At 44.7% G+C, this 72,089-nt stretch overlaps 1 long non-coding RNA gene across 1 annotated transcript; it reads left to right on the top strand.

Annotated features, from left to right (window-relative positions):
* Window positions 1–18,721: 18,721 nt before the first annotated feature.
* LOC137532595 (uncharacterized) lies at window positions 18,722–69,450 on the top strand. Its single transcript, XR_011023958.1, has 3 exons — window positions 18,722–19,100; window positions 25,402–25,476; window positions 69,231–69,450. It is a non-coding gene; the product is annotated as an uncharacterized lncRNA (long non-coding RNA).
* The last annotated feature ends 2,639 nt before the right edge of the window (window positions 69,451–72,089 follow it).

The following is a 72,089-nucleotide window of genomic DNA, read 5'->3' as shown; positions in this document are numbered from 1 at the left end:
TATCCCCTAGAACTAGTCTCCCGAGTCCCTCCCCCTTTTACCAAGGTTACTAAGGGGAGAGAGTCAGGATCTCCAGCCCATCAACCTAGACTTCCAAACCATTCATACAAACACACAAACAAACAAAAAAGGAAAAAAAAAAAACACCAAAAAGGGGGAACACCTCATGCCACTGTCTCGAGACATCCCAGGCCTGGGCCACCATTCAATTTTCATAAAAATTGACCTGAAAAATCCAACTCTTCTGATCTTCTTTACAGGCCTCTTTTCCATGGACTGTTGATAAGCAGTGAAATGCCTCTCAAACTCTCACAACTGCTTGCTGCTGCCTGATAACTGCTCACTGCTGCGTGCCTGGTAATTGCTCACTGCTGCCTGGTAACTGTTTGCTGAGCACACAGTTCAACAGTCTGTTTAAAAGGGGCCTTATTGAAAGAAACTAAACGGGAAATTCAGGACAACCGATCATTTTTCTTGAATAGCCTTAAAATTGGATCATTTTATTGTATGGTGTGTGACCATAGGTCTAGAACCCACCAGAGGCATTTTCTGAGCGTTTAGGGAGCGATTCAAACCGCTAGCGATTTCCCTAAACGCTCAGCTAATGTTAATGGATGGACCAAATTCCACTGGAGCGCTTGCAATTACTAAATCGCAAAACTCAGGACATGCAGCATTTTTGAGCGTTAGCGATTAGCGTTTCTGCAATGTAAAGTATATAAATTCTGGCATAATCGCTCGTCAAAACCTACACAGAGCGATTTTCCAAGCGTTTTTACATTACTGCACACTGTAACAAAATGAAAATTAATTGAAAGGACCAATCAGAATTAAAAAAACGCTAATCGCTACACAACCGCTGGCAAATTAATTACACTTTTTAAAATCACTCCTGAAATCGCTCATACAAAACGCTAGTGATTGCGATTAGCGATAGCGTTTTGTAGTGGGTTCCAGGCCTAAGGGCCATTGTCCTTGAGCAGTTGATAGACAGTGAAAGGACTGTCAAGCTCTCACAACTGCTTGATGCTGCCTGGTAACTGCTCACTGAGAATATGTACGCGATTCATCCAACACCAATCCACTCCAAAGGCTCATACACACATCAGACTATAGTTTTTGGAAAATGAAAGATCACAGACCAATCTTACCACCCTTCATGTAGTATGAGAGCCATACCTTCACAGTCTTTTCTATGGAGCTGAACTCCCCATCAGAAAAAATATTTGCAAGATGCTGCACAGACACAAAAGATCAGTATCTGCAAAAGATCTGTTCCTGCCAAAGATCCGTTCCTGCAAATTGCATTCATAGTTTATGAGATCTGCAGATCATCATACACACCTTGTCTAACTGACATTCATCTGCAGATCAGACAATCATCTGCAGATCTGAAAATCCATCCTGGTGGATCTGATCTGCAGATGAATGTCTGTTAAACAAGGTGTGTATGATGATCTGCAGATATCATAGACTATGAATGCATTTTGCAGGAACGGATCTTTTGCAGGAACAGATCTTTTGCAGATACTGATCTTTTGAATGTCTAAATCATCTTTGTGTGCCGCATCTTGCAAAGATTTCTTTCTGATGTGGAGTTAAGCTCCATAGAATAGACTGTGTAGGTATGGCTCTCATACTACATGGAAGGGGGTAAAATTGGTCTGTGATCTTGACAGGTGCAGCCTGTACCCTCTTCCGTCAGTAGCTAACCATACCTTTTTTTACTTTATTAACTCCTATTTATACAACATAACCACTTGTTCCACTCCCGTTGTTACCTCTACCCTTTCCGTCCCAACTTATGCTATATATAAAACACAACTCCTCATTAACGTTGGTAATGATATTGGCCACAGCTTACATTCAAAACCAAAAATCGTAATTTTAACATGAAAATAGATTCCTTTGCTCCCCTCAGAGTGATGCAATCCAGCAGTAACCTACAGGGTATCTTCGCATCTAGCCAATCAAACAGCCCAAGTCGCATCACTAACTCTGGGCTTTCTGGGCTAAACATGCCGTTCGCATCAACTCAGGCTTGACCTCGAAGATATCCTGACCTGTCACCTCCAAGGAGCAAAGTAATCCCGCCACCAGCCGGGAGGAGTTGACGCCTTAACTCTGACCGGTCCGCCCCATCTCGAACGCCACTTCAACTTTCAAACGCAGGTGAAAGTTGAACATGTCTAGGCCAACGTCCGTTAGATGAACACCAACCGCTCGGAAAAAACATCGAACTCCCTCCAAGTCTATATGGCGGACAGTAAAACCCCCTTGCTCAGTCACTAGGCGCGATACGGCCCTGTTCACTTTTATCCGAGTTTAATTGATGGCTCTGATATCACGCTCGCCACGCCAATAGAATCTGGGAATTATTTCCGACCAGATTATAATCATGCCGGGGGCGACAGCTTTAAAATGAGTCAGGTCACGTTTGATGGACCTTATCAAAGATCTCATTGGGACCCTAGCCAGGTCGTTGCCCCCGGCATGTAAAATCAAAGCATCTGGAAAACCTTTTGCAGTTGCCCTATCGAAAAATTGGTCAGGCAATGCCTCCCAGCATAGGCCCCTCACCCCCCACCATTTCACCTGGGCCTGATCTGGAGGCAAACCTAAGCGCGAGCCATTATGCCGAATATTTGCTCGCTGCGCCGCCCAGTACATGAAGGAATGGCCCATACACCAAACGACAAAGGAGTTCCGTTCTAAAAGAAAGAAAAATCAACGTGCCAGTATGCTACTAAATATGACAACTAATATCTGTAAATACTATATAATGAAACCTTAACTATGAAATCTACCCCCTATCTTCTGACTACTTCTACATAGCCTTAAAAAAGCGGTGCCTCTGCCTGGGTGTGGCCTACATCCCAACTGTTTTTACGCTCTGGGCCCCTTGGGGTATGACCAGGGCCGGCCTTAGGTTTCACAGCGCCCTGAGCGAAATCTGATTTTGGTGCCCCCCCCCCCCCCCCCCCCCCCCGTTTCAGCCTCTTTGCACGTGCGGTTGCGCGTACACACGCACTTTGATCTGCCCCCCATCCCCTCCACTAGGCAATCCACCACAAACAATGCTGGGAATACACGGTTTGTTTTTGAGCCATTTAGATGACTTAATAGATAATTTCCGACATGTCCGATCTCCCGCCCGATCGTTTCGCTGCTCGATTTGTGACAGCAGTGAATGGAAAAGATAATAAAAACAAGCAGAAGATAAGAGAATCGACTGCAGAATCAAGCGGCGAAACGATCGAGTGGCAAAAACAAGCCGTGTATGCCCAGCATAATGCAGGCACCCCCAGCCACAAAACAGAAAACAGGCAGACAGCAGATCCATGCACGTATGCGCGCACACACACACTACACACTCACACTATACACACGGCCACACGCACACAATCTATATACACGGCCACACGCACACAATCTATATACACGGCCACATGCTACACACAGTCTATATACACAGCTACACACACAGTCTATATACACAGCTACACACACAGTCTATATACACAGCTACACACACAGTCTATATACACAGCTACACACACTACACATACACAGCTACACACACACACACAGTCTATATACACAGTCTATATACACAGCTACACACACAGTCTATATACACAGCTACACACACAGTCTATATACACAGCTACACACACTACACATACACAGCTACACACACACACACACAGTCTATATACACAGCTACACACACAGTCTATATACACAGCTACACACACAGTCTATATACACAGCTAAACACACACCACATACACAGCTACACACACACACACAGTCTATATACACAGTCTATATACACAGCTACACACACAGTCTATATACACAGCTACACACACAGTCTAGCTACACACACACAGTCTATATACACAGCTACACACACACAGTCTATATACACAGCTACACACACACAGTCTATATACACAGCTACACACACAGTCTATATACACAGCTACACACACACAGTCTATATACACAGCTACACACAGTCTATATACACAGCTACACACAGTCTATATGCACAGCTACACACACACAGTCTATATACACAGCTACACACACAGTCTAGCTACACACACACACACACAGTCTATATACACAGCTACACACACAGTCTATATACACAGCTACACACACAGTCTATATACACAGCTACACACACTACACATACACAGCTACACACACACACAGTCTATATACACAGCTACACACACAGTCTATATACACAGCTACACACACACAGTCTATATACACAGCTACACACACTACACATACACAGCTACACACACACACACAGTCTATATACACAGTCTATATACACAGCTACACACACAGTCTATATACACAGCTACACACACACAGTCTATATACACAGACACACACACAGTCTATACACACACACACACACACACACACACACACACACACACACACACACACACACACACACACACACACACACACAGTCTATATACACACAGCTACACACACAGTCTATATACACAGCTGAGCTACACACACTACATCCTATCAGCGGCAGACAGGACAAGAAAGACCCTGTTTCTTCCAGAAAGAAAGCGAAACAAAGTCTAACAGCCCACAAGGGGATTAGCTCGCCACCTCGGACTGCTCCTCTATCCATCCCAGAGTGCTTGAGGGGGCGGGGAGGGGGGCCGATAAGGAAGTCCGAGCAGGAGGTCGGAGACGTATGTCTTCTTCAGGTCCTAGTGCCCGCTGCTGCCCCAGACAACAGCCAGGCTGCTCTGCTCGCAATTCGCAAACAGTTTGTGCCCTACTCCCCTGCTTGTTATTGTCAGAGGCAGGAGCGCCCCCCTGGAAGCCGGCGCCCTGAGCGATCGCTCCGGTCGCTCAGGTCAAAGGCCGGCCCTGGGTATGACATATAAAGCGAACCTATTGGAGCGCCACTGACCTAACTTTTTTAACTTATCAATTGGCATCCCCAGTCTATCTGCCTCTGTCGCAGCACCTCTCCGAGACGAGTGGGACGTGTATTCCGACCCATCCAACCCAATCTTCACCAGACACTGCCGCAGAAACGCTGCAAATTGAAATTGAGACAATGCGGACCCATTCTCGTGAACCAGGAGTGACCCGTAACATTCCGGCCTATTATTCAAGAACCCTTTGAGGTTATTAACTGGGCAGGTTACGTAATGTAATCTCAATTGAATCACTTGAATCACTTCGCAATATGACATCCTCCCTCAACAACCCCCCGTGTAATTCAACCGTACGGCTGACTAATTCGGAGATCCTGAAGGCCCCGAAAAAGGCCAGTGAAAAAGTAAGTGAAAAAAGAGAGGCCTCAAATGGTGACAAACAAACGGACGGTAATGTGGTTAACAGTGCCTTTAGGATCTCCCAGGTAATAGGTCACCTCTTATCGCTCTTGTGATTGTCCCTCTTCCACCCCTTTAATGCTTGCTGGATGCAAAATTGCCGAGTAAAATTATCCCAGCCTCTTAACTTGCACAAAAATGTTAGCGCTGCCGCCCTTTTTTGAATTGCTGATGAAGATTCCCCCTTTTCTAAGGCTAAACCCACTACACATAAGTATCTATCCCGTCTATCTGCATCCGTGTGTGCTGGACCAAATGTACTCTCCCACTGATCCCACTGCGACCAAACCCGCTCATAGGATGACCAAGTTGCCGGTGCAAGTGACCTTTTTATCAAAGCCCACATACCTTCCCCACAACCTTCCATAGGTGCGGCGGGCAAGGTTCGCCTTGATCTGCTGCTTCTGGAGCCAGGAGCGATCCCGCTGAAAGCGAGAAAGGGCATCGGCAATGACATTACATTTACCTGGCAAGTGAACAGCTTTTACAGTTATGTTGAGCTCCAGGCTCCGCAAAACAAAGTGCCTCAACAATGCCATAACTGGAGGGGAAGAAGTCGTAACTGTATTAATGATGGACACCACCGCCGTGTTGTCGCACCAAAAACGGACTACTTTGTTCTTTAACACCTCCCCCCATAGCTCTAACGCAACCATAATTGGAAAAAATTCCAAAAGGGCCATGTTTTTTACCAAGCCTGCTCTAACCCATGTTACCGGCCACTCCCCCGCACATCAACGACCCGCAAAATATGCCCTGTATCCTTGGCTGCCCGCCGCATCCGTGAACATTTCTAAACTGTCATTATCCCTAGAAGGAGTTTGCCAATACACTAGGCCCGTAAAATGAGAAAGGAAGTGCTTCCAGACCTGTAGATCCTCCTTGTGTCCCTTATTCAAATGCACAAAATGATGTGGCTGCGTAATGCCGCACGTGGCCATGGCAAGGCCGCGAGAAAAAATTTGCCCAAATGGTAACACTTTACACGCAAAATTCAATTTGCCCAATAAGGACTGCAATTGTTGTAGGCGCAATTTTTTCGACCGTGATGCCATGTCCACACTCGCCAGTAAATCCCGAAGTTTGTCTTCGGGTAATCGACACACACACCCATTACTGAGTCAATCTCGATCCTGAGAAATTTTAGGACCGTTGTGGGACCCTCCGTTTTTTCATGCGCGATAGGAACCCCGAAATCGCTGAAAACGTGAATAATTGCCTCCAACAGAATTTCACATATTCTAGACCCGGCCGGGCCCGTGCAGAAGAAATCGTCTAGATAATGTGTTACTGAGGAAAGGCCCGTCCGCTCCTTTACCACCCATTCCAAGAATGTCGCAAATGCTTCAAAATAAGCGCAAGAAATGGAGCAGCCCATGGGTAGGCATCTGTCAATGAAATATTTATTTTCAAAGTGGCAGCCTAGGAGATGCTGACTCCCGGGGTGAACCGGCAATAATTGAAACGCCGATTCCATGTCTGTTTTTGCCATACAGGCACCCGGGCCCGCTTTTTTTACTAGATCTAAAGCAACGTCGAACGACGTATAGGATACCGAGGACAGATCTGCCGCAATGCCATCATTAACCGAACCCCCTTTTGGGAACTTGTTGATCTCTTTTTTGGGAACAACCCCAAGGGGGGATACTACTAGATTCGGTAACGGTAAGCGCTTGAATGGACCCGACATGCGACCTAGCTCCACTTACTTTCTCAATTTATCTCGTATTACTTCAGGGTGTAAGCGAGCAGACTTTAAGTTCCTTGTAGTTCGTGTTTTAGGGAGGTTGCTACAGGGGATTACAAAACCCTCCCAAAAACCCTTTCCCAATAGTACGGCAGCGTCCTGTCAAGGATATCTATCTAGCCACTGCGCCATTGCCTCTTCTTTGACTGGAGTCCTCCCCTTTACTAGGCCTATCAGTGCTTCTTCTGGGTACCCCCTTTCCTTTACGGAAACATTTCCCGACCGAGTGACCTCCTCCACAACCTGAGCACTCATGGCGGAAACGGCATCTGTTTCCTCATTTACACTGTGAGTCATTGAATGCCCAGCAGACTCCGCGTTTGTTAGTAGCTGTTGCTCCCCCAAAGCCGACTGAGGGGGCGCCGCTCTGAAAGGGGGCCGAACTACTCCCTGCTTGACTCCCCGTCCCCTTTCCTGCCATGACCCTCATCCAAATCCCGATGTCTCGATGATCCCAATCCAATTCAGGGAGCACGGACATCCTTTGTCTAAATTGTTCGTCATAGCGGAGCCACGTAGTGCCTCCGTATGACCTATGCACTTCCCATATTGCATCGAGGTAACAAAATAGGGCTGAGCACTTCTCCGGGTGCTTTTCCCCGATTATGCTACCTAATATGGTAAACGCCTGCAACCAATTGCCGAACGTACGCGGGATAAGTCTGCACTGCCGCCGGTCCTCGTCCTCCTCCTTTCTGTGTTCTTTACCCTTTTCCCACTTCTCCACATTAAACCTTTCTAGGGGGAGTAAAGTAAAAATATCAAAATACTCCCTCCTCCATATTTTTTCTCTCATTTCCATTTTCACGTGTGCACCCAATGGCCCTTCGAAGCATATGTATGAATGCCCCTTTGCATTATCAGATATCGGGGTCTTCTTTTTGCTCGATTCCTCCGCCATTACTGTCGCTTGCGACCCAGACTCTGTCGCCACCTCTGGCTCTGTAACCATGGTTGCAGCTCTCACGACTGACCCCTGACCACCCTTGTCCCACACCTGTAATGGGTTCCCCATACCCGCATGTGCAGAGGGCGCCTCAAAAATACAGATTAACTGTTTTAATTTCTCCATCAAGGAGGCTTCACTCCCCTCTGATGAACCTATCCTTGCCTCCCTGTTGGCAGGAGAAGAAACGGAAAGCAGAGACTCACCAGCTGGATGCGCGGGGGTATCAAGGCCGCCATCCATGGGCCCGGCCGGCTGAGGAGAAGCCGCCACATATGCAGTCCCCTGGACGTGGGGGCATCTGAGGCACAGGTGATGTCTCGCGTGGTCCGCCAGCGGCAGCTGCAGGTGGCTGTAATGATAACAAAAAGGAGCCTAGGGGGGTGTTGTCAACAGGCCCCCCCATACAGCCGACAAACCTGAACCTGTCAGGTGCCCAACCGCCTGTCCCGGTGCAAAACCCGCTGCAATAGCAGGTTGAGGAGACCCAGAGGTCTGTGGATGCAGCGAGGGGACCCAGATTGGGGCTCCTGCAGCGTCAAGGCTCAACTGCAGCAGTATCTGGGGCACCAGCATACTGGAAGCAGCCGCCGCACTCGTTTGTGAAATAACCGGACTATGGGAGACCCCCGGGAGAGCCGGGATAAGGAAGAGGGGTGTGGTTATTCCCAGGGAGTTCTGGCTGGGGGCCACCGAACAGGGGCCACCCAAATAAGGGGGCTGTAAGGGCCCTGCGGCTGAAATGGTGCCTGGGACAGTCGCTGCCTGTGCCCCCTGGGGGGGGGATGGGGGGTAACTGGGGAGGTGTTGGGTTGATGGCTGGTGTGGTGAAAAAGGGGGGAGGGGTGGTGAGAGGAGCGCCCGGACTGATGTGGGCATGTTGGGCTGGTGGAGGAGGGGGAGTGCCTTTTCTCCCTTTGGCAGCCTGTTTCTTTCCCTTCTGCTTCCTGGCATTGGCAGCCTGCAACTCCCTAGGAGGGTTCGTTGCATGAGAAGTGCTGCCACCATGTGCGGAGAAAGGCCCTGCCCCCCCCTCCCCCATCTGCCGGCGGGGGATCAGCCATGCGGATCGGGATGCCGTGTGGGCTTACTCGCCCTGAAGAGGCGGCAGGTATGGCAGCGACCTGCGGGGAGGAAGATAGCTTCGTCGTGGCACGGCGGGTCCTCTGCGGGCGGTCCGGCAATGGGGCGGCTGGTGGCGCCGGAGCAGGATAGGGTGGAATTTGATCCACCAGGCTCTGTAGCCATGTTTCACCCCGGGTCGCCGCCGCTTCCTGGAGTCGCCGCCATAGATTAGCCATCTCACTACGTGGGACACAGGACAGCACTTTCTTCTCGGGCGGTAGCCTACGAAGTGACGCTGCGTCACTTCCTCTCTTCCTCCTCTATGACCCGTGGCTCCTCCTTCCTCCTGGTTCCCACCCCTTTCCTTCGTCTATCTTAAAGGCGAACTCCCGCCCTCTACAATCTTCCTCCCGAGGGGCAAGCACCCTGACATGCTGCCCCGGGAATGAACCCCTGGGCATTACTTTCATTTTCCAAAGACTATGGTCTGATGTGTGTATGAACCTTTAGTTATATATATTACACATATAGTAATATGACTCAGAGTGACTTGGGTTAAAAAGAGCAAGAAAAGAAAGCAGAACCCATCTGCTCCCAAATCTTAACTCAATGAGTCATAACCACAAACAAAATATATGAATAAAATATACTGTTTTATTAATATACTTTAAAAGTCATATGTTAATCATACAATTTGAAGGGTCTGAGTATCTGGGCAGCTAAGGGAAAAAGATGTTATTTCACAGCAGCCATTATAGTACATCATACATAATATCAACATAGCATGGTTTGGTAAAAATCAAACAGGTAATATGAAACATCAAGGATTCAAAGAGGCAACCCATGAGGCTGTAAGGATCCGAGTCCTTGATATAGGGATGCAGGGAGGCAGAGTTGTGTAATGTCAGCGAAAGGCTGATTCAAAGTTCCTGTCCACAAGCAGACAACTGGTGGTACTCAAAGTTCCAAGATTGTTCACAAAGAGATATGCAACAGTAGATAAACAATGGTGACAGACACACAGTCTTGGCAGAATAGAAAAGTGTCAGCAAAAGGCTGACCCAGAGTTCCTGTCCAGAAGCAGGCAACTGTTGTGAACGTGATGTTCCAAAAAATACAGCAGGATGTTCAAACAATGCAGCTGATGCACAGCAGTAGATAAGCAGTAATACGGCACAATATCTTGGCAGAGTAGCACATTGTTAGCGAAAGGCTGATCCAGAGTTCCTGTCCAAAAAGCAGGCAACTGTTGTAAACGTAATGTTCAAATAATGCAGCAAGATGAGTACTTAACAGTATCCACAGTCAATGCAAGACAGCACATGTCATAAGTCATATTCCATGCATCACTTCAAGATTATAGCATCCTTAGGATCAATATGGCTCAATATGAGTTGATGTGAGGCAAAAATATAGGCCTCAACACATATGATGAAAAAAATGGGTATAATTGCAGGCTTACGTTTCCTTGTATATATGGCGAATATCAGCCTCCATGAGTTCCTCCATGGAAAGTTGTTAGTAATGCTGCGGTGATTGAAGTAATTCCTAGGAGAGGAAGAGCGTCCCAGAGCTGCCCAGACCTTGTCTACAGGTTTCGCCGAACGATTCGGCTGATCAGGACACAGACCGCCAGGTATGTATGTCAGAGACGGTCTCCATGCGCCTTAAATGGCGCTTACGTCGAGGAGGCCCAAGCCGCGTGACTTCCATGGGCGCGGCTTCTGCACTCCAGTGTGATCCGTCCGTCCGAACGGAACTGACATATACGCGCATGCCCAATGCGTTCACGCAGTTCCGGTCGGTAGCCTGGCAACAAAAGGGGCAAGGCCAAGGGTTGGCCGGCCCCGCCTGTCCCCTTGTCAGGCTAAGCGCTGGGAATAGGGGCGAGGGAGAAGCAGACTCTAAGGAGGATTAAAGGGGACCACAAACAGGGAAGGGACAATCTTGGAACTTTTTTTTTTTTTAAATTCTTTTTATTTGAATTTTTAGACAAGGTAAACATACAGACACAGGCGCCTCTACCAACACGCACAAGTGGGAGGGCGCCTGTAACACAAAAAAGACATTACACATTACGGGACCAACCAGTCCCAACAGCAGCTGACCAACACCACCCCCACTCCCCCCACCCCAAGCCACCACCCCCCACCCACCTATGTCACATAGTTGGCCAGGGTATATAGTCTATAGGGCTTGTTCCAGATGTGAATGTTTAATTAGATTCCACTTTGTCTGTCCAAGGCTTCCAGACTTTTATAAATTTTTGTGGGCAGCCTCTGGCCGTATATGCAGCCTTGTATAGAGGTAGAGAGTTATTTATTAAGGATTTCCATTGTTGAAAGGACGGAGGTTCAATTGCCTTCCAGTTGAGAGCAATAGCTTTCCTGTAGTAGAAAAGAGTGAGACCTAGTAGAGTTCTTTGGGCTCTCGTGGGAGCCAACGAAGATGTTAGGCCCAGGAGGCACCAGGTAGGATCCGGTTTAACTGTGATATGTGCAAACTGTGTGAGGAATTCACAGATACTGGCCCAGATGGGAGCGATTTTATAGCAGTTCCAGAAGATATGATCAAAGTCCGCCTGGGGGGCACCACAGCGCCAGCAGACATCGCTGTATGATGGATTGAACTTTGCCAGCTTAGCTGGTGTTAGGTATGCTCTGTGAAGTATTTTAAATTGGATGAGTCTATCTCTGGTGGCAATTAAATGCTGAAAGGGTATAATCCAGGTGTCTTCCCATTCCTCATCATCGATAAGTGGTGCAATGCCCGTCCAGGGGGGCCTGTATACTGAGACGTGGGGTTCAGTGATAAGTATAATATTCTTGTAAATTGAGGATAAGGCCTTGGTTAGGTCTTTGGTTAGGAGAGTGTCCTCAACTTCAGACGAGCGGATGCAAGGGGGAGAAGATTCAAACTGGGCCTGGTAGGCATGGCGCAGCTGCAAAAATCTGAAGAAGTGGGAATTAGGAAGATTATGGATATCTTTCAGTTGATCAAAATTTGCAAGAGAGCCAGACGATACAATATGGGATATGTGACTGACACCTTTGGAAATCCAAATTATAGGGTCGGGTATAGTGAAAAAGTTCTTGAGAGTAGGATTATTCCAGAGTGGAGTTTTGGGTGAAAAAACTTTTTTTGAGGGAGAGTCCCAAGTATGTACCAGATTCCATGCTCTAATAACCGTTTTCATTGACCCAGTCAACGGATATGGAGCTTTGAGGCCCCGGTATAGAAGTTGTGACAGTGCCTCATAGGAGCCCAATTGGGCTGCCTCAAGGACCGTAGCTGCGTTAGATTCATCAGGGCATAGCCACCAGTGTGCCGTTACCAGTACACTGGCAAGGTAGTATTTCTGCAGGTGAGGAAAGGCAAGACCCCCCTCTGTCCACGGCCTCTGGAGCTTTTTAAGGCTTATTTTAGAGGATTTTTGATTCCAAATAAAACTTAGGAATATAGAATTAAGTTGGGCAAAGAACTTTTTAGGGATCCAGGTAGGACAGTTGCGGAACACATATAACATGCGGGGCAGTATCTTCATTTTAATTAGGTTAATTTTGCCTACTAGGGATAATGGGAGAATTTGCCAGTTATGTAAACATTGCTTAGTATGGGCGATTAGGGGCAAGAGGTTATCTGTATAAAAGTCATCTATATTATTCGTAATTTGTATGCCTAAGTATTTGGTTCTAGGGACCACTTCCAGGGTGAATGTATCATTACTTAGTGGCGTAAGTGGAAGAAGTTTTGATTTTTTCCAATTGACCCCGAGTCCAGTAAAAGGCAGAAAGTTTTCAAATATGGTTAGGACACCTTTTAAGGAGTTGACCGGATCATCAAGGTATATTACAAGGTCATCAGCGTAAAGGGATACCCTCTCCTCCAGCCCCCCCACCCGAAAGCCGGAAATGTCAGGAGACTGTCTTAGGGATGCAGCCAGAGGTTCCATCGCCAAAGCGAAGAGGGCCGGAGAGAGAGGGCACCCCTGGCGGGTGCCACGGCGAAGCTCAATTGGAGCTGAGATAATGCTCCCCATTTTAATATTAGTTAAGGGCGTTTTATATATAGCCTGTACCCAGGAGACAAATTTTGGACTAAATCCCATTTTATGTAAAGTGGCCCACAGGTATTCCCATTCGACAGAGTCGAAGGCTTTCTGGATATCGATAAAAGCCAGAGCTCTGGGGGTAGGGGAGTTTAAATTGAGTTGTATGTGGGAGAAAAGGCGTCTAAGGTTTATATCTGTTGTTTTGTTGGGGATGAATCCAGTCTGATCTGAGCTGATGAGCTCAGTGATAAACTTGTTAATCCTGGTTGTGATAAGCTTGGTTAGTATCTTAAGGTCATTATTAAGAAGGGATATTGGCCTATATGACTGGCATTCCAGAGGGTCCTTGTCAGGTTTGGGGATTAGAATTAGGTGAGCTTGGTAGAAAGAAGGGGGAAGGTTACCCCCAAGAAGGGCTGAGTTATATAGGGTTTTTAGTTTGGGGGCAAGGAGGCGGGAGTATGTTTTATACAGTTCTATAGGGATCCCGTCAGGGCCAGGGGATTTATTGCAAGGAAATGAGCTTATGGCATTTATGATTTCATCCTCTTGGATCTCGGACTCAAGGAATTCAGCTTGTTCGGGTGTCAACACAGGAAGGTCTATGGGCTCTAGATGAGCTACCATATTTTCATGGGAGCTTGCAAATTGGGATTGATAAAGATCTGTGTAATATTTGTGAAAGCAATCCACTATGAGGCCTGGGACAGAGGTAGTGTCTCCGGAGGGCAGTTTAATTTCAGGAATCACAGCTTGTGCAGCCTGACTCCTGGAAATGTCTGCCAGGATCTTGGAACTTTGAGTACCACCAGTTGTCTGCTTGTGGACAGGAACTTTGAATCAGCCTTTCGCTGACATTACACAACTCTGCATCCCTGCATCCCTATATCAAGGACTCGGATCCTTACAGCCTCATGGGTTGCCTCTTTGAATCCTTGGTGTTTCATATTACCTGTTTGATTTTTACCAAACCATGCTATGTTAATATTATTTATGATGTACTATAATGGCTGCTGTGAAATAACATATTTTTCCCTTAGCTGCCCAGATACTCAGATCCCCCAAATTGTATGATTAAAGGGGCACTATGGCTGAATTCTTCATTTTAAGTCCCTTTAACATGAAGATTTGTATGTGTAGCAATGTTAATGATAAGTATTATGGCTGATGAAAAGTATTTTGTACACTGATAGTACATATATATAGCTAAGGAGTCACATCGGGAAGATTTACCTATCTGACGCCGATTCAGCATAAACCATTGTGTGATAGGAGGCACTGTAACTGCTCTCCATGTTGCTGTTATATCTCTCCCCCCTCTGGTCCGCTCAGATGGGTTTATCCCAACTTGTAACTGCCGAATTCCGACTCGAGTTCTTTGCAGGCTGCAGCCGCCGTGCGCTACAGCACAGGACAGCGCTGTACGGCTCCATAGGTCCACTCTGCTCACTAAGGACCCCTGATTTGAAGCTGGCACAGCTACGGACACCTATTCTTGTCTTCCCGACGTAACTCCTTAGCTATATATATGTACTATCAGTGTACAAAATACTTTTCATCAGCCATAATACTTATCATTAACATTGCTACACATACAAATCTTCATGTTAAAGGGACTTAAAATGAAGAATTTAGCCATAGTGCCCCTTTAACATATGACTTTTAAAGTATATTAATAAAACAGCATCTTTTATTCATATATTTGTTTGTGGTTATGACTCATTATGGCCTCGATTCATAAAAGTTTTGTCGAAAGTAAATCCATGCGGGAAAACTCTGCTTGCGGTATTTCAGTCTTCTGGCTGCTCATTCATAAAAATGTCGCCAGTTGCGATAGCAGTGCGGATATTTCCCGCTCTAGGCTGGCGGTAGGCTGTCGGTAGCCTTGCGGAAACACAGAAGCTGGCTGAGTCCCTCCGTGCGCTGCTTTCTCTGCTGCTGCTTGGGAGGTTTGTCCCATTCACTGAAATGTATTCCGCATGCTTCTCGCTACATCCGAGGTAGCGGTAATCCCCGTCCGCATACCGCTAGCTCTAATTTTTATGAATGGACATTTTGTTACATTTCTTACGAGAATCACCGCACAAGGCGGTGATTTATCGCTCTGTCAGCTTTTCATGCGGAAAACAGCCTTTATGAATACACAATTGGCTAAGTGGTCGGTAAAGTCCGCTGTTTTAAGCATTTCCGCATGCGGGAATGCTTTGTGAATCGAGGCCATTGAGTTAAGATTTGGTGCAGATGGGTTCAACTGCTCACTGAGCACACAGTGCAACTGCCCATGGAAAAGAGGCCTTAATGGGAACTCAAGAAAATTGCTTACCAAAATCTGTTATGTGATTTTCTTGCCATTTTACCATTTCAGTTTTTTGTATCAAGAAATTGTCAGGAAAACGTAAATAGAGATGGTACATGAAATGAAAATAATTGTAAATTGGTGCAGGAGTATGCTAATTTTGTATGCACATGTATGCAGCTTGAAAATGGCCCAATCAAATTTTACCTCAGTATATTTGATTGGTTCATTTTCAAGCTGCATACATTTGCATAGTACTGCATTAACTCATGTAAATCACACCAAAGCACACAAAAAACTGCATGGTGCGTGTGTGTATATATATATATATATATATATATATATATATATATATATATATATATATATATATATATATATATTAGGCGGGCGGGCGGGTGCGTGACTGGCGCACGCGCAGTGACATGCGGTGACAGACCTAGAGTCTGTTTTTAAACTAGCTAGGTCAGCTAGTATATATATATATTTATTTATTGGGAGAAAAAGAGTAGCTCCAATCAAAACTACAGTAAGGCTACTTTCCCACCAAGACGTTGCGTTTTAGGGGACGTTATGGTCGGATAACGTGCCCCTAACGCAACGTATGGTGGTGTTGAAGTTGGACGTCAGATTGAGCTGCGTTATGCAGCTCTCAAAGCAGCTGCTCCAGGTTAGTGATAGGAAGCCCGGATCTTTTTAAGGATTCGGATCATTTGAAACGGATAATTGAAAAGATCTGGATCTTGAACCGAATCATTTGAATCATTTTATTCATTTTAATCATTTTACTAGGGAAGCAGACTGGGGGTGAAATGACTAGCAGGACAGGAATTTCCCTGCACTGTACATTCTGTATGTTCCTGTTTCTTCCAGACAGACATCCACTGTGAACCGAAACTTTCATTGTGATGATCCGGATGATTAGACTCACAAAAAAGATCCGGATCAAATGAACGATTCGTTCATAATCTGGACAACACTACAGTCCCACAACCAGTCACCACAGTGCAGTGAATATTAATTAGCCATGTGGCTGGCCAAGGAGGAGGAGGGGAGACCTCCTGCTCCAACATTACTGAGCATGTGCAAACAGTCTAACGTGGCTTAACCCAGTATAACGCACAGCATGCAGCACTTTGTTTAAACGTGCTGCGTTACTATGTAACACAACGGGTGCACTGTGAACAGCACAATTTATTTTACAGTGCTGTGAGTTAGGCTGCGTTACTGGCTGCTGTAACATGGGACTTTAACGTCCCACTGTGAAACCAGCCTTAGGGCTCAAGCCCACTGGCAGCCTTTTCAAAGCGCTAGTGATTTGAAAATGTCGTGCTAATACAATGTTATGAAAGATTTTTATAAAATCACAATGCTCAAGTGGGATCACACCTATAGCATTACATTAGCAAGAGCTTTTCAAATCACAAGTGCTTAGAAATGGCGGTACTATTCCGTTAGCCGGGCGCAAACACCAGGTGGCGTTAATTACTATTCCCCCTCCAGGTCGCCATGGATATTAGGGAAAGATGAAACACTGGGGGAGTTTTATCGCCACCTAGTGGATGCGCCCAGCTAATGGAAAATAACCGAAATGGCTTAGTAAGTAATGTACTGCTAGTGGGTTCCAGGCCTTACGGTAGTTTGATAGGAGTAAAGCCTGGTACACACTTTCAATTATGATTAGCCAATCACTTACCAGTTTTACCACCTTCATGTAGTATTATGCTGCATACACACTTGAGATAACAGTCTTTGGAAAATGAAAGATCACAGACCAATTTTACCCCCTTCCATGTAGTATGAGAGCCATACTCTACACAGTCTATTCTATGGAGCTGCACTCCCCATCAGATAAAATCTTTGCAAGATGCTGCACACAAAGATGCCCGTACACACTCAAAAGATCATTATCTGCAAAAGATCTGTTCCTGCAAAAGATCCATTCCATGCAAAATGCATTATAGTCTATGAGATCTGCAGATCATCATACACACTTGGTTTAACAGACTTCATCTGCATATCTGGCAATCATCTGCAGATCTGAAAATCCACCCTGTTGAATCTGATCTGCAGATGATCTGCAGATGATTGTCTGTTAAACCAAGTGTGTATGATGATCTGCCAATCTCATAGACTATAATGCATTTTGCATGGAATGGATCTTTTGCAGGAACAGATCTTTTGCAGATAATGATCTTTTGAGTGTGTACGGGCATCTGTGTGTGCAGCATCCTGCAAAGTTTTTATTTGTTGGGGAGTGCAGCTCCATAGAATAGACTGTGTAGGTATGGCTCTCATACTACATGGAAGGGGGTAAAATTGGTCTGTGATCTTTCATTTTCCAAAGACTTTTATCTCAAGTGTGTATGAAGCATTAGGGTCAACAGATATTGAATACTATGAGCCAATTGTGTATGTAAATCCTACTACATGGAGGTGGTAAAATTGGTCAGTGAATAACCAATCATAATTGAAAATGTGTACCTGCAGTTAGTCTCTTCCCTCTTGTCCAGGCATTAACACATGTTTGCCTATGCAAACAGTGAACCATAGTTTGTTATGTACATATGGACTTAGAGACAACAACATATTTATAGAGAAACAAAAGTTTGCTTTCCTAAAACAGAAAGAATTTGCAATAATTCAGGTTGGAGTGAGCTCGAGATGTCTCCCAGGCACCACTGCTGAATATATGCAAATTAACCATTGTACCCTTAGAAGCTAAACACACCTCCAGAACCGCTGGAATGCAATGATGTGTCAGCTTGTTAATATGTACAGAGCCATAATAATCCAACATGCATACAGACTGTTTCGGATTGTTTGATCCTCATCAGTGCATGGCATGGATTAATTTGGCTCTATGGAGTAGGGCTTGTAAATCCGAGAGGCACAGACTAACCAGCAAGCTCATGGTGACCCAGAACTCATTGGGGTGTGTAAGGGACTACAATGGTCCTAAAAGCCCCCTTACTAAGACGTTAAGAAAAACAAAAGTTTGCTTTCCTAAAACAGAAAGAATTTGCGATAATTCAGGTTGGAGTGAGCTCGAGATGTCTCCCAGGCACCACTGCTGAATATATGCAAATTAACCATATTTATAGAGAGTGAACATAATGACACGCCTATTTCTAGGGGCGGGCCTCGTGAGTGGTTGGTTGCAGTGATGGAGGGGAGGAGCAGTGGGCTCAGAGGGAGGAGAATGCAGAGAGAGCACAGCCGAGCGAGTAACTCAGCATCTGGGACCAGGAAGGACAAAAGCAATCTGGCTTCCTCTTCTGCTTCCTGGTTTCCATAGCTGCAGGATATCAATGATCATGTGACCATATACAGAAATATACAACATATACATATAAAATCTCTTGGGAGGCAGCTCCCCTCTCCAGTGTCTTGCTCCTCATTTCCAGCCTCCTCTTCCATATGCAGCAGCTTCCCCTTCATACCCAGCCAACCCCTTGACCTTGGACTATGCGGCCTTTCAAGAAATCCTGCCCTGGCCTACCGTAACCCTAACTTCCCTTTTGACATCAAACCAGAGGCACTTCTATGGTGTGGCATAGCAAAGCATGAGCTACAGGTATCGCCAGTAGAGGGAGCAGGTGAGCTGCTGCATCTGAATCACAGCTGAGAGCTGACAGGAACTTGTGTGTGTGCCTGTGTGTGGTCCCCTCTCTCTTCCTTCCTTCTCACATGGTGGCACTGAGAGCAGAGGCTGCAGCTTGATATGGAGCCATGGTGGGGAGGAATACATCCAGAACCAAACAGAGATAGGAGGGGAGAAGCTCTAATAAATCTCCCTGACAGCAGTGATCTGCCATCACACCTGAATTGCCCTGCAGGGTCCTATTGTCTCTGCTGCTACTTGTAAGTAGGCAGCAAATCAGTGTGCATTTCTTTTTCACTTCCTATCCTGTCCAGTTTTTGTATTCTGTTTGGCCCGGTGCACACCAAAACCCGCTAACCGATTTTGAAACGCTTTTTCTTATTTTTCTGAAGCGTTTCAGCTAGCATTTTGCAGTTTTGGGTAGCGTTTTTTGTGTAGCAGAATTCATATATTGTTACAGTAAAGCTGTTGCTGAACAGCTTCTGTAACAAAAACGACTGCAAAACCGCTCTGAACTGGCGTGTTTCAGAGCGGTTTGCGTATTTCCTATACTTTACATTAGAGGCAGAAACGCCTCCGCAATCCAAAAAATGCCTCAGCCCGGGAGTATGCGTTTAAGCAAAACGCCTCCCGCACAGGTGTGACCCACCCCATTGAAATACATTACCATAGCGTGCGGCTGCAAAAACGCCTGAAAACCCGCTTGGTGTACCCCAGCCCTTAAAGAGGAACTGTAAAGAAAGTAAATGTGCTTATTTTTCATGATATTGCTTTAGAAATCACTAGGCCTAAGGGTGCTAGGCTGTGTCCGCGACCCTGCACTGCCTCTCTCCCTCTATTTCATTAGTGTGCACATCACGTGCACACATGCCCACACACGCCTGCCCCCCCCCCTTCTGGGCCCGTCCTTCACTATTCTCGAACAAGAGCCGTGCGTCATTCCCCCAGCTCTCCCTGCACATACGCACACCTAAAAAACACACGCAGGGACATGGGCCCTTATAAAAACGGGATCTAGGTCTGTGTTGGAACCCCCCCTCCCTTCCCCTGTGATCGCCGCACAGTCAGCGCACACGGCCAGCCCCCTGGCCCATCCTGTTCCCTGTCCCAAGGCTGTCCGTGCGGCACATGCGCAGTAGCGCAAACGCACGGACACACAGGGACACAGCGCAAGGACACTTTTTTGAAGCAAAATGTGGTCCTTCCAGTGTGCTGTGATGTGTTGCATTACTTGTGGAATTACAAAAAATATTTCTGTAGGTGGCCAATAGAATTGTGTAGATAAAAAAAAAAAAAAAAAAGCTTTGCAAAAGTAATACCTGTTAATGGCTACTGTAACTGTTAAAGTTAAGTTTAAGGGAACCTGAGGTGAGAGGGATATGGAGACTGCCATATTTATTACCTTTTAAACAATAAGGCTTTGTTCACATTGCGTTCCGATCACGTTAGCATTCTTTGTAGTGATTTTTATTTTTGCGATTCCCGGCGCTTGGGTGGGTGCTGCGTTTTTGTTAAAATCGCTTTTCTAAGCGCTTTTCCAGAGTTTTTTCTTAATTCACTACCCGGCCCGAAAAAACGCGAATGCACTCGCTGCACAAAGCAATTTTGTGAGCAGTTTGCGCTTTTCCTCCCATTATTGCAAAATTGCCCTGAAAATGGTCCATGCAGCGCTTTTCTGACCGGACAGCAAATGGAACGCCCCAATCTGAACTAGCGCATAGGAAAGCATGGTGTAAGCGCTTTCAGAGCGATTTTGAAAAATCGCCAGCGCTTAAAAAAAATAAATGAAAAAGCGTCTCTAGTGTGAACGAGCCCTACCAGTTGCCTGGCAGGCCTCCTGATCCTGTGCCTCTAATACTTTTAGCCGTAGACCCTGAAAAGACATATGCAGATCATCTACATATGCTTGCTCCAGGGTTTTGGCTCTACATATGCCAGAAGATCAACAGGGACTGCCAGGCAACTGGCATTACTTACAAGGAAATAAATATGGTAGCCTCCATATCACTCTAAAGGCTCATACACACATCAGACCATGGTCTTTGGAAAATGAAAGATCACAGACCAGTTTTACCCCCTTCCATGTAGTATGAGAGCCATACTCTACACAGTCTATTCTATGGAGCTGAACTCCCCATCAGAAAAAAAAACTTTGCAAGATGCTGCACACACAGATGCTGTACACACACAAAAGATCAGTAGCTGCAAAAGATCTGTTCCTGCCAAAAATCCAACCCTGCAAATTGCAATGATAGTCTATGAGATCTGCAGATCATCATACACACATGATTTAACTGACAGATCTGCAGATCTGAAAATCCAACCTGGTGGATCTGATCTGCAGATGATCTGCAGATGAATGTCAGTTAAATCATGTGTGTACGATGATCTGCAGTTCTCATAGACTATCGTTGCAATTTGCAGGGTTGGATTTTTGGCAGGAACAGATCTTTTGCAGCTACTGATCTTTTGTGTGTGTACAGCATCTGTGTGTGCAGCATCTTGCAAAGTTTTTTTTCTGATGGGGAGTTCAGCTCCATAGAAAAGACTGTGAAGGTATGGCTCTCATACTACATGGAAGGGGGTAAAACAGATCTGTGATCTTTCATTTTCAAAAGACTATGGTCTGATGTGTGTATGAGGGGTAAGGCCACATACAGACATCAGACCATAGTCTTTGGAAAATGAAAGATCACAGACCAATCTTACCACCCTTCCTGTAGTATAAGAGCCATACTCTACACAGTCTTTTCTATGGAGCTGAACTCCACATCAGGAAAAAATCTTGGCAAGATGCTGCACACACAGATGCTGTACAGACACAAAAGATCAGTATCTGCAAAAGATCTGTTCCTGCCAAAAATCCATTCCTGCAAATTGCAATGATAGTCTATGAGATCTGCAGATCATCATACACACATGATTTAACTGACATTCATCTGCAGATCAAGCAATCATCCGCAGATCTGAAAATCCATCCTGGTGGATCTGATCTGCAGATGAATGTCAGTTAAATCATGTGTGTATGATGATCTGCAGATCTCATAGACTATCATTGCAATTTGCAGGAATGGATTTTTGGCAGGAACAGATCTTTTGCAGATACTGATCTTTTGTGTCTGTACAGCATCTGTGTGTGCAGCATCTTGCCAAGATTTTTTCCTGATGTGGAGTTCAGCTCCATAGAAAAGACTGTGTAGAGTATGGCTCTTATACTACAGGAAGGGTGGTAAGATTGGTCTGTGATCTTTCATTTTCCAAAGACTATGGTCTGATGTCTGTATGTGGCCTAACCTTGGGTAGGGAACTAATCAAGCTCCAAGTTACTAGTCCCCTCCCCTTTGTTCATATATCCAGTTGTTAGCTGAACCAAAATAAAAACCCACTAGAGCGATTTTGTAAGTGTTTAGGGAGCGATTCAAAACGCTAGTGATTTCCCTAAACGCTCAGCAAATGTTAATGGATGGGCCAAATTCCACTGGAGCGATTGCGATTACCAAAATCGCAAAACGCAGGACATGCAGCATTTTTAGCGATTAGTGTTTCTGCAATGTAAAGTATATAAATGCTGGCATAATCGCTAGTCAAAACCTACACAGAGCGATTTGGCTAGCATTTTTACATTACTGCACACTGTAAAAAAATAAAAATTAATTGAAATTGAAAATTGACCAATCAGAATTAAAAACACTAATCGCTACACAATCACTGGCAAGAAGTTGACACTTTTTAAAAACGCTACCAAAATCGCCAGCAATCGCTAATGAAATCACTTACAAACCGCTCATTAAAAACGTTAGCTATTGTGATTAGCGTTTTGTACTGGGTTCCAGGCCTTAGATGTCGTTGCTATTTATTGCAGTTGACTGGGACTTTTCAAACAATTGAATCAGCAAGTGCAGAGGAAAAACGATTGTGCAAGGAAGTCTAAAATGATTGCACTTTCCTGTGTGTGTTTGCAGTGAAAAACGGACCTTATGCTCAGTACACATAATGCAATTTCTCGTCCAATCGACGGGAATCAGACGATTATTTCTGACATCTCCGATCTGCTACCGATCAATAACAGGAACGATTCTGTGAAATTATCATGGGGAAATCGATTCCGTTATCAATCAGGAGCAGTTTGGACATGTACACATGACGCAACTTCCTGACAGATGCGTCGGACTGTAAATTGAATTGTGTGTACCCAGCAGTAGGATGCCTTCAAACTTATTCCAGTGATTTTTGGCTGCATTTTTCGCATTTGGATTTCTGTAATTTTGTTGCATCTGATTTTTTTTTTTGGGGGGGGAGCATTTTAGAATTTGTGGATTCCCATTTCTTCATGCATAATGATGAAGTTAATTTAGATTTTAGTATGTAATAAACTTTACATTTACATGCAAATTTTTTCAAATTTGAATGCGAAAATGTGCATTTCCATTGATCTGCATTGAATGCATGTCCAGTGCAAAAATAATAATAATAATAATAAAAAAAAAATACAGCCTGCATCTAGGTTGTTTTTGTTTTCTGCAGAAAATTAGGATGGGAACATTTGCACAACAATGCATGTCAGATGCATTGCCATTGACTTGCATTAAATGTGTGGTGAACACAAATTAGCAAAAACTGAAATCGCACACGAATTGTACCATGTATGCAAGGGGCCTAACTGTCCTCCAGAGGAGTTCACAAACTAATCTCTACAGTCATGGTTTAAGGTCTTCCCATATTACTTCTGCAGCACTTGCAGAGTACAGTATACACAGACCTTGGTACATACAAAGCACGTGGGCAAGCGATGTGACAGCGCAAAACGGCTGTAGTGCCCGTACTATTTTCCCCTGGGTACTCCACCTCTCTCCACCCGAGCACATGTAACAACACCAGGTTTGATTTGCATATCATGCTAAGCTGTTCCAGTTTTGATGGCTGTATCCTATGGAAATAAATGCAAGTAAAGAGACAGTGCCCGGTCTACATCTTGTTGTACAGACACTATACAGAGAGTCTTATGCTTCATACACACTTGAGATAAAAGTCTTTGGAAAAGGCAAGATCACAGACCAATTTTACCCCCTTCCATGTAGTATGAGAGCCATACTCTACACAGTCTATTCTATGGAGCTGCACTCCCCATCAAATAAAATCTTTGCAAGATGCTGCACACAAAGATGCCCGTACACACTCAAAAGATCATTATCTGCAAACGATCTGTTCCTGCAAAAGATCCATTCCTGCAAAATGCATTCATAGTCTATGAGATCTGCAGATACACACCTTGTTTAACAGACAATCAGCTGCAGATCATCTGCAGATCAGATCCACCAGGATGGATTTTCAGATCTGCAGATGATTGCCAGATATGCAGATGAAGTCTGTTAAAGGATACCACAACTGACATGTGGCATAATGAGATAGACATGGGTATGTACACTGCCTAGCACACAAATAACTATGCTGTGTTCCTTTTTTTCTTTCTCTGCCTGAAAGAGGTAAATATCAGGTATGTAAGTGGCTGACTCAGTCCTGACTCAGACAGGAAGTGACTACAGTGTGACCTTCACTGATAAGAAATTCCAACTATAAAACACTTTCCTAGAAGAAAATGGCTTCTGAGAGCAAGAAAGAGATAAAAAAGGGGAAATTCCTATCAGTGAGGGTCACACTGTAGTCACTTCCTGTCTGAGTCAGGACTGAGTCAGCCACTTACATACCTGATATTTACCTCTTTCAGACAGAAAAAGAAAAAAAGGAACACAGCATAGTTATTTGTGTGCTAGGCACTTTACATACCCATGTCTATCTCATTATGCCACATGTCAGTTGTGGTATCCTTTAAACAAGGTGTGTATGAGGATCTGCAGATATCATAGACTATGAATGCATTTTGCAGGAACAGATCTTTTGCAGATAATGATCTTTTGAGTGTGTACGGGCATCTTTGTGTGCAGCATCTTGCAAAGATTTTATCTGATGGGGAGTGCAGCTCCATAGAATAGACTGTGTAGAGTATGGCTCTCATACTACATGGAAGGGGGTAAAATTGGTCTGAGATCTTGCCTTTTCCAAAGACTTTTATCTCAAGTGTGTATGAAGCATTAGGCTGAATTCACACTTGTGTGTCAGTTTTCTGTGTGTGTTTTTCTGGATGAGTTTTCTGACATTCAGGTATCCTTTAAGGGGGTTCCATGTCATTTCTGTTACTTCTATGGGCCCAAATAGTCAGAGTTCTCATCTTTGCTAGACAAAACCGATGGTGTGATATCAACCACAGTGCTTTAACCAATTTTTTTTTTACTTTATAGTCCCAGTTTGGCGGGCCTCAGAGTGGGAAGTGTGAGGTAGTGAGGAGAAGCGGAAGGATATCTTCAAAGATGCTGGCAAGTATCAAGTATTTTTTTTACCAACTGTCACTGAACAATACTGATTGGAGGAGGACACGTAGCATTATATAATGGCCAAAAGCAGCATTTTATGAGGGACAAATGTAGCATTATCTGGGGCTAAAGACTGCATTATATTGGGGACCAAGATTGCCACATGCTATGTCTGGAGGAGGGGGTAGTTTGTGGCTGCCACATGCTATATAGGAGAATAGTGGCCACATTTCATATAACGGGGGCATGATGACTGTTTTTATTATGTGGGGGATTATTATGAAATCTGAAAACCTTTGACAACTATCAAAAACATTTGCTTTGATGGATAAGTAAAGTGAGTAGCACATACGGTTTTTGCAAGGGTTCCCTGAGAACCAAAACTTTTTGACGGGCTCATCAAGGCAAAAACTGGTCTAATCCCTAGTCCTAGTGTAATGTCTCGACTATAGTATTGCTATGTATTGATATAGCAATGATGCATACATGCAAGACACCTAGAAAAAAGGGCGCGGGCGATTGTCACTAATAAAATACCGTAAAAATTACCAATATTCTACTACATAATTCCAATAGCAAAACATCTGTAATCTTTACCAATATTTTACTGTGTCTTAACCTAACCCTACTCTCACACAGAACGCTGCCTAACCCGAAGATCTCCCTCTACCAAATATGCCGGATAACCAATACTCTACTGCAGGGGTGTCCATTAGGTAGAATTGTATATTGTATATAAAATTTACCGTTTATCTGATAAGGAATGATTCTTTGGTTGATTGCTAAATAGGATAAAATTGACCTGAAAGTTGGATTTTATGATCAAATTTGAAGAAAGAATCATTCAGTAAATGGGAATCATTCAGTAAATGGGAACAATCAATCGATCAAAAGATTCCAATCAGTTATGATCGCTCAAATCGATTTGAAAGATCGTATCTGATGAAAAATGGTACCGTTAATGGGCACCTTTAGTGGTACAAAACGACAAAACGTTGAGCGAATTGTATCATTAGTGAACACCATTAGACCAATTTTTAGAGGTAGACAGCAAATCATTGTGTTCTTGGGATGTGGGAGAAAAATAGATTTCTTATATTGTATATGTAGGAAGGGGGGGGGGGTGCAGGGTGGCATGGCAGCACCTGTTCTATAGGGGGGCATGGTGGCAGCACTTATATCTGGAGGGGAAGGTATTTTCTGGAGAGACATGGTGGCAGTACCTTCATCTGGAAGGTAATTATGGCAGGCATAGAAACCACCTATCACTAGCTGCCTGTCATTGATATTCATTAATTTGCTGTAACGTTTGGTGTCAGCAAGGACAGATTTTCTGATTATTGGTGATCTGCAGTATCACCAATAATACAGATGCTATACCTGATCATGTGGTGATCTGCAGAATCACCAATAATGCGAGTATAGCAAGACACAGGACAACCAGGTGTAAGATAAGTGTTTGGTGCAACAGTAAATATAGATAGAGATACCAACTTTCCCAGAGGAGCTGGTAGAGGGAGGTATCTCTATAGAACACTGGAATCAGTACTCCAGCAGGCTGGAGACGCAGATGAAGTAATGATCGGTTCACCCGAGGAGCGGGTGATGCACAGTAAGACAGAAGGTACTTATCACCCGAGGAGCGGGTGATTCAGACTGTACTGTAGCTATCAACCTGAAGAGCAGGTAATTAAGACTGTACTGCAACTATCTACCTGAGGAGCAGGTGTTTAAGACTGTACTGCAGCTATCAACCTGAGGAGCAGGTGATTAAGGCTGTACTGCAGGTATCAACCTGAGGAGCAGGTGATTACTATATTGAGAATCCCTCACCAGAACTAAGCTCACTGGTGAGGGCAGGAGAGTCAGACAAGCAGATTCGGCAACACATGAACAGATATGGTACAAAGACAGAAGACTGAATCAGAGTAAGGTTCAAGCTGAGTCGGCGACAAGATCAGATAGGCAGAAGCACAGAATCAGTAGGCAGAAGAGTAGTCAAGGCTAGCAGAGGGTCATAACAAATAATACAATTCAATTAGTACTTTAAGCTATCAACAGAATCTGGCTAAGTGTGGATCTCCAGCTCCTGCTGGTTCTAGCACACTTTGGGATCTGACTAAGGTCTGAGGGCTAACACGTAGCATTTGCAACAGCAGACAAAGAGCAACTGACAGGCAGGTCCTATATATACCCAGAGTGCTCCACAGCGCCGCCCCAATCACTCAGCCAATCCGGAGCACTGCCGGAGTCAGCTGACCGGCTGACCAGCTGACTCCCCTTCTCCTCGCATAAAGGTCCTGTCGCCTGGCGCACGCGCGTAGCCCTCAGTCTATGTGCAACTGAAGGACCAGGCAAAACTCCACCATGTAATAGCGCGGCGAAGGCCACCGGCTGAGACGCGGAGACAGCCGCCATGCCACTCACCGCTGCGGCGGCATCTCCGCTATCTATTACATTTGCCAGTGATTTATATTATCTGCCTGTCATTAGTATTAACTGTTTAGCGTAGGTATTATTTGCATGTCATGGATATCTGTCCACTTTTGGTGCTATATGCTTCTCATTGGTAATATCTACAGGACATTCATATCTACCCATCATTGGTATTATCTGCTTGTTATTGGTAAAATAATAACCACTTTAACCACTTCAGCACCAGCAGTCTCTGACCCCTTGAGGAACAGAGGCTGCTGGTACAAGAAATGGGCCTCAACAGCGTCTTGCCACGGACCCGCCTCTGCCGCCAATTGTGCCACTCTCCTGTCGCTGAAGCCCACTCACTCTGCCATCCCTATGACAGCAGAGCTCTGTGAGCCTGTCAGGAGACGATTCCATTGGCTCCTGACCCAATGATATTGGCTTACAGTGATCACGGGGTCAGGAGCCAATCAGCTTTCTGCATCAGCATCACATGACTGACTTTTTCAAAGAGGATATCTATGGAACACCTGTGTCAAACTTGATTATTGTGTGGATAATGGAATAGTCAGCTATTCACCTTTACAAACAATGAAAAACCTGAAACAGAGAACTGAGGATTTAACTCTTTTCTAATGCCTATCTCCAACCTCCCCTGTATCCTCTTTTACATTAACCCATATCTGACACCTTATCTTAAGGTTCTACTTTAAGAACTATACTTAACCTTTCCCATATCCTGGTCCCTTTACCCCATTATTCCTAAGCTATGCTTTATCCTAAGTGATAACTCAAACTTCAGCGCCGGACATTTTAAATGTGTATTAGCTGAACACCAAATGTCAGAATGAATACCCCAGAACTAAAAGGTTTCCTAGTAGTATTGGCTAAATAATAGTCGAATGCCTGCCAGTGAAAACAGTGACCAGCTATGTAGTCCGAGTGCAAGCTCTGTTGCAGATGTACCATCATTCAAATCTGGTGTAAAAACTGTCTATTCCCCCTGAGGTCCTAATCTAGCATACGTATTATTCGGCCGCGGGTGATCTGAATGATGGCTCACCCTGCTGCCGCTCAAATCCCCAGCAGCGCTAAGTACTATTCCCCCTCTGAGTTTTAGCAACTTGGAGGGAGATATAATCTGGGACAGGGACGTAACAATCACCCCTGCGATCCCTGCCATTGCAGGGGGGCCCAGTGGCTTTGGGAGCCCCTTCATCTCTGTCTCTCCTAACTACAAGTGCAGCCAATTAGCAAATAAAACTCTACATTTGCTCACAAAAACCATCCCCACCACCTCCTCCTGCCAGGCAGAGTAGCGGGTAGTGGAAGCATCTGTAATTTATTCCTGCTTCCAGATGCTGCTTCACAGCAGAACACTCTCTGCTGCCATTCGCCGGCTCCCAGTCACGTGACCCGCATGGGGTTTGGGGACCTAGGGGCTCCATGCTATAATTTTTGCAGGGAGGCCCTATTAAGTCTAGTTACACCACTGATTTAGGGTCTGGCGAACACCAGATCCCCAAATTTCCCTTGTGTGGGGTGCGTGGCAGTAGTGCTATGGCTGTGCCCAGCTTCGGCGCCAACATGACCTGATTTGCTAATCTTTGTTATTAATACTAAAAACAAAAGATATGCTACCAGCTAGAGGAAAACAGCATCGATATTCTTTATTTTCTACATTTCTGGCTCACATAGAAGAAAACAGACCTGGAGAGTGGAGAGTTTTCAGGAGCAACTATTTATTCATCAATTTCCAGCAGCAGCGGTATAAGCCTATACCATGTCCACATGATTTCACAGTTTCTTTGTTTAGCGGTGGCTTCACGTGGAAATTTCCCAGCAGTGGGCCTGGAGTTTTGAGGATTTTTCAGCGGTCTCCATGTCTTCTCTCTGAATGGTAGACTAAGGTTCACACGGCTCACACACTTCTGCATATTAATGGGATTGGCACTGTGGTATTCCTTGTTACATTCTTTACCTCTGCTGAGACGTTGTGCAGACTTTAACTTGTAATACCTTTTGCTTGATGTTGACTGGCTTACAGGACTAGTTACAAAAATTGTTAAAGTGAAACTCCAAACAAAAGGCAATTTTTAATAGTATGAGGAAATGATAACCTTCCCACAGAGCGCCAGTTCTGGCAACTTCTTTCTCAGGTGAAGTGGAAGTTTGCAACCATTGTTATTGATTTTGTATGATGAACCATAAGAGGCACTTACCTTTGCTGCGTTCCCGGCTCCATCTTCTCCTCGCTGCGGTTCCCCCAGAGGCTGTGCAGATGTATGTCACCAGATCCTGAGCTACACGGGAGCTCGTGGCCATAAGCCTGACTTATTCACTCCGGCCGAGCAATTAGCCGCCGGAGTGCAGTGTTCAATTAAAGGGGCAGAGTGACCAATTACAGGTGCAGGGCCTGCTGGGAATTGTAGTTGAGGTTCTAATTTAGCCTCACGGTATATAAGCCTGCCTCTCCCAGAGCCCCTCGCATGTGATAGTGATAGCTATCTTGGGCTACTCCGCTGGGTGAGATTGTTTAGGATTGGATTTCCGTGTACGACCTTGCCTTGTCTCTTGACCTTGGATTGCAGCCCGGACCGACCTTTGGAACTGTTCATAATCAGTCTGTGTCTCATCCCTTGGTATCGTTATATTCTGATGTGTATGACCCCTGGACTGTTATTGGATAATGTTTTGTCATCCTGTACTGTGTTTGCCTTGATCACCTGTTGCTGACCTGGACTGTCTTACTTCCTGGCCTTAGTCTATCTATCTATCTATCTATCTATCTATCTATCTATCTATCTATCTATCTATCTATCTATCTATCTATCTATCTATATATATATAGGGGCAGCTGTAGTCAGGTAGGCGTAATTCCGTCTCCTGTTCATGCAGGGACTTGTCTATAGGTGAAGGAGGGGGGGGGGTCAGATTGGGGCATAGGGACTGAAGGAAGACTGGAGATCTGCCAGTCCTCAAAGTAACAAATCACATTGCTTAGTAAAGTGTATTAGTTTTTTTTTTTTTTCTTTCTTTTTTACTTTGATCCCAAGAAGATGCATATTCTGATAAGGGTGAGAAATCAATGAAACTTCCTTGCCGCATCATTGGCTGATCTGCATCACATGATGTAGACAACCCTTCAGGAGTGGGCGTAATGCGATCAGCTCTTTTACTGCTTTTCACAATATGCAGGTCAGGCTTTAAGCCTCCCTGAATAGACTCAAGGGAAATGCTGCAGAGTGCAATGAAGATATTAAAAGTAATTCTCATGGTTCTTCATGAATAAACCCCTAAAACTGAGCTGAAATCTCTCCTAATGTGCAATTTTCTGTGGACCAAGGGAGAGAAGGGAATTTAGCCAGTCAAAGCCACTAGCTTTCCCAACTGAGAGCTAATTGATTGTCAAATACAGGCCTTGATAGTGTATTTCTTTCCCTTTCTGGGTCAGATTTTTGTATTCTGGGAATTATTTGATCAACATCACTACCTATCCTTTCTAACTATAGTCAAATGGTGACACACGGGAATGAAAACAGATGTTCGAGCCATACTCTTAATTCTAGTGCCATTAAATGTGGTTGCTTGGGTAGGCCAATAGTAAGTACTGGTAGATTGTCTTTACGTATCAAGGCAGGCAAAAAGGAACTGGACATTTGGGCACCACTGGGCTCCGCCATAGGCTGTAATGTGAATTACATGAATAGCAGCACTTAGAGCAGGGGTCCCCAAACTTTTTCGGTCAAAGGTCGGGTCAACATACTTCAGTCTGCTGGGGGGCCCGGAACATACATAAAATGATGTTGAAAAACATGACATTGAATCTAGGTATTGATTCCCCCCCCCCCCCCCATCGGAGGAGAATTCCCAGCAGCAGCCATTCCGTCATGCGGTGCCCGATGAACGTCTTTGTGCACCAGACAGTGAAGCTTACCCAGGTGGCAACCTGCCGTCCAGTTTGACAGCAGTGTCATCTCATGCAGAATTGGATTGGAAGTAAGTGAATGACTGCTTGCTGGCTTCTACAGTATGTGGATGGGTGGTGCCAGCACTGCTATTCTATATGCGGGCCGCTGATATTGAAGGGTGCAGTGGGCCACATGTATAAGTTATACATTTTGTGTTTGGGGGCCAGTTAAGAAGCCTTGGGGGGGTTGCCTTCGGCTCCTGCTGGCCTTAGTTTGAGGACCACTGGCTTAGAGGGTAATTTGGGCTCTGGCAAAAGACTGAGCCCAAATTAAGAAAAACACAGTGCAGTTGGCCGCCATTTGTAGCTGACAGCCAAATTGCATCTTTACTCTTAGTCCACTGTAGCCTGGAGGGGGAGTAGTAATTAATGCAGTCGGGAATTTTGAAGGAGCAGGGTGAGCTGTTTTTTGGCTTCCCTCTGCACCCCAAATTTATTGGTGCTGTTTTTTATTGTATGCTTACCAATGCCTTACTTTATTGCCTTTACTTCAGTACTTCCTTTTTTTGTTTTCATCCCTTCTTCTCTGCCAGTTCACTGTCCATACTTAATCCTCTTCTCATTCCTGAACCCAAACAGTGACCCCGCCCCCCCCCCCCCACCACCCCCCATCCATACAAACCTGCTCCTGTTTTCCTAGGTGGTGAAGAGCCCCTCCTCTATAGCACTGGACATGGGTACTTTTGACAGGGGGGAAATTTGTTCTGGACCATGTGGCCTGGTATTGCCCAGAGTTGGAGCCCTACATTTATGGGCTCTGAGCTTCCCTGCATATACAAGCTTCCATGAGAGGCTAAGGGCTGATTATTTGTACACACTTTTGTTAGCACCCTTTAAAAAGGAAAAGAAAAAAAAAGAAAAGAAAACATTGCATGAGTGTTTTCTAAACATTTTTCTGAAACAAACGTAAAGAAAAATGATTAGAAAATATTCCTCCTTATTTTGAATATGCCCTTGCAGCTCTCACCTGCTCTTTAGGAATGAGATTATTACTACCTGAACAGGCATTGCGAGTCATGTATCCTGCATGTGTTTTTGTGTGTAGTGATCTCCAGTTTTTAGTGCATTGCCATTCCTGTGGTATTGGCTCACTAAGCATCCAGCAGGTACTGTCCATGGTGCTGAACATGTGATTATCCAGCCATGGTGCTAAACATGTGATTATCCAGCCATGGTGCTGAACATATGATTATCCTGCCTCTTATTGACACAGACTCTGAACTAGCTGGGAGAATATCAGTCTGCATAAGAGGTTACTATAGCTTCAGGGAAAAAGGAAGGGGGGGGGGGGGGGGGGTTTGTATGCTTTTTATTTAAAGAGAAAGGAAAATAAGTGCAGTCTCTTACTACTGACGCTGTGTGTGTGAATGTCCAGTGCTGTCAGAAATGTGATTGCCAGGCACTGCACTGACAGGCTAACACACTTTACTTTGATAAATGATGTGATAAATGTATTGCAATAGCTAGATGTGGACGGGAAACACGCATGCATGCAGGGACGTAACTACAAATCATGGAGCCCCCAGCAAAACTTTGGGGCCCCCCACTGTTCACATCGTTTTCCGTGCCTCCCCCTGGTGACCCTCACAGCCTGGGGACCCATCTCATAAAACAAAGGTGGACATTGTAATCCTTCCACCCATAACAACTGTAGCCACAAAAATGGCTGATCTGACAGACGGACCCCTTTTATCAGAGGGAGTGAAGCAGTAGAGGCACTTGCTTGCTAAACTCCAGCCTGCATGCTAGGCTGAATGCATTAGGAGTGCAGGTACACTGGGACAATGTATATGGAAGTAGGTTTGGGAAATATAAACTTCAGTGGTTTAAACAGCAGGGCTGTGGAGTTGGAGTCGGATCAATTTTGGGTACCTGGAGTCAGTCTGTGGTTTCAATAAAGTGAGGAGTCTGAGTCGGATGGTTTTTTAACCAAATCCATAGCTTTCGTAAAAATTAGTCTAAGGAGTCGGAGCAATTTTGGGTACCTGGAGTCGGTGGTTTCATAAACTGAGGAGTCGGAGTCGGAAGGTTTTTGTACCGACTCCACAGCCCTGTTAAAGAGGAGGGAGTACTGCATAGGCAAAGGAAGGAGGGGGGGAGGGGGATTACAGCTGCCCAGAATCCCCCCTCAGACCAGGCTGGTGCAGTGTCTGGGGACAGCCAGAAGTTGAGACACCAGAATATCTGCAGGTATCCTGCAGCTCACAGCATTGCCCCCTTTCTTGCCCTGCTACAGTTGACTATGGATGGAGCAGCAGTGTGTGTACAGAGCATGGAGCAGCAGTGTGTGTACAGAGCGTGGAGCAGCAGTGTGTGTACAGAGCGTGGAGCAGCAGTGTGTGTACAGAGCGTGGAGCAGCAGTGTGTGTACAGAGCGTGGAGCAGCAGTGTGTGTACAGAGCGTGGAGCAGCAGAGTGTGTACAGAGCGTGGAGCAGCAGAGTGTGTACAGAGCGTGGAGCAGCAGCGTGTGCACAGAGCGTGGAGCAGCAGCGTGTGCACAGAGCGTGGAGCAGCAGCGTGTGCACAGAGCGTGGAGCAGCAGCGTGTGCACAGAGCGTGGAGCAGCAGCGTGTGCACAGAGCGTGGAGCAGCAGCGTGTGCACAGAGCGTGGAGCAGCAGCGTGTGCACAGAGCGTGGAGCAGCAGCGTGTGCACAGAGCGTGGAGCAGCAGCGTGTGCACAGAGCGTGGAGCAGCAGCGTGTGTACAGAGCGTGGACAGCAGCAGCGCGTGGACAGAGCATGGAGCAGCAGCGTGTGGACAGATCATGGAGCAATTCTCGGAAACTTAAGAGTCAGGTAAGAGCTGGTCCAAATGCTTGAAAATATGACATACATGGAAAAAAGGGTATAATGGACTTTGGAAGGTGCAAAGTTCTTTAATCATGCTCAAAACACCAGTCCCATATTAAAAAGATGACACACAAAAGTAAAATCACAAATTTCTAACCACATATTTTGCTGCATATAGTAACGAAAGACATGCGCCTGATAGTTACTCAAAGCTACCCATTATACACAAGAGCAATGGTACACTACTTGTCCCTTTTATGTGCACACAGAAAATTCGGTGACCATTAGCAGTCCGCAGTGAAACTATGCACATAATTCTGCAAGTTCCAAAACTTACTGTAATCCCAGACTGCACCGTTTTTCCTGCTTGGAATCTGTACTCCATACATCCCAACTTATTGAGATGAGAAACAGGGACACTTTAACACACGCCCCTGCCACACCTCTAATCACACCCACACCACACCCCTAGCTAAGCATACCACTATAAAATAATAAGCAAAAGATGTACTAGTAATTGTATAACTAAAACCACACTAGTCTTTTCTATCACTAGTTTTTCTTCATATTAACATTTAAAAATGATGGGAATGAAGTTTGAAGCCAATTAAACACATTTTCAAGTACAAAAATACATATAGTGTAATTAAATTAATTTGTACACCATTCCTGAAAGAAGGTCAAATGGGGGAGAAAGAGAGACAGAGGGATTTTGTTTTGAAAAAGAGGGACTGTTAGGTGCCATGTGTACTTTTTGTTTCATAACATATAGCCCAGGTATCTCCTACTCCTGCATGAGTAATAAGGTACATAAAGCAAGAGGTCATTGTAATTATTTTCAATACCTGTTCTAATTGAGTGATTGACAGTAACATAAACAGTCCCCTCCTTACAGTCTGCACTATGAAGATACTGGGTGAATGTTATGCTTGAGAATAAGGTAGAATTTGAAATAATTTGTGGCACTAATCCCAGCAATTTAAAGATCTTAACTGAATAGACTGCATATTTTTCAGCAAAAGGTGGAATTTCACTTAGTGTGCTTAAATGTCTTTAAGTAGCCCTTATAAATAATGCACTGCATAATGCATCCTTGCATTATTTACTTTACCACATTTTTAAGATGCTGCCATGTCAAGCTCAGTATGTGCAGTATAGGCTGTTACGATGTGTCTGTTCTGATAGTAAACATGCTACGCTATGTGCTGAGGTCTGCTTGAACAACGTGGTTTTGAGATTGACTCCAATGCTTCTTCAGTTGCATACAGATAGTCCTATGCTTGAGAATCCCCCATGAGAAGGTGGACTAGTTAAAAACCTGTCTGATTTTTACTACCTGCTATACGTGACAGCAAAACAGGAAAAAGTAATTTCTAGTGCATTTTACTCTGGAAAGAATGTACATCATATAAGTATGTGTTGTTAATTTTTTTAAGTTTTTCATGATAATGGGTATGAGTCTCGCGTTCAGTTTACTGCTCCTGTAGTTTTCTGGACGTGAGATTAAAATCCTGCACATATTACCGCCTCCTTGCTCTCATGCACGTGCACACGCGCTCCCATGCGTATGCGCCACCCTTGGCATGTGCACGTGCTTGTATACGCTCGTACATACTGCACTTTTATGCACACATGTTACAAGTGAATGGATTAATACAGTTGGAAAAAATAATTTACTTAACAAATGTTTATTTTCTGCATTGAAGTTTTTACCCCGACTGAGCCAATTCACCCCTTGTGTTACCTATACTCTGCGTTAAAGAGACACTGAAGCGGAAAAAAAAATTATGATATAATGAATTGTATGTGTAGTACGGATAATTACAAGAACATTAGTAGCAAAGAAAATATTCTCATATTTTTATATTCGGTTATATAGTGTTTTATAACATTGCATTATTCTCTAATATTTGCAGTTTACACACTACCCAGCATTCTAAATGATTTTACAGAGCAGGCCAGTGAACTTTTGAACTGTCTTCTGCAAAAACAAAAACAATAGTGTCAGACACTTGAGATAATAACCTTCAGAAGACAGAGCTCTCTGCGACTTTGAAAGTCGTGGAGCTCAATGGCTCTTTTGCATAGATAACAACTAAAGTTTCTTAACTCTTCCTGTACTGGAAACAATATTAGAATTATGTCTCTGCTCCTAATGTTTTATTTCTTAGCTGTACTAAACAAATCATTATATCATATTTTTTTTTCACTTCAGTGTTTCTTTAAGATCTGTTGACACTTTTAATGGGTACCCAATGCTGTGTAGAAGCATCACTGTGCTGTTGCCTAGTGATGCACTGTACAGCACTGGGGTCCCCAAACTGCACGCTAACAATCACATCCAATAGCCACAGAGGCACAGCCTGGCAATAATGGTCCACTACTACATGCACAACTCGTATTGAAATATGGCATATATGGGGCTCGATTCAGTAAACCGTGCTAAGTGTTAGCACGCCTGTGAAAAGCCCTATATCATGCCTAAAGTTAATTTAAGCATGATAAATTCACATCTAAAGACTTTAGGTGTGATAACTAGGGTGCTAACTGGGTTAGCACCCTTTACTAAATTCACATAGCGCGCACAGTCCCGCACGCAAAACTTTGCGCGCGCACCGCGAAAACAGCGCACCCGATGCGCCTATAAGGTCGCATTGGGTGCGACCTTAATGTCACACCATGTGACGTTAAAGTAGCACGCAATGCGACCTTATAGGCGCATCAACGCACCGTTTTTGTCGCACCGCGATGCGACATTTCGCGCACACCGCAAAGTTTTCAGTGTGGGACTTTGCGCGCAATGTAAATTTAGTAAACGGTGCTGACCCAGTTAGCACCCTAGTTATCACGCCCAAAGTCTTTAGGCGTGCTAACTGGGTTAGCACCGTTTACTGAATCAAGCCCATGGTGTGATTTTAACTGCAAAACTGTGGCACTTTGTCGTGTGAAATATAGGGCATGTGAAAAATGAAAAATTAGAATTAAACAATACTTGGAAAAATATATTTCCCAAAGAAAGCCTATCCTGCTTTTATATATATATATATATATATATATATATATATATATATCACTTTGATGGCATAAGTTTTACAAAAGTTATTGTTGTATCAATAGTGAGCTGATACGCCAACATTGTCAGGAACCTGAAGTGGCTAAAGAACTTTTCAATCAGCACAATGGATTTTTTTTATGTAAAAGATTCCAACTACAGCGAGTCACTGTTATCCACAACTCAGGCAACTGGAAGTCTGAACTAACCAGCATGCCTGAATGGGATAACTTGGCTGAGCTTTTGGGGTTTTTTGTTTGAGGGGTCGGGGGTTGAGAGCAGGAACTACTCACTGATCAGCTGGCCACCTTCTTCAGTGCATCCTGCACCTCCCAGCGGCTTTCCAGCGTCCATGCACAGCTCCCGGTGTGACTCGGTGTGGGTCAGGTGGCACGTCTGGAGCCATACATTGAATGCGCCAGAAAGCCACCGGGAGCTGCAGGATGCATAGAAGCCTGGATGATTGGTGAGTAGTTCCTGCTGCTCTGGTTTGAGGGGAAGGTAGTGCTGTTAATGCCTGTTCAAGCAGCCAGCAAGCAAATATCCAGCATTAGGCAATCCCCACCTGTGCCGTATACCAGGGGGTCTTGCTTTAGTATCCATATCAGAAACAATTTGGCTCCTTTAATGCTGTGGACCGATCCTCTTTTTTTTTTTTTTTCTTTTTTTCCCCCCATTTAATTGAACAAGAATTGTTCACTAAAAATTACTCTGGTAATGGGTACCTTAACCACTTTAGGACCACAGTGCTAAACCCCCCTAAAGACCAGGCTATATCTTTGAAAATAGGCCACTGCAGCTTTTTTGGGTCGAGGGCCGGGTCAACATCAGACTGCTGGGCGCCGGAGTATACATAAAATGAAGTCTTTGCGGGCCAGACAGTGAAGCATACCCAGGGGACAACCTGCAGTCCAATTGGATAGCAGTGTCACCTGATGTGGAATTTCATTGGAAACCAGCAAATTACTGCTTTCTGGCTTCCATGTGGATGGGTGGTGCCAGCACTGCTATTCTATATGCAGACCACCAATATTTAAAGATGTAGCTGACCGTATCTATAAGTAACACATTTTGTGTGTGTGGAGAGGGGTCCACATTTGGCCCGCAGGCCTTAGTTTGAGGACCACTGTATTAGAGTATATGCTTAGCACGCCCGTGCTAAGCTGGTTTGCACACGATGTAATGCGCGCAAAACTGACTTCATGTAAAGTCGTTAGTTTGCGCGCGTAAAGCTTTATTCGTATGATAACCCGTGCAAAGCTGCTTTTCACGGGCATGTTAAGTGTTAGCACACTTTTGTGAATCAAGCCCATTATGTTTGTTTAGGCTGAAGTTCCCCTTTAAGCTCCTGTTTCCTACTTCCTAAGCACTATGTTTTTTTTTCACAGGCTCCCCATTCAAGCATACTAGGGGCTTGATTCACAAAGCGGTGCAAACACTTTGCACGCCTGTAAAAAGCCCTTTATCACGCCTAAACTTAGTTTAGGCGTGATCTGAAGGAATTCGCGTGAACTCCCGCGCGCAAAGTTCGCGCGAAGTGCCCATTAAGCCCTATGGGACTTTGCGCGCGCGCGTATGCGCGGAAACTTCGCGCAAGTTAGAGCACAAAGCGGTGATAACTTTGCTGGTGCAAAGGTTATCACGCCTAAAGTCTTTTAGGCGTGATAACTGAGTTATCACCGCTTTGTGAATCGAGCCCCAAATGTAAGAAATCGCACTGCATCAAATCACATAAGTTGGAACAGCAATATGAGCTTTTTTTTGTTGAGAGACTGCATGTCGTTGGAATTCCTCAATGGTTAGAGGTCTGAAAGGTACATTGGATGAAATGCAGTGGCAACAAGGCCTAACGATACAACAGTGGGCAGGCAATGGTGATCAATTTAGCTAAAATATCAGCTTTGGGTGGAGCTGGTTGTGAGCCTGTAATGTAATAAATGACAATGTAGAGATGTACATAAGCTGGTTTACGACACAGCCAGCTACCACCTGTCTGCAATTAGCTCTTTTTCCAGCTTCTTTCTGCCCACAGGGACCTTATACAGGGGATTCTCAATTAATGCCAAGCTTGTGTAACAAGAGGAGTTAAATCGCATTTCACATAAATTAAGCACTAGATTTCCACTGAAAACCACAGTAAACTGCTATATAAGTATTCCATATGTATGCATCTCTTAACATCCTGTAAGTGTAAATGAACCAGCGCAATGATCAGTCTGGAGCAACATGGAAAATCGCCTGCGTTCAATTGGAATGCCGCCATAGAGAATAATCTTAAATAGAGGCACCTTAATTAAGCACAAGGCGCTGGTTATGGGTTATAGAATAGGGCAGCATGGGGGACAGTATTGTATTTTTAGCGAACGATTATGGCGGAATGAGGGGTAACATAATTCTTGTTTTTGGATTATCACAAATGGCACTGTAGTGCGGGGATAATTTTGACGCCGAAACGATCAGTGCTAAGTTGTCAAAAGAGGATAAAGGTGCCTAATACCAGTACAATTTTATTAACCCATTAGCAGATCATTTTGCTGTAAATTCTTGGAATGTTTTAATCTCTCTCTCTGCTAACAGAAAATATAGAGACTGAAAGCAGAGGACCTCTATTATCGTCTCACACTGCCCCCTAGTGACAAGTGGCTATAAATACACATAGCAGCACTAATTAGAAGCAGGAAAATATAACAGATAAATAAAAATGTTCTAAAATAAATTGGCCTGAAGCACTTGCAAGCCTCTAAATAAATTGGCTGCTAAAGGGTTATCTATTTTATTTTGAACAAATACATCAGATCAAGTTGTATAAAAAAAGAAGGTGCTGGTCTAATTTAGAGGACCCAGCGGGAAACCTAGGGAAATTCCACTATTGTGATTGGATGGACAGCACCCGCTTGAACTTGTAGGTTTTAGATAGGTTGTAGTTAACTCCACCCACACTAGTTAGCCAATATTTTTTTTTCTTTTGTACAGCGCGCGGTGATTGGAGAACTGTCCCCTATGAGGCTCTCGATAGATTAAAATTGGTCATCTAGTCCAATCCTATATACATGCATTGTTTATCCGGGCGGCTGATTTTTATGATTGGATCTGTTTTGATCAGGTTGAAAATTGTCCAGTTAATTTATATGACCTATTTAAAAAAAATGTTATTAGCAAAGCTTTATTGTTAACTATACATTTAAAATAACCACTCCAGGACCCCTCATATTAAAATCTACTGCCTTTCTATGAACGCTAGTTTCTGAAACATGGTAGATTTTTACTCCAGTGCGCTCTGACAGCTCATACCTTCTAGAATGTATGAGGAGTGATCACTTTTTCCTCTCTTAAAACCTTAATTGCCACCTCTATTTATTGCCCCTGCAGGGTACCTATAAAATAGTCTCATCATTTTCACATCTCTGCATAGAAAACACAATTTAAAAAATTCAAACAGTTTCATTTTTTTAACCTTCCTGGCGGTAACCCCGAACGTAGTTCGGGGTAAGCCGCGTAGGAGGATTTCTCAGGCCCTACTGGGCCGATTTGCATCTTTTTTTTTTTGTGCAACACGCAGCTAGCACTTTGCTAGCTGCGTGTGCACTCCGATTGCCGCCGATTATCCGCCGCCCGCTGCGACCCCCCAGACCCCGTGCGCTGCCTGGCCAATCAGTGCCAGGCAGCGCTGAGGGGGTGGATCGGGACTCCCAATGACGTCATGACATCTATGACGTCAGTGACATCATCCCGCCCGCCGCCATGGCGACGGCGGAAGCCCTCCAGGAAATCCCGTTCTTTGAATGGGATTTCCTGATCGAACCGGGTGGGGGGATGCCGCTGCACGGCGGCTATCATGTAGCGAGCCCTGGGCTCACTACATGATTTAAATAAAAAAAAAAAAACTGCTGCGCCGCCCCCTGGCGGTTTTTAATGTTCTCTTGTTTTATTTCTTGTTTTCTTTTGTGGAGGTCCTGCCGAGGTGAGAACAACTGGGGGAGATTTTTACCTTACAGTTTTACTTTAAGTAGTTAATTTCTGCCCTAATTGTGCACCTTGTTTGTTTATAGTAAACAGTATATATTATTTACAGCTTTTATGTATGTGCAACATTTTATATAATTTATCAAGGTAATGTACATCATAGATCATTTGTCATTGTCAATATGCAATATTTGTTATAATTCTTCACCCTGGTCCTACTAAATAATATTTGACCAAATTATTCCCCCTTCTTGTTTTATTGTAGTATACTTTTTGGCCACAAGATACATACCGGTACTTTCTTTTTAAAAAAAACAATTTCATTCCAGATTTATTATCAAAAGAAAGCCCTATTTGTCCTGGGGAAAAACAAGACTAAGGCTGGTTTCACAGTGGGACGTTACAGGCGCACGTTAGTGCAGCCTGTAACGCAGCCCACCGCACAGCAATGAAAAATCAATGGGCTGTTCACAGTGCCCACGTTGCGTTACATTGTAACGCTGCGCCATAATATGACGTTACTGCATGCAGTACTTTATAAGCAGCAGAGCCGCGTTAGACTGCTTGCACATGCTCAGTAATGTTGGGGAGGAGCGGAGAGCGGCCGGGCACATGGCTAATTAATATTCACTGCACTCAGTGACGTGCAGTGTTTACTTCCTGGAGCGGCCGCTCTGTGCGGCGATTGGCCGGGCGGGACCACGTGATGCCGCATGCGTCCAAGAGTACGCATCATAGCATCACGGAGGCCAGAGTGAGCTGCACAACGCGGCTCACTCTGACGTCCAAAGCAGAGAGCACCAGGCGTTGTGTTAGGGGCACGTTGTGCGACCATAACGTCCCCTAAAACGCAACGTCCTGGTGTGAAAACATCCTAAATGTGTTTTGGTAGATTAAAAAAAATAAATAAACTCAAGCAAAGATATATGGCTTGTTCTCTAAAGTGTACCTGTAGTGAAAAAAAGTGCCCCTAGGGGTACGTTCCTCAGGAGGCTTCCCTTGTCCTCCTTGGCACCCCCAATCCAGAGCTGAGACCCCCGAAAAGTCCACCGACAAGGCTTTTCAATGCTGCATGCAGGTGCAGTAGCAGTTTTCTCTGGTGGAAATAGCCAAGCCCAAGCTCAGATATTTCAGCCAGAGGCCAAGAGGGAAGCCGCTACTCCGCCTGCGTGCAGCAGTAGCGGGGATTGTTTTATTGGTCGGTCTATGTCGTTATACATACGTCATTTTCGATGTACATTACCTCCCTTCTCTTAAAATATCGTTCTTTACATTGTTTATGGGTGTATTCTGCTTGGTCGTTGAACGGTCGTTACTTTATTGTTGTCTTATCTTTGATTGCTCATTTAGAACGATCGTTCATTTAAAAATGATCTGATGTGTGTACTTACTAGGGGTGGGACGACGAATCCGGCGAATCCACGAATCCCTCGAATATTAGGAAATATTCGAGATTCGTGGATTCGAATCCCGACGCCATTTTCCACTATACGAATCCGCCGAATCCCGACGCCGCATCGCCGCGCATCCGCCGCTCGCACTCGTCCTCCTCCGACCGCCCGCGCCTCCTCCGCTCGCCCCCCCTGCCCGCATCCACTCACCTATCCATAGCGGAGCGCAGAGCGGCAGACCTCTCGCCGACTTCCTGGTTCCCCCTAGTGACCGGCTCTTACAATGACGTCATTAGTAAGAGCCGGTCCGGCCACTAGAGGGAACAGGGAAGTAACGAAGAGGTCTGCCGCTCTGCGCTCCACGGGAAAGGTGAGTAGATTATGCAGGGGTGAGCGGAGGAGGCACGGGGGACGGAGGGGGCCGTGGGGGGGTTGGCGGGGGAGGGGGGTTCTATCTACCTACCTACCGACCTAACACTATCCCTACCTACCTACAGGCCGCTATAGCTACCTACCTACAGGCCCCTATACCTACCTAAAGGCCCCCTATACGCACCTACCTAAAGGCCCCTATACCTACCTAAAGGCCCCTATACCTACCTACCTACCTAATGGCCCCTATACCTACCTACCTACAGGCCACTATACCTACCTACCTACCTACCTACCCACCTACCTACCTACAGGCCCCCTATACATACCTACCTACCTAAAGGCACCTATACCTACCTACCTACCAGACACTATACCTACCTACAGGCAACTATACCTACCTACAGGCCACTATACCTACCTACCGGCCACTATCCTTACCTACCTACAGGCTGCTATACCTACCTACCTACAGGCTGCTATACCTACCTACCTACCTACAGGCCACTATACCTACCTACCTACCTACCGGCCACTATCCTTACCTACCTACAGGCTGCTATACCTACCTACCTACCTACCTACCTACAGGCCGCTATACCCACCTACCTAAAGGCCCCCTATACCTACCTAAAGGCCCCCTATACGTACCTACCTACCTACCTAAAGGCCCCTATACCTACCTACCTACCTAACGGCCCCTATACCTACCTACAGGCCACTATACCTACCTACAGGCCTCAATACCTACCTACCTACCTACCTACAGGCCCCCTATACGTACCTACCTACCTAAAGGCACCTATACCTGCCTACCTACATACTTGCCTATACTTGAAGGGCCCTATACCCTGCTACCTATACTGAAGGTCCCTTTACCTACCTACCTACCTAAAGGCCCCTATACCTACCTACCTACATACCTACCTATACTTAAGGCCCTATACCCTGCTACCTATACTGAAGGTCCCTTTACCTACCTACCTACCTACACTGAAGGCACATGTACCTTACTACCTATACTGAAGGCCCCTATACCTAGCTACCTACCTATACTGAAGGCACATATACCCTGCTACCTATACTGAAGGCACATATACCCTGCTACCTATACTGAAGGCACATATACCCTGCTACCTATACTGAAGGCCCCTATACCTAGTTACCTACCAATACTGAAGGCCCCTATACCTTGCTACCGATACTGAAGGCACATGTACCCTGCTACCGATACTGAAGGCCCATATACCCTGCTACCGATACTGAAGGCCCATATACCCTGCTACCGATACTGAAGGCCCATATACCCTGCTACCGATACTGAAGGCACATATACCCTGCTACCTATACTGAAGGCACATATACCCTGCTACCTATACTGAAGGCCCCTATACCTAGTTACCTACCAATACTGAAGGCCCCTATACCTTGCTACCGATACTGAAGGCACATGTACCCTGCTACCGATACTGAAGGCACATGTACCCTGCTACCGATACTGAAGGCCCATATACCCTGCTACCGATACTGAAGGCCCATATACCCTGCTACCGATACTGAAGGCCCATATACCCTGCTACCTATACTGAAGGCCCATATACCCTGCTACCTATACTGAAGGCCCATATACCCTGCTACCTATACTGAAGGCCCATATACCCTGCTACCTATACTGAAGGCCCATAAACCCTGCTACCTATACTGAAGGCCCCTATACCTTGCTACCTATACTGAAAGCTACCAATATTAAAGGCACCCATACCTAGCTAGCTATACTGAAGGCACCTTTACCTCGCTACCTATGCCTGGGTACCTATACTGCGGGCAACTATACCACGGATCGCACAATTTTTATGTGCAGGATTCGTTAGATTCGGGATTCGAAAGGTTCGAGATATTCGAGAACCTTTTTAGATTCGGATCCGGATTCGGATTCGAAGAAATTGTGGATTCGTCCCATCCCTAGTACTTACCTTTAGAGACACAGGATCAGGAGGCCTGCCAAGCAACTGGTATTGTTTGAAAGGGAATAAATATGGCAGTCTCCATACCCCTCTTATCTTTTTTTTTTTGTTACCAAAATCCTCATGCACCACACATAGGGTATGATCGGTTCTCCTGAATGTGACAGATAATAAGGTATCTCTGTAGAAGCAGAAAAAAAATTCCCATTGTTAGACAACAAGAACCCTGCCCCCCCCCCCCCAAAAAAAAACAATTGGTGAAAAAATGATTGTTTCCAATTGATTATTTCCAACTTAACAAATTGACTGTATTTTAGAACCATTTTCAAAATTTGTATTGTTAAAGCAAACCTGGACTGAAAATACATTAAAAGTAAAAGGACATTAAAAGTAAAAATAAACATACACACATCATACTTGACTCCCGTGTAGTTTACTCATCAATCTCTTTCATTTTGAAAATGGCCATTACCCCATAACAGCCTCCTGGTCAGCACATTGTTTAACTGTCATATTGATTATGTGAGCCATAGTGAAACATGGACATTACCTTGCTCATCAGTTGTCCTTTCAGGTATAACTGACAGCAACTGATATATTTCAGTTCTGACAATAAAATATGTTGTCAGAAATGGAAGGAATCTTTGTTACTGTATAAGAAAATGGTGAGCTTCTGAGAGGAACTGACAGTGAGGTTAGTATGTAATATTCATTTGCAGGTGCATCATGTGTTTATTTTAAATAATTTTACTCGGTTCAGGTTTCCTTTAAAGTAAACCTGAGATGGAGTGGACAAGGGGATTTTTACTTACCTCGGGCTTCTTCCAGCCCCCTGTAGTCCATCAGCTTCTTCACTGTCCTCCCGGTTCAATACGCTGTGCTGCCCTGAAGTCCATGATCTACCTGGGTTGCGGGACACTGCGCATGCGCTATTCTGGGCTATGCACCGTCTCCATTCCACTCCCCATTCACCAAAATGATAACCATAGTCTTTACCTTTTCAATGTGCAGCTGTCTTATAGTCTTTACCTTTTCACTAGATACCTGAGAGTGTAAGCGACATTAAATGATACTGGTGCTATAGCATGTCTGACGCATAACAATCACAGAATAACACATTACATGTTATGTGGCACAATAAAACACATCTGGTTTCTTCTGCCTTCTCTCTGCTGACACAGATACAGACCACTTCAAGCACTGGGCTTTAATCTCCACGCACAGAACATCTGGCAAAGCCAATGCGTGATCCTCCCATTTCAGAGTAATTCTCCTCACTTCACGTCCCCCTTCTGGCTAGCCAGTAACCATGTGATGATGATGGCGGCAAATACTGCAGTTATATCTCCTTTGTTACAATCCTCTGAAGGCAGCTGCCATTGAAGCTGTATCATTGGGACTCTTGTCCTCCAGTAGCGCTAAAACAGCTCTACACATCTCCTGCTTTCTCTTCTACTCTATCTCCTGCATCACCTCCACAGACACACATATCATACAAACATGCCAGTATTCCTTTGTCACGAGACATTCACATAAACTCAAGCATTAAAAGATAGAGGGGTTTATTCACTGTAACAAATAGTGTGCCTTATCAGAGTTAACGTACCTTATCAAAGTGAATGTGCCTTATCAGAATTAGCGTGCCTTATCAGAGTAGCATAACGAGCGCAACAAATTTATGCCTGCTAATTGGCAATGACAAGAGTTCCTCTCGTCCTGCCCTGAGCCCCTGCGGGTCTAATCACTTTAAAGGACACTATCCCTGCACTTTGATTGGCTCAATAGGCTGCCCATCAAGTTTCCTGTCACAGGCAGCCTATTGGGCCAAGCAAAGTGTGGGGATAATGTCCTTTAAAGTGATTGGAGGGGCTCAGCGCAGGATGAGTGGACCTCTCGTCTTTGCCAATTAGTTTGTAGCGCTCGCTATGCTACTGTGATAAGCCACATTAACTCTGACAAGGCATGTTAACTCTGATAAGGCACACTATTTGTTATAGTGAATCAACCCCATATTCATTTTGGGGCCTCTTCATAGTGATGTAGCGCACAAGCCCCAGTACCCGTGACCCCAGAGGGTTACATAAATCCTCCTCCTATGGGCCTCCTTCACTGGCATTCCATGGGTCCCTAAGAAATGGCAGCTAGCGTGGATGGAGCACGGACCAGCACGAGGACAGGTGAGTTGATATTGCTCACAACACGGCAACTGCAGGGGCCCTGAGAACAACATCCTTAACCACTTGAGGACTCAGCCTTTACCCCCCCTTAAGGACCAGCGCTGGTTTTTCCATTCAGACCACTGCAGCTTTAACAGTTTATTGCTCGGTCATACAACCTACCACCTAAATGAATTTTGGCTCCTTTTCTTCTCACTAATACAGCTTTCTTTCGATGCTATTTGATTGCTGCTGCGAGTTTTACTTTTTATTATATTCATCAAAAAAGACATGAATTTGGCAAAAAAATGATTTTTTTAACTTTCTGTGCTGACATTTTTTAAATAAAGTAAAATTTCTGTATACATGTAGCGCGAAAAATGTGGACAAACATGTTTTTGATAAAAAAAAAAACCCATTCAGTGTATATTTATTGGTTTGGGAAAAAGTTATAGCGTTTACAAACTATGGTGCCAAAAGTGAATTTTCCCATTTTTAAGCATCTCTGACTTTCCTGACTACCTGTCATGTTTCATGAGGTGCTAAAATTCCAGGATAGTATAAATACCCCACAAATAACCCCATTTTGGAAAGAAGACATCCCAAAGTACTCACTAAGAGGCATGGTGAGTTCATAGAAGATTTTATTTTTTGTCACAAGTTAGCGGAAAATGACAGTTTGTCACAAAAAAAAAAAAAAAAAAAAAAAAAAAAAAGGTTTCCATTTCTGCTAACTTGTAACAAAAAAAAAATGAAATCTGCCATGGACTCAACATGCCCCTCAATGAATACCTTGAAGTGTCTATTTTTCAAAATGGGGTCATTTATGGGGTGTGTTTACTGTCCTGGCATTTTGGGGGTGCGGAATTGTAAGCACCCCTGTAAAGCCTAAAGGTAGTCATTGCACTGTGGGCCCCTTAGCGCAGTTTGGCTGCAAAAAAGTGTCACACATATGGTATCGCCATACTCGGGAGAAGTAGTACAATGTGTTTTGGGGTGTATTTTTACACATACCCATATTGGGTGGGAGAAATCTCTCTGTAAATGACAACTTTTTGATTTCTTTACACACAATTGTCCATTTACAGAGATATTTCTCCCACCCAATATGGGTATGTGTAAAAATACACCCCAAAACACATTGTACTACTTCTCCCGAGTACGGTGATACCACATGTGTGGCCCTTTTTTGCAGTCTAACTGCGCTAAGGGGCCCAGAGTCCAATGAGTACCTTTAGCATTTCACAGGTCATTTTGAGAAATTTGGTTTCAAGACTACTCCTCACGGTTTAGGGCCCCTAAAATGCCAGAGCAGTATAGGAACCCCACAAATGACCCCATTTTAGAAAGAAGACACCCCAAGGTACTCAATTAGGAGTATGGTGCATTCATAGAAGATTTAGCTTTTTGTCACAAGTTAGCGGAAAATGATTTTTATTGGTTTTTTTTACCAAGTGTCATTTTCCGCTAACTTGTGACAAAAAATAAAATCTTCTATGAACTCACCATACTCCTAACGGAATACCTTGGGGTGTCTTCTTTCTAAAATGGGGTCATTTGTGGGGTTCCTATACTGCTCTGGCATTTTAGGGGCCCTAAACCGTGAGGAGTAGTCTTGAAACCAAATTTCTCAAAATGACCTGTGAAACCCTAAAGGTACTCAGTGGACTCTGGGCCCCTTAGCGCAGTTAGGGTGCAAAAACGTGCCACACATGTGGTATCGTTGTACTCAGGAGAAGTAGTACAATGTGTTTTGGGGTGTATTTTTACACATGTCCAATGAATACCGTTACCATTTCACAGGTCATTTTGAGAAATTTGGTTTCAAGACTACTCCTCACGGTTTAGGGCCCCTAAAATGCCAGAGCAGTATAGGAACCCCACAAATGACCCCATTTTACAAAGAGGACATCCCAAGGTATTCCGTTAGGAGTATGGTGAGTTCATAGAAGATTTTATTTTTTGTCACAAGTTAGCGGAAAATGACACTTGGTAAAAAAACCCAATAAAAATAATTTTCCGCTAACTTGTGACAAAAAGTAAAATCTTCTATGAACTCACCATACTCCTAATTGAGTACCTTAGGGTGTCTTCTTTCTAAAATGGGGTCATTTGTGGGGTTCCTATACTGCTCTGGCATTTTAGGGGCCCTAAACCGTGGGGAGTAGTCTTGAAACCAAATGTTTCAAAATGACCTGTGAAATGCTAAAAGGTACTCAGTGGACTCTGGGCCCCTTAGCGCAGTTAGGGTGCAAAAAAGTGCCACACATGTGGTATTGCCGTACTCGGGAGAAGTAGTATAATGTGTTTTGGGGTGTATTTTTACACATACCCATATTGGGTGGGAGAAATATCTCTGTAAATGGACAATTGTGTGTAAAAAAATCAAAAAAATTGTCATTTACAGAGTGATTTCTTCTACCCATCATGGGTATGTGTAAAAATACACCCTAAAACACATTGGTCTACTTCTCCCGGGTACGGCGATAGCACGTGTGGCACTGTTTTGCAGCCTAACTGCGCTAAGGGGCCCAACTACAATGACTACCTTTGGGCTTTACAGGGGTGCTCACAATTTAGCCCCCCCCCCACATGACAGGACAGTTAACAAACCCCACAAATGACCCCATTTTAAAAATAAGACACCACAAAGTATTCCATGAGGGGCATGGCGAGTTTATAAAAAAAAATATTTTTTGTCACAGGTTAGCAGAAAAGGATACTTTGTGAAAAAAACAAAAAACAACAATTTATGCTAACTTGTGACAAAAAACAAAATCTTCTATGAACTCACCATGCACCTCACGGAATACTTTGGGGTGTCCTCTTTCCAAAATGGGGTCATTTGTGGGGTCTGTCCTGGCATTTTAGGGCCTCTGCAATCATTACATGTATGGCCAGTATTTCTGCTATACTCCTTATATTGGGCATACAGGTAGTGCATTCTGGGCTGAAAGGAAAAATGAACGGCAAACATCCCTTCATTCACATCAATCAATGTGGATGAACAAATATCTGCCAAAAAATGTGAAAGAAAAGAAAGAGGGACATAGGAGCTGCCACCCCAAAAATCCAAACCCACCAGCTCGTATGCCCAGGCAAACCTGATTTATTCATCCACATCGATCGATGTGAACGGAGAAATCATTGCTTGAGTTCTTTTTTGATACAAAGTGCTTGCCAAAGCATATGAACCCCAACACCACACCTTGGCCCATATGCCTCGGCAAACATATCTTTTTTACTGTGGAGGAGAAATCTCGTCCTACAGCGCTGCATGCACCGATTTTGTGTAACCTGACAGACGCGCAACGTTCTGTCAGGATGCACCATCAGTGCTGCAGCTGATTGATTGGTCGGTTGGTCGGACGGTCTGGATAGAAAAAAGAGAGAAGAAAAACGAAAAAACAAAACAAAAAGGAGGGGAAGGTGTCCGCCTGGACATAGGAGCTGCCACCCCAAAAATCCAAACCCACCAGCTCGTATGCCCAGGCAATCCTGATTTATTCATCCACATTGATCGATGTGAATGGAGAAATCATTGCTTGAGTTCTTTTTTGATACAAAGTGCTTGCCAAAGCATATGAACCCCAACACCACACCTTGGCCCATATGCCTCGGCAAACGTATCTTTTTTACTGTGGAGGAGAAATCTCGTCCTACAGCGCTGCATGCACCGATTTTGTGTAACCTGACAGAAGCGCAATGCTTCTGTCAGGATGCATCATCAGTGCTGCAGCTGATTGGTCGGTTGGAAAAACAGAGAGGAGAAGAAAAAAAAAAAAAAAAAAAAGCAAGCAAGCAGCAAAGCACTTCAATAACATTAACTTTTTAAACTTTATTAAATATGTTCAAACCAAACAATAACATTGGTAACCAAATATTAACTTTTTTGCTTACCTGTTTTTTTTGTTTTGTTTTTTTTACCTGCGAGCTGAGGATAAATTTCTCCTCCCCCATGGGTCAATGTGCAAAGTGCAAATCGCACAGATATGTGGCGAAGTACATTATGCATTCTGGCCCAAGTGAAAGGAGAGGTTTCTGGCAGGCCAGTGTATTTGGATCTCTCAAAACCTGATGTTTGGGTTCACACTGCATACTGGCCTATCCGGTCGGTCGAGCCCGCCGCACTGTCTCGCCCAAAATAGATCTTCAGGGAATACCACAAGAGTAGCATTCGGCCTAGTAATTAACTGCGTCACCGTAGACTAACATGACTTCCGGGCCGACCCAAATTGCTGCAGAAGCCACGCAGTAACGTAGGCATGCACTAGCGTTAAGTCAAGCACTTCCGGCGTAGGGGGGGACCGCAAAGTGTGACTTTTGCTAGGGAATTTGCCCTAACGCATCGCGCCAGTGTGAAATAGCACTGAGAGACCCTTGTGTGCCTACTGCTGTGTCTGTAGTTCCCTAGGTTCTAAAAGTGTGCCTTCTCGTGGTACCTCTCATAACACTCCCCTAGGCATAGGCCAGGCTGGTCAGGACAGCGGGGACAGTAAACGGGGGTGTCACGCCTTATTCCAGCCTTGCTGCAGACACGACATCTTTTTCTGGGGGTTGCGTTGAGTTGGGGTACTGGGAATCGGGTAGGCGTAATGCCTTCCATGCAGCCGGCTAGTTGCATTTGGGGGTTGGGCTCTGGCACCTTCTGGATAGAGGAGTGCCGAAACGATCTCTTCCTGGAATTGAAGGAAAGATCCAGTTCTCCCAGCCTTACTGTAGAGAACAAAGCTGTTGTACATCGCCAATTGAATTAAATACACAGACACTTTCTTATACCAGCGTCTGGTTTTCCAGGAAATTAAATAGGGCCCTAACATCTGGTCATTGAAGTCCACCCCTCCCATGTTGGCATTATAGCTGTGGACGGCGAGGGGCTTTTCAATGACCTCTGTTGCCCGTGTAATTTGTACTGTCGTGTCTGTTTGAATGGTAGACAGAAGGTAAACGTCCCTCTTGTCCTTTCATTTCACCGAGAGCAAGTCATCGGTACACAAGGCGGCCCTCTCCCCCCGTTGAAGTCTGGTGTTAACGAGCCGTTGGGGGAAGCCCCGGCGACTAGGCCGCACGGTGCCACAGCATCGGATTCCTTCTAACTTTAAGTGCTGAAAGAGGGCCACACTTGTGTAAAAGTTGTCCACATAAAGATGGTACCCCTTCTGGAACAAGGGTGACACCAAGTCCCACACAATCTTTCCACTGCTCCCCAGGTAGTCAGGACATCCGACCGGCTCCAATTTTGAGTCTTTTCCCTCATAGACCCTAAAACGAGATGTATAGCCTGTGGCCCTATCACAGAGCTTATACAGTTTCACCCCATACCGGGCGCGCTTGCTTGGGATGTACTGTTTGATGCCAAGGCGCCCGGTAAAATGTACGAGGGACTCATCTACACAGATGTTCTGTTCAGGGGTATAAGCCTCTGCAAATGTGGATGACAGGTGGTCTATGATGGGCCGAATTTTGTGGAGCCGGTCATAAGCTGGGTGGTCTCTTTCATGACAGGTGTCGTTGTCATTGAAATGCAGGAAGCGCAGGATGATCTCAAATCGCGTCCTGGACATGGCAGCAGAGAACACGGGCATGTTATGTTTTTGGCGTGTAGACCAATAAGAGCGCAATACATTTTTTTTGGTAATACCCATGTTGAGGAGAAGGCCCAAAAAAATTTTAAGTTCGGAAACTTGGAGTGGTTTCCACCGAAAAGGCTGGGCGTGGCAGCTTTTCGGATGGGCGGTTATAAATTGTGTGGCATATAGGTTGGTCTCAGCCACAATTAAGTCAAGGAGATCCTGGGTGAGGAACAGTTCAAAAAAGTCTAGGGCCGATCCTAGTTCAACTGTCTCCACCTGGACTCCAGACTGGGCGGTGAAAGGGGGCAGTATGGGTGCGGCGGGATCAGGGGAATGCCAATCAGGGTTTGCCAGCACCTCTGGAAAACCAATGGGAGTACGGGCCCGTCTACTTGGTGGCTGCGGATCGGATCTTAATTCACGTACCACCGAACCAGTTTCTACTTCCAGGTTGGTGTTCGCCACTTCATCAGGGTCTTCTACGGAAGTACTGGTGTTGATAGGTCCAGGAGATGCTGCGCTGCTGGTGCATGCCTCACCAAGAAAAATCAGATCAGCGCCACTCTGCTGCCCTTGAGACTGATCTTCCGCCACCTGCAGTCCAGTGACATGGGGTGTGGTACGCCTGGCTCTAGCCGGGACCTCAACCTCGTCATCGGAACTATCGGTCAGAGAGCCACTGCTGTCTACAGGATCGTACTCTGAACCCGAAGATTCGTCGAATAAGTCGACCCAATCATCCTCATCCGACTGGTCCATGTACCTGTAGATGTCTTCATTGGAAAACCTCTTTTTTGCCATGGTGGCCTGCTAAATTTAGGAGGTATTCCTCTGAGACTACCCAGGAAAAAAGCACCTACCTAGCGAAAGGGAGTACTTGAGAGGTAGAAAGCTGTGGTCACTGAGTTTAGATTAAAAAAAAATCAAAACTGATGTTTACAGTGCCACAGTGTTTTTTGCAGTGATCAGAAGAAAAAAAATTCTGTCACTGCGGTGGGGCAGGCTGAACGCAGTGCAGGCGAACGATCAGGTCTGATCGGGCAAACACTGCGTTTTTTTGTGTATCCTAGTGACCCTAATATAGATCTGACTGTGATCACTAATAATCACTTACAGATACTATATAGTACCAATGCTGATTAGCGACAGTGATGACGCTAATTAGTGACTGTGGTGCAGTGGGCTGAGCACTAACTGACACTAACAACTCTTTTGCTTAGCTAACTGGCCTAACTGTTTGTTACCACTAGTGATACTAAAAAAGTTTTTAGATCACTAGGATAGTGATGGTTGGGGGGGGGGGGGGGGGGATCAGAGAGCAATCACAAATAATCAAAAACAATCACGAGACAATTACAACACAATTACAGCAATCGGCGCAATCAAAGCCAATCACGGACCAATTGAATCCAATAACGCGACAATCAAAAACCAATTACGTGACAATTGAAGCCAATCACACGACAATCGATGCTAATCACAGGGCAAAACAGCCAATCAGTGGGCAATTGGCACAATCAAAACCAATTACGGGCAATTTAGGCCAATCACGCGACAATCGAAAACCAATTACGTGACAATAGAAGCCAATCACACGACAATCGATGCCAATCACAGTGCAATTGAGACAATTGTAGCCAAACAAAGCACAATCAAGCCTTACAGACAGGAGATAAGATACACAATGGCAGGGAGGAGAATATACGCAATCAATGAACTAGGACGGTGTGGGGAGGATCGGAAGGGGTGGGGGGTGATCAGATACCCCTAAGGGGTAGTTGGGGGTCTAATCTGATGGATAGGAGTGACAGGTGGTGAGAGGGGGTGATAGATGGGTTATTGACGGGTGATAAGTGGGTGTTTACAGGGAAAAACAGAAGTAAACAATGGACTGCTGATGTGATCAGGGGGGGTGTCTTGGAGGGATCTGAAAGGGTGGGTGGGTGATCAGAAGCCCCTAATGGGCAGTTGGGGGTCTGATCTGATGGGGGGCAGTGGCAGGTGGTGACAAGGGATGATTGACAGGTGACGGATAGGTGATTGACAGCTGATCAGCGGGCAATTACAGGGAAGATAGATAGATGCAGTATACGGGGGGGGGGGGAGATCTGAAGGGGTGGGGGGTGATCAGATACCCCTAAGGGGTAGTTGGGGGTCTAATCTGATGGATAGGAGTGACAGGTGGTGAGAGGGGGTGATAGATGGGTTATTGACGGGTGATAAGTGGGTGTTTACAGGGAAAAACAGATGTAAACAATGGACTGCTGATGTGATCGGGGGGGGGGGGGGAGGGGGGGTCTCGGAGGGATCTGAAAGGGTGGGTGGGTGGGTGATCAGAAGCCCCTAAGGCAGTTGGGGGTCTGATCTAATGGGAGGCAGTGACAGGTGGTGACAAGGGATGATTGACAGGAGACTGATAGGTGATTGGCAGCTGATCACTGGGGAGATAGACAGATGCAAGGGAGATAGATAGGTTAGTATACGGGGGGGGGGGGGGGGTCGGGGGGGAGATCTGAAGGGGTGGGGTTGATCAGATAATCCTAAGGGGTAGTTAGGGGTCTGATCTGATATATAGGAGTGACAGGAGGTGACAGGGATTGATTGATGGGTGATATGGGGGGTGGTTAGGTAGAAGCTGCGTGCTGCAGGGGGGTACAGGGAGGTGTCTGATGGGTGCTGCGGGTGATCGGGGGGTCTGTGGGGCTCCTAAGGTGTGCGTGTGTGTGTGCTTACTGTGCCTGCTCTCCTCGCTGGTGGTCGATCGCTAAGTGTGACCACCAGCGGGAGGCAGGCAGTATAATACAGTTTGTTACGTAAACAAACTGTATTATATGCGTTCTATTGGTTATTTTGAATGTTTACAGCCCGCCGGCGCTGCTGATTGGCCGGCGGGCTGAAGTCACAAGGGGGCCGAAGAGTGTGACGTAGCAATCGCGCGGCTGTAGCCGCGCGATCGCTCGTTAATTAGGCTGCAGCTGGCGACGCAGTACTGCGTCGCTGGTCCTGCAGCTGCCACTTTGCCGACGCACGGTATAAGCGTGCGGTCGGCAAGTGGTTAACGCAGGGAAGACGAAGGAGGAAGGGTTAATTTTACCCCAGGGCCCCTGCCCTGCTTCAACCGGCCCTGCTTGCAGAGTCTGGTATATGGAAGGTGATAGTAATAGATACTATTTCCCCGTCATTACTCTTGTCACCACTGTCACTCCTCTGTCTCCCGAGGTGACAGTAGGACTTAGCTGGGGAGACCAGAAAAAAGTATGGGATGCTGAGAAAGGACCCCAGAAGTGTGATGTTCCTATTGATATGACAGTCCTATTGATGTGATCAGTCTTCTTTTGACTCCAACGCTCCACTTTAAGATTGCTTAAAAGGGAAATCCACTTTTGTTGTGAAAAACTCAGTCTTTTAATCTTTACTCTATATACATATATATTGCAAAATGAATGGCCATTATTTTTCGTTTTGCTTCATTACTTTGTTTTATGTGTGTATAAAATAAGCATTCCACAATGCTTCTATCAGAAACTGGTAGATGGGAGTGTGAAAGTCTGCTGCCAGTGGATGCAGGGCCAGATTTCTGGAAAGGCCACAAAGGCTCGGCCTTGGGCAGCTGCAGCCCAAGGACATGAAATAGGTGGCTTCTGTGAAAGAGAAGGCTGCACATTGGGAGCAACACATGAAAAGGTAAGCTGATGCCCAAGGGAGCTGTACATGAAAGAGTGGGGCTGCAGTACATAGATGATGCTCATGGAAGAGGGGCTGCACATGGAATGGGAGGGGCACTACTGTACATGGAAGCGTAGCCATAACATACTTGGCCTAGAGGCAGAAAAAGTATAAATCTGGCCTTGAGTGGATGGAGAAGTCCAGGTGCAGAAAATGTCCTGTGCAGCTAAAGCCTCCTACATGCAGCAAGGTGGTTGTTTCTAGACAGGCTCATAGTAACTGTGTCCCTAATAGTGTAGAGCAGTGTTTCTCAAATCTGTCCTCATCACTCCCCAACGGTACATGATTTGCAGGCAACCTCACCTATGCACAGGTGGGGTAATTAGTGTCTCAGCTACGTGCATTCCATGTAGCTGAGACACTAATTACCCCACCTCTGCATAGGTGAGGTTTCCTGCAAAACATGCACCATTGGGGAGTCACGAGGACAGGTTTGAGAAACACTGGTGTAGGGAGAGGAATGTTGCTAAGACTACAAGGAAGAGGTATTTGAGCTTACTGGAAATTCTGATCTGGCTCCAAACTGGAATGGAACATATTTTTTTAATTACATTAGATCGCGGAAACACTTGTGAGGAGCCCATTTATATTTAAGGCATTTTTTTAAAATTATTAATGGAAGTGGAATTTCCCTTTAAGTGGCATCATTTGCCCTCTAAAGTTCGCCCTCCTGCATTTCCTGTTGATGCTAATATTCTCACTGGTTCAGTAAGCTGGTTGTGCTGCTAATATACTCTAGAACTGCGCACAAAGGCATAAGAATCATTCCTTTTTCTCTTTGTGATATGCACAGCAGTTATACATTGTGAGTCTTGCTTTTCAGACAGAGACATAACTAGAGCGGAGCAGGCCCTGCAACCGCGGGGTGGCGGAGCAGTAAGTGGGTACCAACTACTACTTCACTCATGTGGTCCATTGTTCATTTCAGGTGTTTTTGTGGCTACATGGGTGTAAAGTTCATGTTGCCTACACTTGTTATGACCCTTACAAGATGGGCCCCCAAACTGTGAGGGTTTCCAGGGGTAGGCAAGGGTGTGAAAATCGGGGGCCCCCATCAAAGTTTTGCTGGGGTGCCATGGTTTATAGTTATTCCTATTTTCAGACTTGTGGAAGTGATATCTGTTTTAATAAAGCAGTACCGTATATACTTGTATATATGACCGAACCGCGTATAAGCCGAGGTACCCACTTTTCTTTTAAAAAACAGTAAAAAAAAGCATTGACTCGCATATAAGCCCCCTCCCGAGTATAAGCCCCCACACAGTATAAATAGCCGGGTGTACCCAATTATGAGGCATCCCCCTCCCCAGTATAAATAGTCAATAAATACAGGGAACAGTATAGATTCAGAGACACACTTTCATAGATAAGTGGTTCAGGATGCAAAAATTGCATATGAATCAGTTGGCTGGTGTATAGATAGCTGTGTCTTGCCTGCTCCCTGTGCACTATCAACACAATTAAGCATGCAATGTGAGGTAATGTGCCTGTGACCAGTGCACAACACTGCTGTGTACCCCCTGTGCCCTGGATCCTGTAGCAATACAAAACAGAAGAATTGCTTTATCAAGGGCCACCTGCTGCAACATACATGAGTCACTGTCGTCCCCCCCCCCCAGTGCCCTCCCGACTAGTTATAGTGCCTCCCGCTGTGTTCCCGTGCACCCCCGTGGTAAGAGAGTGTGTGGCCAGCACTACGAGGACTGACCTGAGGTGCAGCAGAGTGAAGAGAGCAGCATCGTCATTACCCCATGTGCACACGCAGTTCCAAACAGATGTTTCCTCATGGGCTCCCCGCTGTCCCGTGCTGGCTGCGGTTTAGAAGAGCAGGGCCTGCCCACTGTGATTATTTCAGTCCATGCTGGCCAGTGTAGCAGAGCATAGAAAGGAGCCACGTGCATCTTTGGGGAATCCCTTGCCTCTCTCACCACTGACAGTGTCTCATATGACGCTATCTAGTAGTGATGGGTAGTCCGGCTATGTTCAATGAATTGATTCATTTGATTCACTTCATTAAAAAGAACCGGATCATGAACCAAATCATTTGATTCATTTCATTGGGGAGCAGTAACTGGTTGCTAGTCACTTCCCTCCCCTGCTAATTGGCCCAGACATGTATTATTTCTCCTCCTGGCTCCTTCTTCAGCTGTGTGTGTGGGCCCTTTTACACTACTGTAGTTGCGTTTTTGCCAAAAAACATATGCGTTTGCTGATAGTGCAGCCTGCTTAAAGAAGACCTGAAGTGGGTTTTAAAAATCCTTATTGCACACAGAGCCTGGGTCTGCATATAATGCTTAGCCTCTGTTACTATATTGTTTTCCCCCAGATCCCCCCCCCCCCCGCTCTGCTGGCCCTTATAAATCAAACCGCCGTGCTAGCAACATGCAGCGTGTTGATAGCAGGCTGTTTACATGGCCACTGTCAATCTCTGCCACTCCCCTGCCTCCTCCATATCGCCGCTCTCCGCCTCCGTCCCTTCCCTCCAATCAGCGGTTGGACCATAAGTACTAAGTATGCATGGCTAATGTTAGCAGTAGTACTAGATATTTTCTAGCACACAGGTGTCGAACTCCAGTCCTCAACAGCCATATCCGTGCCAGTGTTTAATATGGACAGAGAAAGGAAGAAATGTGTTCTACTTGATGAACCACACCTCCACACCTGTACTGATTCAGTCCCATCAATTAAATAGAGCTGGGCCAAAATGTGTGAGGACCTTGGCCCTTCAGGACTGGAGTTTGACTTTCCTAATCTAGCACTATCTCATTATTTATCATATATTTATCTCAGGAGCCTAAAGGTGCAGATTAAACCTACTGCGGTAATCAGGGCTGGATTTATGGAAAGGCCACAAAAGTCAGGGCCTTGGGCAGTTGTTGTCCAAGGAGGCAGTTGGATGTGAAAAAACAGGTTGCTGCATATGGAAGCAAAGGCTGTAAATGCAATAGTGAGGGTACAAATGGGAATGGAAGTGGGGAGCTGTTGCTCAAAAGGAGGTACAGCACATTGTAAGTAGGGGTAGGGGGGATGCTGCACATGTAAGGGGAGCCACAAGAAAATTGGCCTAAGGCGGAGAAAATATAAATTTTGGTGATAATCCCTGCCCATTATCACTAATCCACAGGGAAGGGGGGGGGCAACAGGCAGTCTAAAGGCCCATGCACACGTCGGATTTCCACGAACGACGGGTCGTTTGAACGTCCTGCCGTTCCGCCGTTCAGACTGTCGTTCACTTGATAAGCGTGGGTTTGAGCGATCCGCCCGGCGGATCGCTCAAACTCATCCTTATCAAGTGAACGACAGTCTTTACACACGCCCGATTTAGCGGGCAAACGACGGGACATTCAAACGACCCGTCGTTCGCGGAAATCCGACGTGTGTATGGGCCTTCATTCTACAGGAATGGCCCTGCACATTTACAAGTTTATCTTATGTCACATGCCAGTTAAAGGGAATGTCCAAGCAAAATAAAAAAATGTGTTTCACTTACCTGGGGCTTCTACCAGCCCCATGCAGCCATCCTGTGCCCTCGTAGTCACTCACTGCTGCTCCAGTCCCTTGCTGGCAGCTTGCCGACCTCGGAGGTCGGCGGGACACATTGCGTACATTTTTACGCATTCCCTCTAGAGCAGGAACATTAACACATACATTTTTACGCATTACTGGTTCACTGCGTAAAAATGTACGCATTGAACCAGTAACGCGTAAAAATATATGTGTTAATGTTCCTGCACTAGCGGGAATGCGTAAAAATGTACGCAATGCGTCCCGCCGACCTCCGAGGTCGGCAAGCTGCCAGCGGGGGACTGGAGCAGCAGTGAGTGACTACGAAGGCACAGTATGGCTGCATGGGGCTGGTAGAAGCCTCAGGTAAGTGAAATTCATTTTTTTATTTTGCTTGAACCTTCCCTTTAAGGTACCCTGAAATACCCTTGGATATTGAATGTTTTATCTACAGTATGGATCAAAGATGCATGAGCTAGGCTGACCATAGCGCTATCTGTGCACCTGCCTCAGTACAATACCTTACAAGACATAGAACGCAGTTATCAGAGAGTTGATGTTAGCCATGGGGTTTCTGAGGAAATAGGCTGATAATACTGAGTATTCATAGGGGTTTAATGACCGTGTGTAGCGATGGTAACCTGCTATATGCAGCTGTTTTTATTTGGGGTCCTGGCATTGTAGCTGGCAGTGCTTAAGTGGCAACCGTATGCACACACCGATTCAGCTGTTGAAATCTGCCCTTTTTTCCCTGACCTCTCCCCTCTGCTATCTTTTGTCCCTGACTGTTTTTGTGCTTTTTTTTCCCCATTCATCAGCTCTCTCTCTCAGACTCAACATCAGTTAACCATTTACCGCCATCCTAACGTATTAAAACGTCATGCTTACCGCTATTAACAGCAACATGACGTTTTAATACGTCGCGCATTCCCGCCGCTGCTACCGCCGTGTGTCCGCCGCTACCGCCGCCATTACCGTCGGGATCCCGTGCTGGGCGATTGGGGAAGAGGACTGAACAGTCCTCTACCCAATCGCAGTGCCTGGAGTGAATGGACGTGACCGCGAACAGCGGCTACGTCCATTCACATAAACAGGAAATGTAACAGTTTAATAAAGTGTGTAAAAAAAAAAAAAAAAAAAGTGAACACGTCCTATGAGTGTTCACCAGCGCCATCTTGTGGCCAAAAAGTATATTACACTTACAAAATACATACATTTTCAAGTATATACACATCATTAATAAAATTACACTTCCAACCCTCCCCCCCCAAAAAAAACACTTGTAAAAAAAAAAAATCAGCTTAAAAAAAAATAATAAATAGTTGCCTTAGGGACTCAGCTTTTTTTATTCTATATTTTATGGGGGAAAATTAATTTTAATTTATTACATAGGGGCTTGTAATTATGGCCAGAACAAACAGAAAAATAACCACTTATATTTCAAAATAATATACTGTCGCCATACATTGTGGTAGGGACATAATCTAAACGGTTTAATTATCGGGACCGCTGGGCAAATAAAACGTGTTTGTTTTATCCACAGGAGAATGTTTAATTTTAAAACTATAAAGGCTGAACACTGAGAAATAATGATTTTTTTCTTTTTTTTTCTGTTTTTCTCATTAAAATGCATTTAGAATAAAAAAATTCTTAGCAAAATGTACTATCCACAGAAAGCCTAATTGGTGGCGAAAAAAACGAGGTATAGATCATTTTCTTGTGATAAGTAGTAATAAAGTTATTAGGGAATAAAAGGGAGGAGCGCTGACAACTGAAAATTGCTCTGGTCCGTTAGGATAAAAACCCTTGGGGGTGAACTGGTTAAACTGAAGTTTTAATGTCTCCTTTCTATTTCACTACTTATTATTCTGTATGTAGAAATCCCCCAAATGACATTAACTTCCCAAACTCATTTAATAAAGGTTCCTGGTAAATTTGGCACATGGTAATACAGATAATAGAATATTTGTAAGTTTACAGATATTCTACTATCCCCAATTCCCATAGAATATATGTAATTTTACCAGTATTCTATTGTGCCCCTCTGTAGGTTAGGTTAGGGCTAATCACAACTTTTAACATTGCCACATATAGCATTAAAAATATTGTGAGTTAGGGTTAGGAGGTGGGGGTCTTAAATGTTAGGAGTGTGTGGAGGCCCTTAGGGGCTGGTTAGGCACCAGGGGGGGGGGGAGGGTTACGGCTAAGCGCCACCAGGGGCGGAGACTTACTTAATCCTGTGTCTCCCACTGGAGCAAAGGGCCTCAACAAATGTGTGCCACCGGTTTCCGCGGCAGAGAAGGTTAGGCATTAATGGGGGGGGGGGGGTCTTAGGTTTAGGCATGCATTGGTAGAGGGAGGGTTCTGTGTGAGAGAAGAGTTAGGTCATAGTAAAATATTTGTATTTTACTATTTGAATATCAGTAATTTTATCAATATTCTACTAGCTTGCAGTTATCTCACACATCATTTTTTTTCCAGACACTTTAAAACCTGTCCCCTTCAAACATGTCCTTCTTAATTTCTACATATCATCATCTGAACCGCTGTCTACACTCTGCCCCTCCAACTCTTCTATCCCCTACCTTGGTCACCTTCTCACTATCTTATGTCCAAGATTTCTCACAGGCTTCCTCCTTTCTCTGGATCTTTCTTCCACAACTTGTCTATCTTGATATGTCATGACATGATATGTCTACAAACCTACATCTCTTTTTAAAGGGACTCCGAGCAGTAAGTAAAATAAAAATCTGAACTTACCTGGGGCTTTCTCCAGCCCACCGTAGGTCGGAAGGTCCCTCAGCGTCCTTCTGGCTCTTCTTCCAGGCCCTGGTCAGAAATGGCTCCCTGGCGGCTCCCGGCGACACTGGGCCCGAGTGTCGGGCTCCTTCTTCCTGAAAGATGACATCAGTCATCACCACGCCGGCCACCTCGCGTCATCACGGCGGCCGGCGTGACAGTACTACGCATGCGCGGTTTAATTGCTTTGTACCCCTATACTCATTGCACCTGGGTGAGGGGGGGACTGCCACCATGAACCCCCCCCCCCAGGGCGTCATCGACCCCCACCTCCATCTGGGGCACCGGAGGTGGGGAAGAGCCCCTTGTCCATGGATTGGATAAGGGCTCTGGGGGAGAGGGGAAGGCTTGGCCTCTCCTCTCCCATGGAGCTCCCCCCCCCATACCATGGACCATGCAGGCTGGTATAGCTCAGGGTGCGAAGCCCCACTCAGCTGGGGCTCTGCATTCTAGTTATCCCAGCCTGCAAGGGGGACAAGGGGCTAAAGAGGCTCGGGAGGGGGGGACCCCACATCTTTTTATTTTTATTTATTTATTTATTTGTTTTTATTTCCCACACTGAACATTAAACATTTTTTTTTTCTAAGAATAGGTAAAGTTGCCAGGAATCTTATTACAGCCATATTGCGCCTGTATAGCGATCCCTGGCCAAATCGATGCCACTTTCAGGGGGTCTGTATGTACTGCGTAAGGACCCCCTGGAAACCCCGTCATAAAATTCATTGCTCTTCCTTTTGATGTATGTACATTTACACCACAGTTAGGTTTGCTACATTATCTGCCATTTACCGCATTTAAATGTATACTTTTTTTCCCACTGAAACTTTAAAATTGAAAAATGTTCCCCTTGTTCCCACCGTTCTACTTCACATACCCTGCAAATGTGGTGTTTCTAGCATGCAAGGGGGCTTTGCTATTAACCACTAAAATAATCATGGATAATTACAGATTCCAACTCGTGATTACGGTTGTAATTCGAAATTCCGACTTGAAACGGCATTCAAATTCTGGAATTCCAATTCTATTCGAAATCACGATCCCGGCCAATCTGGGAGTGGATGGAATCACTTTAATCCGTGATCGGGGGTATCCGAGCACCACTGGCCCCAGGTATGTATATTTTGTTATGGCTATTGCCTCAGGTACACCTTAAGCAAGCATAGAATTTTTCATTAAAGATGCCCCTCCTTTTCATCTTAAAAAAAAAAAATTTTTGGGTATGGGAAAAAAAGGGGTGGGTGACACAAAAAGAGTTCAAGAGGAAGCAGGAGGAATGTCGGATGTAGGTGATGAGGAATAAATGGTGATCCACACAGACACTAAAGGGATACCAACAAAGCTTGCAGTCAGGGCATTTCTGTCTAGTGCTAATGAGTATGCAGGCTGCCCCTCTTGCACATACTACACATCCCATTATAAAAAGCTATTCACAGCTTCCCTACCCAGCACTCCTATTTGCTGCAGGTTATGTTGTTTAGTTTCAGTGCCATAACTGTCTCATTTCCATACTGTAAAGCATTTTTCTCAGTCAGTGAACTACAGGCACAAAAGGGCTAGATAAGGACATGGCTGCGAGGCTCTGCTGATCTGCAGAAATACCGGTCGTGGAGCTTGCATTAATTCTTATCACAATTATATTATTTTACTCCAGGAACCACTCAAACAGCAGTTTTGCACTGTAACCCTTAGCAACCAAGCAGAAATGTGCTTCAAACTGCGGGAGTAGACATTTAAAGAGACACTGAAGCGAAAAAAAAATTATGAAATAATAAATTGGTTGTTTAGTACGGATAATTACTAGAAGATTAGCAGCAAAGAAAATATTCTCATATTTTTATTTTCAGTTATATAGTGTTTTTTATACCAATGCATCATTCTCCAATATTTGCAGTTTACACACTATTCAGCATTCTAAATGATTTTTACAGAGCAGGCTGTGAACCAGGGGCATAACTAGGAATCGCCGGGCCCCCCTGCAGAAATTCTGAGCGGGCCTCCCCTCCCCCCTGGGGCCCGCTCATTGTTTTTTATAACAATGCATCATTCTCTAATATTTGCAGTTTACACACTACTCAGCATTCTAAATGATTTTTACAGAGCAGGCTGTGAACCAGGGGCATAACTAGGAGTCGCCGGGCCCCCCTGCAGAAATTCTGAGCGGGCCCCCCTTCCCCCCCTGGGCCCCGCTCAGGACCGTTTTTGGAGGGCTGTAGGGGTCGCAGCATGAGGGGAGAGCTTGGTGGCACGTCGGTGGGCAGGGGGGACGGTCCCCCCCGCCTCACCTCGGGCTCTCCCCTCTGCGCTCCCCTCTAGCATTGAATAAAGTGTATGCAGGCGGCGGAGCAGCGGCAGATACATACCTTCTGTGCTCTCCACGGATGTTCCTCTCTCTAGCTTCTGACGCGACCGTCCCCCCTCCCCACTGACGTGCCACCAAGCTCTCCCCTCATGCTACGACCCCTACAGCCCCCCAAAAACGGCCCTGACCGGGCCACCCCCTATTGTTACGCCCGTGCTGTGAACTTTCGACCTGTCCTGGGCAGAAAAAAATACAATATAGTGACACACACTTGAGATAAAAACCTTCAAAAGTCAGAGCTCACTGCAACTTTGAAAGTAGTGGAGCTCAATGGCTCTTTTGCACAGATAACAACTGGAGTTTTTTAACTCTTCCTGTACTGGAAACCCTATTAGACTTATGTCTCTGCTCCTAATGTTTTATTTCTTAGCTGTACTACACATACAAATCATTATACAATTTTTTTTTCACTTCAGTGTCTCTTTAATTGGTTGCCATATGTTATTAGTTTTTTTTTCTCTTTCAACTCTTCCTTGTTTGGGAGGTAATTAGTAAAACCTGGTACATGCTTTATAATATGATTGGCCAATCGCTGACCAATTTTATCACCTCCATGTAGAATGAGGGTCAACAGATATCGAATACTATGAGCCAATTGTGTAGGTAAAACCTCATTCTACATAGAGATGGTAAAATCGGTCAGTGATTGGACAGTCATAATTGTAAGTGTGTACCAGAATTAATCTACTGTAAAGTTCCTGCGCAGAGAGAGCACTGCTGTTCCACCGGTAATCTCGACAGTAAGGTAGCGTGTGTTGCACAATTAGCAACGTGGATGTTAATAGGGTACCATGCGCCACACAACCCTGGTAATGTGCGTATTACCTAAGTAACGGGTCATGCTAATAGCCCAAGGCACACTCGCTTATTGTTGGGATTACCGGTAACATTTAACATGTCATTTTAATTATAAATTAGCGAATACACCCCTCTGTAACCTAAAGCTTCTAAAAGTTTTCCGTCAAATATTATTTTTGTTGCTATAGTAGCCTATCGGCATCCTGGTGTAATTTTCAGAATGTGGGCTTAAAAATGGAACAAGAGAATGAGTTGGTTGCTAAAGGAGATAAGAACGTTCTTTCTCTAGAGCACATTTCGTACATTAAATGTTGCTTGACGCTTTTATTGAGAAGAGGTTACTGTAGTGCTCCTTACAAAGCAGTACTTGCAAATGACACGATTACAGTAGCCATGAGGGAGGCATGTCTAAATATTTATGTATTGATTGATGCTCACTGCGTGAAAATAAGAAGTGTCACTGACCACACTTTACAGGGACAGCCATACTATCCCAGGAGAAAAACAACATATATATATATATATATATATATATATATATATATATATATATATATATATATATATATATATATACTACACCAAAAGTCAGCGCAGGTTTAAAAAGCCATTGTATGTAGGGAATGTCCAGGGAACATCAGGCGTCGTGAAGATCCAGTGGACATCCGTATGGAGGTAAAGTTTCAGGAATTTGCATAGGAAAACAAAAACGGCAATATCTAACCGTAACTTGTTTATTTAGATAACATTTCTTTAACCAGTTCAGCCCCAAGGATTTTTACTCTAAAGGACCAGAGCAATTTTCACTTGTCAGTGCTCCTCCTTTTTATTCCCTAATAACTTTATTACTACTTATCACAAGAAAATGATCTATACCTCGTTTTTTTTGCCACCAATTAGGCTTTCTGTGGGTAGTACATCTTGCTAAGAATTTTTTTTTATTCTAAATGCGTTTTAATGAGAAAAAAAAACAAAACAGGGAACATCAGGCGTCGTGAAGATCCAGTGGACATCCGTATGGAGGTAAAGTTTCAGAAATTTACATAGGAAAACAAAAACGGCAATATCTAACCGTAACTTGTTTATTTAGATAACATTTCTTTAACCAGTTCACCCCCAAGGATTTTTACTCTAAAGGACCAGAGCAATTTTCACTTGTCAGTGCTCCTCCCTTTTATTCCCTAATAACTTTATTACTACTTATCACAAGAAAATGATCTATACCTCGTTTTTTTCGCCACCAATTAGGCTTTCTGTGGGTAGTACATCTTGCTAAGAATTTTTTTATTCTAAATGCGTTTTAATGAGAAAAAAAAAAAAAGAAGAAAAAACATTATTTCTCAGTTTTTAGCCATTATAGTTTTAAAATTAAACATTCTCCTGTGGATAAAACAAACACATTTTATTTGCCCAGTTGTCCCAATTATTAAACCATTTAAATGATGTCCCTATCACAATGTATGGCGACAATATATTATTTTGAAATATAGGTGTTATTTTTCTGTTTTTTTTTTTTTTTTTTTTTGTTCTGGCCATAATTACCAGCCCCAATGTAATAAATGAAAATTAATTTTTCTCCATAAAATATAGATTAAAAAAAGCTGAGTCCATAAGGAAACTATTTATTTATTTATTTTAAGCTGAATTTTTTTTACAAGTGTTTTTTTTTGGGGGGGGGGGGGGGGGTTGTAAGTGTAATTTTATTAATGATGTGTATGTACTTGTGTATGTATGTATTTTGTATGTGTAATATACTTTTTGACCACAAGAAGGCGGTAGTGAACACTTCGTTATAGGAAGTGATCACTTTTTTTTCTTTTTACACTTTATTGAAATGTAACAATTTCCTGTTTTTGTGAATGGGCGTAGCCGCTGTTCGCGGTCACGTCCATTCACTCCAGGCACTGCGTGGGATCCCGGCGGAAACGGCGGCGGTAGCGGCAGCAGGAACGCGCGATGTATTAAAACGTCATGTTGCTGTTAATAGGGTAAAGCATGACGTTTTAATACGTTAGGGTGTCATTAAAAGGTAGTAGATATAAAAACAATAACTCACATACGGGGCCCATAAACTGGGTACCCCGGAAGAGATCTGATGTTCCCTGGACGTTATCTGTGACCTGAGCCATTTTACAACCTTATAATGTGGGTTGTTGGGAGCTGGTAAGCCTTTTCTTGTTTAGATGTTTGGCGGATACCTACCTCTGAGCATTTGATGTATTGTGGTGAAGAATTTATCATTCCCCACATACAATGTCTTTTTAAACCTGCGCTGACTTTTGATGTATGCCTGACTTCTGAACATTGTTCTTCTCGGCGGCGGTTCCATTGTCCCTTGGCGCCGATATATTTGCTATTATATATAACACATATATATATATATATATATATATATATATATATATATATATATATATATATATATACTACTTATATAACATATGTATTGTACTGTCCACGTTTTGATTTCTGTGAATTTTATGTATTGAATAAAGATTTTCCATCTTTTCTGGCTCTGACTAAAGCCAATTCTGATGTCATTTCCTCCCTTACGCTTTTTTTTATCCAAAAACCTGTCATATTAGCTTGCTTTGTAAACACATGTGAGCACAGCATAGATCGTATTTCAGCAGCTTCAGCAGAAATAGCCTTCTTAGCCTGTCACACTGAACTGCCCTCAGCCAAACAGTGAGGATCAGGAATGTGGGAGAGGTGATGCCAAGCTTCCTTCTCGTTGGCAATGGAACACATAGAACCAGGCTGACTGAGTTATATATTTGTTACAGCAGAAACATTTATGATTATATTGAAATGCCTGCAATGCAGGGTCAGGTTGTAGACTGCATAATAAACAAAGAGCAGTGAGTAAATGGAGTTTGATTTTATGTTTGACAATCTCACTTTAATCTTTTACAGATGCTTGCCAAACCAGTGCAAAGCTGCTGCAGCAACTGAATTTTTCTGGATTGGGCTTATTTCCAGAGAAGTGGCACTTATTGAATGTCCTCCTATCTGCCCTGCAGAGCAAAAACATTGAGGTAAAAAAAAGAATGAGACAATCTGTTGCCCACAGCAACAAAATACATCCCACATACAGCCTCTTATTTTGAGGCATAGGGCCTAAATAACTAAGATAAAGGACAATGCTGTGCATACCAACGCTTATGCAGAAGTAAAATGGGCTCTAGGCTTAGGGGCCATTTGTTTGTAAAAATATAAAAAAAGAGTACAATGTCAGATGTCTGGGTCCCTGTTTCTCTTACCCAAAATTAATGATGGGCGGAGCCAACCCTGAAATTAATTGAAACCGTTTTTGCAATGTAAATGGGTCATAGGCCACCTTGAGATACAAAAAGGAACTTTATTAATACAAGAGACAGACACCATAAATCCAAGTACAAAATGTCAATGGGGTATTGCAACATGAATTCACATATATAAAAACAGAGAAGCGGATCATTGCAGCTATAGAACTGTCCTAGGTAATGGGGGTGTGATTAATCAGAATTAATGATGATGCATCAAGTTAAACACACCAACATTCATCCGCGCAGTCAAACATGAGCCATGAAAAATAAACCGGTGGGGGCCCCTTTAAGGGAAAGTTCATGCCTCGCAAAAAGCAAAAATAGTCCCTCTGAACTTGTCAGGGAATCCAAGGCAATAAGTGTGCAAAGCAGACTATTAGTAGATGTTAGTAAGCCGAAGTATAGATATATAGCAAATGAACCAGTGCACCGGGTGCTCTCACCATTCTCTCACAGTCTGTTCATTCTCTGCAGCGTTTGCCCGGCAGACCACCGCTTTGCTGGCAGCTCACCGCTGCTCCAGATAGTGGCAGAAAATCGGCTGTCAAGGCTCAGACCTAAATAACTAAGATAAAGGACATTGATGTGCATACCAACGCTTATGCAGATGTGAAATGGGCACTAGGCTTAGGGGCCATTTGTTTGTAACCCAACTTAAGAAGAGCAAGGGAAAGTGATTAGATGAGGCAGTCATGTAACAATTTGGGGTCCCAGTGCCTTATCGATGTATTGCTAGTGACGCGTTCTGTTACTGTAGTGCGGGGGATGACACGCGACTTCAGGCGAACAGGGTGAGTAGGATAACAATGCACTCAGGAATCCATTGGGCAAAGATCCCGCATGCCACTTCTTTAGGCAGCATCGTAAGAATCTTGTACACGCTAGATTCATGCCTGAGGTGTTCTTCGAAAGCCTCGTACACTTGTCTGACTTAGATCGGCTAAGGCGGACGATTACGACTGCCTTGGCTGACAATTAGGCATGTGTACGGCACCCAACCACCTCCGATGGTTGGGTGCCGCAAGCCGCAAGCGATCCGTCGGATGGATCTACCCAACCCTGGCAACTCCGATTCCCCCCCCCCCCCCGCCGCCGATCCCATTGTTAGTGCTGCTTCCTCGCCCCCTGCGTGAGTCACCCATGCGACGCTCGTCCCTTCGTCATCCCCTCGCATAGCAGCAAAGCTGACATGCGTGTGTGCAGCCCGGCCCAATGATGACGCCCAAGAAGATCATCTCCTGATCTCCGACAGACGACCTCAGTAGGGCATGTGTTTACCTAGTGTGTGTACATAGCTTTAGATATTTTGTTAGTACCAGCAGCCAATCACATCTTTTTTGCAGGAATACATTTTGAGACAATGGGGAGATTTACCAAGATAGGTGCAAAAGTGGGACAGTTGCCCAAAGCATCCAACAGGTTTGGATCTTAGTTGAATTCTGTGGGCTGAATGAGGTTGCCAAGAACCACCAGTCAGAATATGTGTTCCTTTTAATATCTGTAACTATCTTGATTTTTCGGCTCTAAGAATTGTAATTGGTTGTTCTGGGCTTCTACAATGTATTTGCTGAAGATTTTTCTGCAGCAGTCACGTATGTACAGCCTCAGCTGGCCTACAGTAATTCCCAGGTTCTATTACATTAATTCTATATCCTCTGGGATTTAGATACTTTGTGTAGCATTAACATTGGAGGTTTCGTGAATCTTCTGGGAATATTGTTCATTTGCATATATAACCTCAATTGTTAAAAACATATCCTTTAAGGCTTCTTCACACCAGAAATGCCGTCATTCAGATATGCTGTGCTTCTTTTCGCCAAGGCCATGTCTGACCTGTTTAGATCCCCAGGCAAGGCTCCCTGTATCACACCGACACATGACAGAGCAAGTAGAATGCACTCCACTGTAAGAACTAAAACCGTATCAGCTAAGAATACCCCACTACAGGGGACACTGTAAAACTGAGATACACTACAGGGGACCCTGGTAAACTGGAATACATTAGGGGACACTGGAATACAGTATACTGTGGTGTGCATTGCAAACTGTCTGAAACAGAATTTCATTATTACTGAGAGGGCAGTATTACACTCTCGACTTTAGAGGTCACCTCAGGCTCTTTGCCTGGACAGCTTTTGCCCAGAAACGGTCCTGTTATAAAGTTAATAAACTTTAATTCCGGGGCCAAAAAAGTGAAAATGAATAACAAAATTATACAGTGGCATAGGTAAGGATCCAGGGGACCCAGTGTGAGTTTTAGATTGGGCCCCCAAGCACTCTTTTGGTATGAAGCCTCAAAACTCTCCAAGGACATTTTCAATGTAAATGGTGCAATCAGAGGAGGGAGATCATTTGTCAATGATACCACTATTCAAAGCACATATAGATGTGATTATTAACCTCCCTGGCGGTAACCCTGACCTACACTTGGGGTAGCCGCCACAGAGGATTACATGGCCCCGGGAGG

Source organism: Hyperolius riggenbachi, chromosome 9 (genome assembly GCF_040937935.1).
Source record: "Hyperolius riggenbachi isolate aHypRig1 chromosome 9, aHypRig1.pri, whole genome shotgun sequence".
In the NCBI taxonomy this organism is placed as follows: Eukaryota; Metazoa; Chordata; class Amphibia; order Anura; family Hyperoliidae; genus Hyperolius; species Hyperolius riggenbachi.
Note: the sequence above shows the minus strand (reverse complement) of the source record. Positions and strands in the feature narration are given on the sequence as shown.